The 72089-nt window shown below is 36.2% G+C and overlaps 1 protein-coding gene across 4 annotated transcripts; it reads left to right on the forward strand.

Moving 5' to 3' along the window:
- Window positions 1-5387: 5387 nt before the first annotated feature.
- LRIF1 (ligand dependent nuclear receptor interacting factor 1) lies at window positions 5388-20870 on the forward strand. 4 transcript variants are annotated; one of them, XM_012468123.3, is made up of 4 exons: window positions 5388-5716; window positions 15940-17440; window positions 18594-18866; window positions 19668-20870. In XM_012468123.3, exons 1-4 carry the CDS (start codon window positions 5649-5651, stop codon window positions 20106-20108), a joined length of 2283 nt encoding a protein of 760 aa, XP_012323546.1. In that variant the 5' UTR covers window positions 5388-5648; the 3' UTR covers window positions 20109-20870. The 4 variants fall into 4 exon arrangements, with proteins under 4 accessions (XP_012323546.1, XP_012323547.1, XP_012323544.1 ...); XM_012468124.2 differs by lacking the exon at window positions 15940-17440 and having other exon boundaries at window positions 5400-5716; XM_012468121.3 differs by lacking the exon at window positions 5388-5716 and having other exon boundaries at window positions 12781-17440.
- Window positions 20871-72089: the final 51219 nt, after the last annotated feature.

Below are 72089 nucleotides of genomic sequence, written 5' to 3' on the forward strand. Positions count from 1 at the left end.
AGCTCACACTTGTAATCCCAGCACTTCAAGAAGCCAAGACAGGAAGATCACTGGAAGCCAGGAATTCAAGACCCCATCTCTACCAATAATAATAATAATAATAATGTGAATTTTCCAATGAATAAAGAGTTATTGAGTTATTTACATATCCAATAGTTTGCTCTGGTTCATTGTATTGTTTAGAAATTTTATATCTATGCCAATTTTTTTGTCTGCTTCAACTATTAATTTCTCAGAAATCGGTGTGTAAAATCATCCTTTACATTTGTAGACATATTAATCTACTCATTTCTGTCAGTTGTTGCTTAATAGTGTGTGAGGCTATCTGTAAAATAATAAAGTTTTATCTTCTTTTTTGTTCTTTTACCAGCTCATGTTTGTCCCTCAATTTTTTGCTTTAAAATCAGTTTTTCTTATGTTAGTGATTCTATTACAGCCTGTTTTTTATTTTTTTTAAGTTCTGGGATACATATGTGGAGGATGTGCAAGTTTGTTACATAGGTGAACGTGTGTCATAGTGGTTTGCTGCACCTATCAACCCATCACCTAGGTATTAAGGCCCACATTCATTAGCTATTTATCCTGATGCTCACCCTCCCCCCATGCCCCTGGTAGACCCCCAAGTGAGAACATACAGTGTTTGGTTTTCTGTTCCTGTGTTAGTATTCTGAGGATAACAGCTTCCAGCTCCATCAATGTCCCTGCAAATGACATGATCTTATTCCTTTTTATGGCTGCATAGTATTTTATGGGGTATATGCACCACATTTTCTTTATCTAATCTATCACTGATGGGCATTTGGGTTGATTCAATGTCTTTGCTATTGTGAATAGTTCCAGTCTGTTTTTTAAATTCATTTTTCCAGGTATAACATTTTTCTATCCTCTTGTTTTAGATACTGCTTTATTAATAACTGTTTCTCCCATACTATTGTATGTTTTTCCTATAATATATGCCTTTGTCTTTTCTTTCTCCTTTTACTTTCTTATATTGGATAGATAAGTTTTTTCCACAGCTCAAAACGTTTTACATTTTATTTTTGTTTTTATGATGTTAAGACACATATTCATATTTTAAAAAATTATCAGTGTATCTTTTACCTGACAATATCTATATTTTAATAGGTTCTAATTTCCTTTTGGTTTCATTCTTATCCCATAATTTATGCTGTTATGGTCTAGAAATTTAAATGTAAATAGCTAAATGTGGTTAGTAGCTACAGTACTGGGCAGCCCAGATCTAGAATCTCAGCAATGCATCATTATGGAAACACTTTGCTTTTTATTTCTTGACTATGATCCACGCCTATCTTTAGGCAACAAAAAACTTTATCAAGGTTTTGGTCACCTACTTTCTATATCACTTGGACCATTTCCTGAATTTTTGTCTCATAATTAACTGCTTCATTCAAGAGTGCTTTCAAAGAGTCTTTGTATTGCAACTATTGTAAAACTTTATACACCTGAGAGCATTTTAGTATATCCCCTCACATTTGAATGACAATTGGTTGGAACCAACCAACCGGCTGATTTTTATAACTGGAAGTATTTGGCTCTAAAACATAAAAAACATTATTCCATTGTCCAGCATTGCCATTGAAAAATACGGTTATTAGTTGGATTATTGTCTCTTTATAGGTGATCTGCTTTCTCTCCGTAAGCTTTTAAATTTTTATTTTTGCTTTTGATACTGTTAAATGTCACTATAATTAGTCTGAGCATTGAGTTTTCTTTACCTCTCTTGTTTGACACTATAAGAGCCCCTTCAAACTAAGATCATTTTATTTTTCTTTACCTCTAAGATTTTCTTCCTATCTGTGTGTGTGTGTGTGTGTGTTTTCTCCATAGTTTTTCTGGGATTTCCATTATCCAGTTTTTATTTCATTCTCTATGTGTTATTTTTTTCTGTCTTACTTTTTATATTTTCTATTTCTAGTTTCTTTTCCATTGCCTTCTGGAATATTTAGTCAAGATGATCATCCAATGACTAATTCATTCTTTGCCTTTATTTATACTATGCTTGCCTTATATTTTAATTTCAATTATTCTTTTCATAATTTTGTGATTGTTTCTGCTTCACATATTTAATACCATCCTTTGTCTCCTTAAAAATAATTTTAATACTTATTTTTTTATTTCATCTAACCCAATTATTCTGTTTCACATAATATATAATATTCAGCTTTTTTTCTTTTAACAGTAATTGTACTTGATGTTTCCACCTATTTGGTCCCATCAGCTTATGGTTTCCCTTGGATATGCCCTACCCTGTCTTAATATATATTAGAAAAGAAAGACGGTCAGGTGTGGTGGCTCATGCCTGTAACCCCAGCACTTTGGGAGGCTGAGGCAGGCAGATCACTTGAGGTCAGGAGTTCGAGATCGGCCTGGCCAACATGGTGAAACCTCATATCTACTAAAAATACAAGAACTTAACCAAGCATGGCATGTGCCTGTAATCCCAGCTACTCAGGAGGCTGAGGCAGGAGAATCACTTGAAACTAGGAGATGGAGGTTGCAGTGAGCCAAGATTGTGCCACTGAATTCCTGCTTGGGCCACAGAGTGAGACTCTGTCTGAAAAAAAAAAAAAATTATAGGCCGGGTGCAGTGGCTCACACTTGTAATCCCAGCACTTTGGGAGGCTGAGGTGGGTGGATCATGAGGTCAGGAGTTCGAGACTAGCCTGGCCAACATGGTGAAACCCTGTACCTACTAAAAATACAAAAATTAGCTGGGGGTGGTGGTGGGCACCTGTAATCCCAGCTACTCTGGAGGCTGAGGCAGGAGAATCATCTGAACCCGGAAGGAGGAGGTTGCAGTGAGCCAAGATTGCACCATTGCACTCCAGCATGGGCAACAGGGTAAGACTCCGTCTCAAAAAAAAAAAAGTAAAAAGAAAGATATTTAAGCCTCAGTCTGAATTTTCCAATGAATTTAGAAGAAAAGGTATATAGCCTAAGGAATTCAAAGAACCATTGCTGATCATTCCAATTAGTTTCCACTCCAAAAGGCAATTTCCCTGGTATGAGTTATAAACTGTACCGCAAGACCACACTGATAAAAGCCAAGTTACCTATTTATAACGTACCAGCCAGGGCAGTTTTGTGGAGGGGATGGAGTAGTGACTTCCCAACGTTGGCAGGTAATCCTGCATCTATTTTCATCAGTGGTTCACCTTAGCATGGGTTTTTCCTACCTTGACTTTATCCTGTCTATATCAGGAGCTTGGCTATTGCTACAGGTTTATTTTCAAAGTGTGGTTAATGATAATACCTGATGCAAGAGAAAAATTAAAATAATTTCCTTCACCCTCTTCTGCCCATGGTGGCCCTTGGGTTTAGCCTGTAATACTCTACACACACACACACCAGTTCTGAAAGTTTCCTACAGATGGTAATTTTCACAGCTGCTTTTTTTTTTTTTTTTTTTTTTTTTTTTGGTGGTGGTGGTTGTTGCTGTTAATTCCTAAAATCTAAACTTCTCTTTTTTTATTTCTCCAGAGGTCAGCAGTCTGTACTAGTTCAACATCTTGATTAGAATCAAGGATTTTAGCTGGGTGCAGTGGCTCATGCCTGTAATCCCAGCACTTTGGGAGGCTGAGGCAGGCAGATCATTTGAGGTCAGGAGTTAAGAGATCAGCCTGGCCAAAATGGTGAAACCCTGTCTCTGTTAAAAATACAAAAAAAATGAGCCAGACATGGTGGTGCGTGCCTGTAATCCCAGCTACTCGGGAGGCTGAGGCATGAGAATTGCTTTAATCCAGGAGGCAGAGGTGGTAGTGAGCTGAAATCATGTCACTGCACTCCAGCCTGGGGTGAAATAGTGAAAGTGAGACCCTGTCTCCAAAAAAAAAAAAAAAAAAAAAAAAACCAAGGATTTTCATCCTTATCATAAGAGCAATGTGGAAAACTGATTGTTTTTAATGTAGTGAGATGATACCATCAGATTAGTGTTTCCATAAGGCACCTCTGGCTGCAGCATTTAGAGGAATACAAGAGTGGATATGAGGCTATCAGTTAAAGCTTCACTAGACAAAGTAAGCTTGCTCCATAGTAGGAGTAACAGAAATAAAAAGCAGACTTGTAAGATACGTAGAAGATAAAATCTGCAAAAGTTGGTGACGAATTATATATTTTGGAAAAAAAAGAGGAATGTGTTAAGGTTGACACTGGGATTTTGGCATCTTTAATAGAGGGAAGTTTTTTTTCTTTCTTTCTAGAGATAGCACTGATAAAGGAAAATGTGTAGTGAGGGGAAGAGAAGAAAGTTCTAAGTGTGGTTTTGAACGTTTCATTTGAAGGGACTTTTAAAATATCAAAAAGGAGATCTCAACAATTCACTTGAACATCCAAGTATAGATCCCAGAGAAATCAGAACTGGGAACATAAATTTGTGAGTCACACAGTAGCATTATGCAGTAGGTAAGTACATGGAATGTTCAGCCAGACAACCTGGATTTGGAGCCTGGCTCCATCATTCACAAGCTATATGACCTCTAAAAAGTTTTTTACCCTCTCTGATCATCAGTTTCTTCATCTGTATATAATAATTTTTATTAATCGTTAGGAGTAAATTAATTTTGTAAAAACACTTAAATCAGTGCCACACACATCCTATTATAGATGCCTTTGGTGGTAAAATATGGGTGCAGGTGGTAATTCAAGCCAGGAGCATGAATAAAACCGAAAAAGCGAGACGAGACAGTTTGAGAACAAAAGAGAATCAGTGATCAAGATGTAAAGAACTCCCTTGAAAAGGGAGAGATCTTCGAAAGAGATTGTAATGCACCTCCTAGATCTCCCTGCAGAATGTATATGACAACGAGTGAGAGGCAAAGCTTCAGGAAAGAGTAGTAAATGAGAAACCTTCAGAGAAGTAGCAACAATAATCGCTGGCCACAGGCAAGAGTCTTAAGTTTTCCCAGGCCACGAGTGTATAATAACAAAAAAGCCCGCCGATGTCTTTTAACGCCCTGACGGGAGAGAAAAACTTACACTAGCGGTAGCATAGAAGCAGAAAATTTATGATTGACCCCGGAAACATTTTATTTTTCGTAGGTGTCCGGAGAGCTTTCTTTTGCCATTTGTTGCTTGATCCGGAAGAAAAGATAGCAAACATCACTTGCCATTGGATTGCATCATAAGGGTGGGGCTTTAGCGAACCAGTCACCTTGGCAACCGGACGTGACGACTCCGGAAGACGCCCGACAGAGCTTTGCTCGGCTTTCGGCTTCAGTGGGCGGGGCTGGCAGAGCCAGGCTGACTCCGTCGTCACCACTGACCCGGCCCTGTTGGGGGCGGTGCCACCAAGGCCACGCCCCCTGCGCCTGCCCCGGCTGGCTCTGGAGCATTGTCGTAAGCTCTGCGGGGCGGAGACTCGCGCCGATTCTCTCCGAGGGTACGGCTGCGAGAACGCAGACAAACGCCAGGAGCCTTCCGGTTTCTGGTGGCTGAGCCACCTCGCTCCGAAGCCACAGGATACTCTCTCTCGAGAGCCCGCTGTCGCCCTGCGTTAAGGTCAAATCCCTCAGAATTGCTGCGGGCAACTCCAGCCCAACATTTCTTCGCTCTGGTTTTCGCCCCTTTGAGAAACTCGGCCCCACACTTCCCACTTTCCTGGATGAGGTATCCCCTTCCTCCCCACTAAAATGTCAAATAACCTACGGAGGGTCTTCCTGAAACCCGCAGAGGAAAATTCAGGCAACACCTCGCATTGGTAAGTACCGATTTCGAATCCTCCCCACGCCCGCCCCTCTGTCCGTCTTAGGGATGTGGAGTCGGCCGTCGCTGTGTAGTTGAGAGGATTTGGAGCCCGTAGAGTGCGCCACTCAGGCGGGAAGCACTCGGCACTGCGGCACTTAAAGCCTATAGAGCGCTTTCCTCTGGGAAACATAAAATCTCTTTAGAGCTTGACACAGCCCCTCCCCTGGCTCTGCGGGACTCCAGCGTCTCAAGTTTCATAGGCAGACGGAGTAGATCTCCACGGGAGATGAAATCCAAGATGGCCGACGGCTGTATGTGACTCAAACCTTCTGGAAGATTCTTGCGCACACGCAGAAACGCAGCAGTCAGCGCGAATTAGCAAGTGCAGCCCTGGTGGCGCTGGACCTTCAGTGAAAATAGTTACATTTTAATAGTGAGACAGAAAGGGTGTCTGATTGAAGAAAGATGGCTTTAGAACAAAGAGATTGAATATTTAAAATTTCAAATAGCTTTATATGAAGAGAGAGAAAAATGGAGAAATCCTCGTGTAAAATCAATCCTTTTGAACAGCGTTTTTGAAGTAGGGTGTAATGAAGAGCCATTTATTGGCTATTTATATTTGACATGAGGAGAGTCCAGTGTTTCTGAGGAAAATATTCTTGTAAATTAGAAAATAGATGATCAATAACTTAGTTTATTTTAAAATTTGTATTAAGCGGAAATGAAATGGAAACAATGTTAGCTAAAGCAGAATGTTTTCACTTGTACTCACATGGTTAGTGAATGTATCGTAAGTGATGAGGAAAAAATAGAGTCTGCAGACTAATAAAATGAAGAACTAAGATGCAAAACTCACAGAAGGAGATTTCCATTTGAAGAAAATCAGGCTACCTGGTGGTTAATCTCAACTTTGCCAATTTGTATTTGTGAGGCCAAGTACCTGTTTCCAGTCTGTAAATAATAACACTTAGAAGTTTAAAGATGAGGAGAATGAAATATGTAAAATATGTCATGTAGGAAAATAGTAAAGCACAATTTAAATGTTAAGTGTTACTATTATAAGAATACAACTCTAATTCTGTACAGATTTTAGCCCAGGAGCTTTCCTTAATTACAAGTAGATAGAAAACTCGATTGCAATAAAGACCATAAGTAATGGTGATTCCTTAAAAGCATGCACAGTCTTATAAAAGGAAATGGCCGCTAATAGTAATGAGCTAAAATTCTATTGAAGAACGTCAAGAAAGAACCATTGTATTTCAGATCATAAAAAGAGCCATATTTTGGTATATCGTGTGTTTTTCTTTTTAAGTTTGTGGTGAAAGTTTGGGGGAAGTGACAGAGTGCCCTGTGTAGATATGCAAAAGTAGAATTACTTTTTATGATTAATTTCTGCTGCCCTGTTTTAGTACCTAAATAATGACATCTGACTTAGCTTAATTTATAGAAAATGTGTTTTAGGATTGCATTTTTAAATATAAAAAGTGCTATCAACTTTACTTCGTGTGTGTATACTCAAGTCTGTTATACAATTTCTAATCCTTTGGGGATTTGGAGACTTTTACAAATTACATTCATAAGTCATTTTGAGTTCATTGACTCATTGATTTATGTGTTGTTTTTATTATCTTTGAATATATTTATTTAAATCACTGAGGTTTTACATCATATATTTGTGGCATTTACCAGATGACTTTCTGAAGCTTTGACATTTATTTTGGTTAATGGTTGCATATTTGATTTCATTCTATTTTGTGAGTAACAAAACATCCAAATACAATTTAGTAAATAATATGATTAACATCGGCCCTTTTAGTTTATTGGAAGCTTAGTTTTCTTATTTTTCTTGTAACATGTTTGATGGTAGTAAATCATTTCTTTTTATAACTTAAATGACTATATGATTTTCTTACTGTTTGTAGCTTTAAAGTTTTCCTGTTACTGCTTATTCAAAATTTTTCAGTAGCATAATACAGATTTGTGTATTCTTTGAAGTATCTGTAATTCATCAGAGTATAAAATGTAAAACTCAAATTTAATCTTAGCATACAAAGGAAAAATCTGGAAGATAATCATTTTGATTTGGGTTTTATTGTGAAAGAACAAAGCAAGACTCAGAATGCTTCAGTGGAAAGAAGCTTTAAAGTTGTAGAGACTTGGGTTCATATCCTAGCTTACCGCTTATTATCAGTACAGTTTAAACATTTGAATGAAAAACATTCATTTAGTGCCTACTATGTATATGATAGACTGTGTTAAATGGGAAGACTGATTAAATAATAGGATATGGGCTGTTTCCAGCCTTACAGTCATGATGAAGGAGGAGAGAAGTAGAGTTGATGTGGTAAAGGAAGAGAGTAGATGAAGGGAGTTGGAGGAAAGATTCCAGAAACAGCTGAGTTGGAAGACATAAGTATCAGCTATCCAGTTAAAGATGAATGCAGGATATGCTTATGCAAAGTACTGGTAAATAAAGCATCTGTATAGTTTATTGCTAATGATTGATACTTGTTGCTTTATTCTGTACCTATCCTGCTTGATTCTGTACAAGCAGGATAGGTAGATAGCTTTTAAGGGTTCTGTTTGCCCTGCTAGGGAGATTAGACTTCATCTATTGGAAATTGTTCGGAGTATTTTAAGAAAAAGACTGACATAGGTGTGCATTTTAGATAACTGACGGCAGTGTGGATTTGAGGGTGAGTGATCAACATAAAAGGATTCTATTTCAGTTGTCTTTTCAGAAGTTCTGAGGGCCTGAACTCGCTGGTACAGTAGAGTAGGGATTGGATTCAAAGAAATACAGAAGGGAAGATAAACCAACTTTGTTAATGAATTGGCAGGAAGAAAGTGGGATCAGTTATGATGCCAGTTTTCTGAATGGATATTGGTAAATTAACTGAGATGAGGAACACATCAAGAAAGCAGTCAGATATTTGGATATGAAACTCAGGCTGAGTCAGAGCTGAGACTAGAGACTTAGGAAGCATCACTTTAGAGGTACTATAATGAAAGCCTGTGATTATATATTCCACAATAATAAGAATTAAGATATCATGTGATTGGCCATAGGCGGCTATCTTCACATAACCACTTGTATTCAAATGGGGAGCTAAACTTAAGCGTTCTCAGCAGGGGGTTTGGTTTGGTTTGATTAGAATGATGATGCTTCAATGTCAATTCAGTATGCATTTTGTTGTGTACAGTGTTTTATTTTGTGATTTGTATGAGTGCGTCTGTGTATGTTTGTGTGAGGGAGAGACAGGCACACATACTACAGTCTGAATGAAATCTGTCATTAATCTCTCAGTTTCTGCATTTGAATTTTTTGGACCCTGTTATGATGGGGTTATGCTAAAGTAAATACAAAAAGTAGATAAAATTTCTCAAGGGGAGTGTGTAATTCTAAGTAAGTTATTAAATATTTCTAAATCTCCATTTTCTCAAGTATAAAATGAGAATACAATTCATAACTTGTTGGACTGTTTATTAGGATTAGAATTAGTAACAACTGTTATTATCTATCGCATACGCAATACATGATACATATTGGATAGATTACTACATTACATACTTACATATATTATGTTCTGTATATACATAATATTATAGATTGTAAGATCGAATAGTAAGATAGAAAAGGATTTCCTAGGAGGTAAAAAATATTTATTTTGTAAAAATATCTACAAAATGTTAACTGGCCGTCAACATTTTTACTAGTTTATTTCCGAAATGTGAATGCCTCATATCAATATTAGAATAGTAAAAACTGTCAGAAGTCATGTAACATTACCAATATGTTTAATGTGCCCTTTTACTAAATTTCTCATTACATTTTTAAAAGACCTTACCTTTATTCTCAGAAACCAATTGCATATTTAATGGAAGATGATAACTATTAGGCTCCTAGGCAGTCATTTCATTTATTTCTCATAGCAAGCCTTTTTTCCCCCATTTAACATTTAACAAATGAAGAAACAGATTCCAAGAGGATAAGTAAATTTTCCAGTCAACTCGTAATTATAAGAACCAGAATTAGAAGCCCGTAATCTTTCTAATATGTTCCTCTTTTCTCTTTTGAAATGTTAAGCTGTGTTATATATCAAATGTAGTTTGTCAGTTTGAACACCAGCTGGTTTAAAGTAATTACCTTAAAGTAATTACTTTAAACTATTTTCTAAGTTTACCAAATTTGAAAATGGGATGCAGAATCTCATTCCAGTTTTAGTTCTGATATTAGCCTGCAGAATATGATCTTTCAGAAAACAGAATCGTTGTAGGATTTCAGTTATTCAATCTCTTCAATGGAATGCTCCTTCTAGATATGAAAAACTGTATATTGATGGAAGGATTATGAATTTTGCCCTGATTTATTTCTTCTTTCCTTAGCAGTCTGCATTTCAGTTTAATTTTTAGAACTCTACATTTTGTTGAAAAGAAATTATGGATTTTTAAAAAAATTATAACTTGTAGGATTCAATTCAGCTAACATTATTGTGTGGAAGTTCCAGATTCTGAATTAGATGCAGAGTATATAGATATGAATAGGATAATCTACCCTGTAGGAATTTATGGTCTGTGGTAGATTATATGAATCTCACTGATATGTTGACATGGAAGAAGCTTCATTTTTCTTTTTTTTTTTTGGAGGAGAAATAGAGGAAAAGAGAGGGAAAAATCTAGTGATCAGATTTGAAAATAGCTCATCCAGTATAACTTTTTTATAAAGCAGAAATACAGAGGTCATTATAAAATATTATGTATGGTATTGGAAGAATAATTGCAAAATAAATAATAAAGCCTTTCTCATCTTAAGGAATTTCAATCTTACTGAATGAAACAATACTTTACTCATTTTTTAAATTTAGCTAATAAAGTCAATAAAGAAAGCATTATATAATTTCCAACATTAGTGGCACCAATAGGAGTGCATTAGGGATTCCAAGTTGGAAGAAATTAAGCTTGAGTGACTGGCATATATTTTATGGAGAAGATAGAATTTGAAACTCATTTTGTTGGAGAAGAAAAATAATACTTTGAGTAAATAATGTAATGTACATGGCATATTTCAGAATAGCAAAGAGAAGTTGTAGGTGGTTTTGTTGTAGAGATTGGTTGGGGCTAGTTTGTAAATGATTTTCATGTCAAGCTGAATTGTCAATGATGAATACTAAAACTTTGAATGGGAGGTAACAGGATGAAAACAGTCTTAATCTATCAGAGATACATAATAGTCAATAGTGGCTGCAGTCAGAAAAACTAAACATCAGCAAAATACTGTAGGAATGAAAATGATGAGTGCTAGATACATCTGATGAGTATATCATCTAGATAGTGGAAGTCACAATGATGAAGAAAAAAAAGATGGATGAAATAGGTTAAATAGAAAACCTTATAGACTTGATTCAGTATGCATTTATTAATTGTTTAACTTTTGTAAGGACATATACAAGGTTATGTGGATGAATTTAAGAACGATGATAAAGACAAATCAGTGATCACTAGGTGATTTAAAACTTATATGATGTGGAAAATATTGGTGCTGCCACATGACTGAGTGGTAGGATAGACTACTAGTTTTCAACAGAGATTAATTATAACTTGCTGGATTTAAAATGTTGATATTAAAAATGAAAATGTTTGGTAAGACATCACAGATATGGAACTGATGTCAATTCCAGTAGGGGAAAGGAATTAAAGGATATAACTATGGGAGTCATTATTTCAAAAAAGATACTTGAAAATAGTTGAAGCCATGAGAATTGTTGCAGTCTTTAAGGAAGAATGTCTTAAAGGAGAAAAACAGGGTCAAGAACTGTACTTGGTGGAATAGTTACAGTAGAATGCTTATAATGCAGAAAATGAGTAAGAGAACATTAAGGAAGTCGAGAAATAAATTGTACACAGTGGAAACCATGATAGGAAAGAGGATCAAGATGGAAGGATAATTAGTTGCAACAGAGAGCACCTAGGGAATGAACATAAAGACGGATTTAACTGTGAGAACATATTTAGTAATCTTTGAGAATGAAGTTTTAGTAGGACAATAGGAAAGAAAATGGACTGCAAAAAAAAGTAGGCTTCAAGATAACTTTCTGGCATATCACTTAATTGTGGTTTGTTAACACCATCTGCCACTTCCTGTCACTGAACTTGACACTTAGTTCAACATCTAGCTCACTGTCTTCCCTCTGATCCTATGTGATTTCAGTATCCATACAGATGGATAATCTTTGTCACCTCATCTTTATTACAGAAATTTTTTCCCCAGTAATCTTACTCTCTGTTCTGTTGCACCTATCTACTTTTGTAGTCCTTATTATTAGATGAAATTACTGCATCTACAAAATTGTTTAATGCATTCTGTTTTCAAAAATGCCAATTCCTGTATTTCTAGCTGACTTGTTTAACTGTTCTTATTGTAACTGTTAACTTTATCTGGCCCCACAGACCAATAATCCCTTTATTTATCCCTGTACTTTAGCCTTTTATTCTCTTATTTTCTTCCTATCCAGTTTAGATTCTCTGTTTCATTTTAATAACTCTTATCAATACCTTACATTCTTTTGGTCTTCTTTGATTTTTGTTGCACCTTTCTGATGCCACCCCAACCCTGGATGAACTCAGTGTGCTTTCTCTTTGTCTGTGCTTGGTGTCACAAGGAAAATCTCAAGAGTACAGATTAGCACTACTATAAATTCATAACCACTAACTGTCTTCTTGCACCATCAACACATCCTGGCAACTCTGATGTTTTCTGTGGTCAGTTTACCCCTTCAAAAAAACTGTTTCAAATCTTTGATTCTCTTCAAATCGTCCCGTATTTTTGCTGTTACTTTTATCAGATGATGTCATGCGATTTTTCATAAAGAAAATAAAAGCCTTTAAATGAGAATTACTTAAGCCTTCTAACATCAAAGCTACATGTTTAACTGAAAATGCACCTAACCTCTCCTCCAGTGTTCCAATGGAAGGAGCTAGCTCTGTAGCACTCTTTAAGGTTCAGTCCCTCCACCTGTCTTTCTGGTTTCCATTTCCTAACTCCTTCTCATTGCATATCTCTCTTTTTCCTTTATTACCAGTTTCTTTCCTTGACTGGCTCACATGAGTATTTACATATGTTCTGGTTTATCTGACCTTAAAAAAGAAAGAAAAAGGAAAGATCCTTTCTTTGATTTCATTTATTACTGTAGCTACCTGCCAGTCTTTCTCTTCCTCTTGACAGTCAAAGTTTAAAAAGAGTTGTCTGCTTGCTTTTTTTATATCCACTCCTCAGCAACTTCTTTCCCCTGCCACACTGCTCTTATTAAAGTCATCAGTGACCTTCACAGCATGATTTCCAGTGTACATTTTTAATTCTCATCCTATTTGGCATCTCAGAAACTTTTAGTAGAATTGCCCAATTTTCTTATAATCCTCTCTTCTTTTGGCTCACATTGCACCAGAAGCAATGGTTTTCTTCCTGCGACTCAAGAATAATGGGAAGCCACTGCAATGTTTTAAGCAGGGAAAAATCAGTTTTAGTGTGCTGAGTAAATTGAAAGGTAGAAGATGTGATTGAAGAAAAAAATCAGTCATTAAGCATTGTAGTATTCTAAGCCAGAGATGATGTTTGCTTTGAGTAGAGTGGTAAGTCGATTTGGAAGGAACTGAACAGATCAAAGGAAATTTAGGAGACAGTATCAACAGGATTTTGTGATCATTGAATGCAGGGAATAAGAAAGCAGGATTTACCTATTCTGACTTAAGGCATCTAAGGTAGATGAGATGCTATTTAGCAAAGAAAACCCTGGAGAAGATGGAATTTGGGAGATTAGGATGGGCAGAGATCTGCTCACCGTGTTGAATTTTAGGAACATTTGAGATTCTGAATGAAAATGTTAATAGGAAATTTGGATGTATAAGCCTAAATCTCAAAGAAGCCACAGATAGAAATATTTGAAATTGTTGATATGTAAGTGATAATTTAATTGAAATTGTGCATTGAGAACAAAGCATCTAAGGAAATAGAGTACAGAATAGGAAGAGAAGGATTCTTTCTAAGCTTTGGTAAATTCCCAACATTTGAAAGTTGATTCAGAAGTATGAGTTGGCAAAGAAGACTGAGGAGCCAATACAGAGGCTATTGTTACTCTTTTGAGTTTTAAAAATCGATTAAAATGTAAGAATGCATAAAAACAGAGTGGGCCAGATTAGGCCCAGAGGCTACAGCTTACTGATCCTTTTTTCCTAATGAGCCTGGTGCTTACATTATAACAGATACTTGGTAAATTTTTGTGTAATGAATTAATATTATGTTCTTCCCCAGGTCAGATGTGCTTTTCTTGAGGTGCAGGGAGATAATAAAGGTGAATTTTTCCTCTTAAAACCCTGAAGGCAAGAATTCATCCATTTCTTTGGAGTTACTCTCTTTAGAAGTTAACTTTTAATTTATTAAAAGTCAGTGTATGATCAGCCTGGGCAACATAGCAAAACCTTACCTCTATAAAAAATAAAAAAAATAGCTGGGTGTGGTGGCATGCATCTGTAGTCCCAGCTACTTGGGAAGCTGAGGTAGAAGGATGGCTTGATCCCCGGAGGTGGAGGTTGCAGTGAACTGAAATTTGCACCGGACCCTGTCTCAACACCACCACCACCACCAAAAGGTCAATTTAATATTTTGACCCACTCTTAAGTGTTCAGAAGACTGCTTTATGTTTTTGTGAGGATATAATGTTATTTGAACTGCAGAAAGGTAAACTTGAGTTCCAGCATTTCCATGGATACATAGAATTTTTGATACTGATTTTTATCAATACCTGAGAGTTTTAAAAACATACCTAATTATTATCATTATTTGCCCTTGAACTTTTTATTAATACCTGAGAGTTCCTTATTAATAAAATAACACTTGATATTTTTATTAATATCTCATAGTTTTAAGAACATACCTGCTTGTTATCATTATTATTATTTGCCCTTGAATTTTTTTCTTTATTTGATCTTAGTTATCTAAGACCATGCTAGGTCTGTAGGATATGGACACTGCACTCATTGTTAGAATTTAACATGAGAGACAGTCTGTAGATAAGCAAACATACTAATATGTGATAACCATCTATGATATATATCATGAAGGAAGCTAACAAGTCTAATGTTATAGATTAATTATGAAGGAAGGATAGATTAGAGTGGTCAGAAAATGTATCTCTTGAGAAATATCATTTATGCCAAGACTTGAGGTATGTGAAGAGTTGGGTTGGGAGTGGAGTACCTAGGAAGAGTGACTGTATGTGTGATGACCCTGAATCCCATGAAAGCTCAATATTTCCAGGAGCTGAAAGATGTTTTAGATATAAATAAGGTAAGATATCTTTATTCAAGTCATCTCCAAATAACTAATTATGCAAACAGAGATTAGTATATATTGACTTTTCTTAAGATCAGACAATCTGTACTAAGAAATAATTCAAGGCATGGGGGTCAGAATTGATTCAGTTAAACAAAATTTATTTTAAGTCTGTTCCATGTTGATTGAAAACCATTCAGCTGAAATTGCAGTGATATTATATGTATGGATTGATAGGTGATTGACTGTTGACTACTATATATAATTGCTTTACCAAGGACTATTTAGCACTAAACCTCAAATGTGCTGAAACAGTAATCAGAAGAAAATGATTCCTATGTAAGCGGTTCAGTGAGGTCTGCAGTACAAAAATGTGGAAACTAGGGTAACACCTTGAGAGAGATCTTAAGCAAAAGAAGAATAGCTGACAGTAGAACTTGCGAGTTATGATAGGAAGAAGACAGAATAGATTGGAGGGGGAAGACTGAGAGAAATGGCATAAGAGTAAGGGGAGAGGGAATGAGAATCTTCAGTTAGAGTAGAGGAGGAAGACAAGAGGAAAGATCTCAAGGAAAGGGGGAAGGGAGGATGGTAATAGTTTAAGAGGAGCCTACTTTAGTAGCATAATTTTATATAAGGCAAAACCTTAGATATGTCTACTTTTAGCCTTAGGAATAAATGTTATTATCTCATACCCATTGCCTAATCATGTAAGAAGCTGACTATATCATTATCTCTTCTACTTCAAAATCTTTGTTTTGCAGTTTTTCACTTTGAAAACTCAAATGGAAAATGATATACTTTAATTATATTTTAATATTTAAAAATAATATTTACAAATACTTATTTTTAAATAAAATGTGTATACCATGTAGTATGTTGTATTTATTTACTCATAATGTTCTTTTAAGTGTTTCAGGCTGCATGTACCAAGTAGTTCAGACGATTGGCTCGGATGGAAAAAATCTTCTGCAATTACTTCCAATTCCTAATTCTTCTGGAAATCTTATACCACTAGTTCAATCTTCAGTCATGTCTGATGCTTTGAAAGGGAATACAGGAAAACCAGTTCGAGTTACTTTTCAGACTCAGATTCCCAGCTCTTCCACGAGTGCATCAGTTCAATTGCCCATTTTTCAGCCAGCCAGTTCTTCAAACTATTTTCTTACAAGAACAGTAGATACATCAGAAAAAGGTAGAGTTACTTCTGTGGGAACTGAACATTTTTCTTCATCAATGTCTAAAGTTCAGAGTCATGGTGTGAAAATTGATGGACTCACCATGCAGACATTTGCTGTTCCTCCCTCAACACAAAAAGACTCATCTTTTATTGTAGTTAATACCCAGAGTCTCCCAATGACTGTGAAGTCTCCAGTTTTGCCTTCTGGGCATCATTTACAGATTCCAGCCCATGCTGAAGTGAAATCTGTACCAGCGTCGTCATTGCCTCCTTCAGTGCAGCAAAAGATATTTGCAACTGCCACCACCAGTACCTCAGGAATGGTTGAGGCCTCTCAAATGCCAACTGTTATTTATGTATCTCCTGTAAATACAGTGAAAAATGTAGTCACCAAGAACTTTCAAAACATTTACCCAAAACCTGTTACAGAAATAGCAAAGCCAGTAATACTAAATACCACACAAATTCCAAAGAATGTTGCTACAGAGACACAATTGAAAGGTGGTCAGCATTCTCAAGCTGCTCCAGTGAAATGGATTTTCCAAGATAAGCTGCAGCCTTGTACGCCATCTCTTGTTCCTGTTAAGTCTTCAAATAATGTGGCTTCAAAGATTTTAAAAACTTTTGTAGATAGGAAAAATTTGGGAGATAATACTGTAACTATGCCACCATTGAATACCATCGATCCTAGTGGGACACAATCCAAAAATATGCCTATTAAAGATAATGCTTTGGTTATGTTTAATGGGAAAGTCTATCTGTTGGCTAAAAAGGGGACAGATGTTCTGCCATCACAAATTGACCAACAGAAATCTGTTTCTCCTGATACTCCACTAAGAAAAGGCACGTTACAGATAGTGAGTCCAAGTCCAGTCACAGAAATATCCAGAGAGGTTGTAAATATGGTTTTGGCTAAAAGTAAATCTTCCCAGATGGAGACAAAATCACTTTCCAATACCCAGCTTGCTTCCATGGCCAATCTAAGGGCAGAGAAGAATAAAGTGGAGAAACCATCTCCTTCTACCACAAATCCACATATGAACCAATCCAGTAACTACTTAAAACAGAGTAAGACTTTATTAACAAATCCAATCTTTCCAGATGGATTTAGTACAGGACACAATGCCCCCAGAAAAGGAAGTATCTTCCAGAGCATAGAGAAAATAAGTTCCTCTGTTGATGCAACAACTGTTACTTCACAACAGTGTGTTTTCAGAGACCAAGAACCAAAGGTAATTTTCCCATGTCAGGGTGCTCTTTTTATGTATCTATATAGAAAAGTTTGTTTTCTTAATTCTCAAGGTTATCTATGATATCTCTTTCCCCCCTGCCAACCCTGTCACACACAGACTATACACATGAGTATTTAATTAAGTCAAAACTTCCATCTGAGCAAATTTGAGAAGGAGTACAATTAGTCTTTCTCTTGAATCACTTGGCATGCCAATTCTTTAAAACAATGTAAACAAAAATATTACAGAGTAACAAGGCTTAGGAGAGTTGGAGAAGGATAATGTGAATTCGAAGTTTAGTAAAAATGTGTGAGTGTATGTATATATACACATGTATGTATGTTCATATTTAATAGCTTTTTTAGTATATGAAGAGATCAATGTGCATGTAAAAGAGTTGGTTTTGGGGTTTTGTGTGTGTGTGTGTGTGGTGGTGGTGGTGGTATACCATGGAAAAGGTGAGATAGGGCTAATTGGTACTTTCAGTAATTTGTGGAAATAAGATTTTATCAGTATCTTTGATGGGTTGATTGTTATTTTTTGGTAGACAAATTTCCTTTTCCTTTTTATTAGCTCTTTGTGACTCCTCAACTACTCAACATGTCCACATAGTTAGCTTTATGTTTGATTTAAGGTTTGTGTGTCTGTGTGCTTACTAGATATTTGTACCCACCTTTTCCTTTGCTTACTTAGAGGTCTACTTAATAATGTCAGTGTTTCTCCCTTTCAGTACAGAATTCATTGAACTCCAGTGGTATAAGGAGGTAAATTCTGATTGTTAAATACAAGACTGATAAAGGCATGTGTGATTTTTCCAGAAGACTACAATTCCTAAATAATGTCATATATGTTATTTTAATGTTGTCATTAGTTTGTATTCTCCTTTCAGTTGTTTGAGAATTGACTATTCATTACCTTTCTAGTTCAACAAATTAAATGAGAAATTGTAGAGGGGGAATATTTTAAGTTTGTACTTACATTCGGTTTTTTGAGTTTGGGTGGTAAGGCAAGGATAATATGAACCAATCCTTTAGGATTTTAAAGCATGCTATATTCTTTTATGTAAGATGAAATAATCACTTAGTTGCTTGTTTAATAAAGTAACTTGAATAATTAGCAGTATTGTTTGTATGTTTTCTTTTCCTAATTCCAGATCCATAATGAGATGGCATCAACATCAGAAAAAGTTACCCAAGGAAGAAATGACAAGAAAGATTCTCAAGAAAGAAGTAATAAGGCATCACATCTGAAGAGTGATGCTGAATTTAAAAAGACATTTGGCCTTACTAAAGATTTGAAAGTGTGCCTTACTCGAATTCCTGACCAATTGACCTCTGGAGAAGGTTTTGATTCCTTTAGCAGTTTGGTAAAGAGTGGTACTTACAAAGAGACAGAGTTTATGGTGAAGGAAGGAGAGAGAAAACAGGTAGGTAATACATTTCAGTGTATTCTTCATAGGTAGTACAAGTGATACACGAATATTAAATTTCTTGATTTGGTTTTTAGCCTTGTGCATTAGTATAAATGTTGATTGTTACTGGTTTTGCAAATATATATATTGTACCAAAACGATGTTTAAAAGAACCGTGTATGCACAGGTAAAAATGCATCCACAGTTGTTAAAGATGTGTTTTATTTGTTTTTATTAACTGCTCTTTTTTCCATTATAAGAAAATGGCCATAGCTTTTTAACTGGTCATCCTACTTTGAGGATTCTATCTAAAGGAAATAATTCAAATGTAGTGGAAGATATATGCATGCATATGTTCTTATCTTTTAAGCAACTTATTTAGCTAATAATGATAAATGTCTATAACTTTGCCTACTGTCATTTCACTTACGAATGTCATTAAGACTAGTAAACCTTTTCTAATGAAAATCCTCCACATGTGCCTGCCGTGTAAAGGAGAAGAAAAAACTAAATTAATCGTATTTCTCAAGCGCTTCACAAGTGTTATAATATTTCTGTGGTAGATCAGTATGGCTTCTAAACTTGACTTGAGCAAGAAAATGTGAATTAGGCACCTTCTTCTTACTGAATATGATTAAGACATTTTGGTACCACACAGTTGGAAATGTTTCTTTCTTTCTGTAGTTATCCTCTGTAAATTTTGTTAATTGTAACAGCTAAATATTTGTTTCTGCAGATGTTGTTAAATTTGATAGTATACCATGAATTTAGCAATAAAATTTTGTTTTTGTTTTGGAATGTTATTTAACATTGCAGCAGAATTTTGATAAGAAAAGAAAAGCAAAGACTATTAAGAAGATGGATCACATAAAGAAGAGTAAAACAGAGAATGCTTATAACACAGACATAAATGGAGGAGCTAGTGTCACCATCTCTCAACCCCTAAGCAGTATCTTACCAACTTCAGATGTGTCACAATGTAACACTCTCACAAGTCGCAGCAAAACCAGACAAGAAAAGAGAACTGAGATAGAATACTATACCCATGAGAAGCAAGAGAAAGGCACATTGAATTCAAATGCAGCTTATGAACAAAGTCATTTCTTCAATAAAAACTATACTGAAGATATTTTCCCAGTGACACCACCAGAGTTAGAAGAAACCATTCGAGATGAAAAAATAAGAAGACTTAAGCAGGTGCTGAGAGAGAAAGAAGCAGCTCTTGAAGAAATGCGTAAGAAGATGCACCAAAAATAAAATCTCCTGTACTTAAAGACTTCAATAGAATAGCTGTTTTTAAAAATATACTTTTGCATTGTTAATTGTAGATGTGTTCTGAAAGTGTCTGAATATGAAACTTGTTTCTTCATCAGTTGATTGTAGAACTTTAAGGAATACAGAAAAGATTGATTCACATATAACTTGTAATTTACATGGGGTATCTAAACCTTTGTCTTAGATACCTTTTTTTGGAAGGAGAAATTTTATATTTTTCTATTTTAACTAGAATTCTCCAAGTTTGAATATTTGGGCAGGGTTTTTGTTATTCTTTATATCTTTACCTAAATTGCTCAGGCATTATTCCATAAGTAGATAATGACTGTGTATTACTGAAATGTTATAATCCAAGAGAGGAAATCAGCTCCAAACTTAGCTTTTCCAGTGGATTTGTATATGTACTTGCTTGATCTCTTTACCCTTAAAATGATGATACCTTGTGTCACCATTGTTATTTTTTTTTTTAATGTCATGAAATAATATGTATTATGGCAACATTACTTAAGCATTCAAACGTTTCTCAAGAATGAGCAACATTTGTAACTTTACAGTGTAATTTTATATAATCCAAACTGTAGTTTAGAATTCAGGCTATTTGATATTTTGTTTGCTTATAGTGGTGTATTGTTCCCAGGCAAATGCTGCTTTTTTTTTTGAGTATGTACATATGTTACTGAGATTGTGTAAAAAGTAGATCTTGAACAGTTGTCACGTTTAATATTTTTTAAACTTTAAAGTGTATTTTCTCTGTCTGGTTAATTTTTGATTTGGGAATTTTTGGGAGGGGTGTAGGGATGGGGATTAAGGATGGGGAGTTAGCTGAGCATGGTGGCATGTTAGTTCCTGCTACTCAGAAGTCTGAAGCGGGAGGATTGCTTGAGCCTAGGAGTTTGAGGCCAGCCTGGGCAACACAGTGTGACCCTGTCTCTTTAAAAAAGAGAGAGAAAGGAGGAGGTGAATAAGGTTATTAAGAAATGATCAGGTCAGGCGTGGGTTCATGCCTATAATCCCAGCATTTTGGGAAGCTGAGGCGGGCAGATCATCTGAGGTCAGGAGTTTGAGACCGGCCTGGCCAACATGGCAAAACCCTGTCTCTACTAAAAATACAAAAATTAGCCAGGCACAGTGGCAGGCACCTGTAATCCCAGCTACTCAGGTGGCCAAGGCAGGAGAATTGCTTGAATCCGGGAGGTGGAGGTTGCAGTGAACCGAGATCATGGCACTGCACTCCAGCCTGGGCAACACAGCCTGGGCAAGAGAGCCAGACTCAGTCTCAATAAATAAATAAATAATCAGCAAATCTCTGGAAGTAAGAGAGGTTAAAGAAAAAAAAATCTGTGCAATGGCAACAAAAGAGAATAGTAAATCAAAATATGAAAAGGAATGAAACAACACACATCAGCTAGACTTCTCTGCTTTTTCTTTTAGTAACAGCTGTTTTGTGATATAATTCATGTATTGTAAAATCCAGCTTTTTAAAAGTATATAGTTTTCTAGTTTTTGTTATATTTACAGAGTTGTACAACTACTAACGTACAGAGCCAGCCCCCATACCCCACCCTTGGGTACTCCCGAGTTTGGGGGTGACAAAGGAATGAGAAAAAGATTAAGAATGAAAGTGGGATTAGGGGGTCATCACTTGTAATTGAGGCAGTGAAGGCCCTGAGCTTAGGTTCTCCACAGTATTTATTGGTTATAATCACTTTGATCTATAAGGTAGGCGGTGGAGTGATGGTGGGGAGAAGATGACGGGATGGTGGGGTGAATCAGCCAGAACTGAATCAGTGAGCCGGAACTGGTGCATCATTCTAAAGATTGATAACAGTGGTGGTTTGGGAGTTTCACAAAACAATAACGTGTGGTTATCTATAGATTGCATTCTAGGTGCAGCTGGAGGGAGTGAGTCTCACAAGGAGCCTACAAGTCTGGTTACTTGTAACAAAGGGGGTTTTAAGTCCTTGAGCATTTTGTGTACTCTTAACAGAGTCAAGGTCACTGTACCTGGAACATGAAGGCTTAGGGAAATTTGCCTCCGCAGAGGCCTGACACAGTTTGCAGCAGTTTATTGTTCCCAGTACTTGTAACATTTTATGTAGGCACTCTGTAAGCCCTTCCTCCATTTTCCCCAACATTAACACTATAATTTTAGAACATTTTCAAAATATTCAAAACATCCCCCAAACAAACTTTATACCCATTAGCAGTTATTCCCTATTCCCTCTCCCTCTGCCATAGGCAACCACTAAAAAGTTTTCTGTCTTTATGGAATTGCCTGTTGTGAACACTTCATATATATGGAAGCATTCAATATGTTTTCCTTTGTGATTGGTGCCTTTTACTTAGCCTAATGTTTTCAAGATTTATCCATGTTGTAGCATTTATCAATACTTCATTATTTATTGCTGAATAATATTCCATTATGGATATACCATTCGTTATGAACATTTGGGTTGTTTCCACTTTTGACAACTACACATAATGTTGCTGTGTATATTTGTGTACGAGTTTTTTTAATGTGTATATATTTTCAATTCTCTTAGGTATATACCTAGGCCTGTAATTGCTGGCTCATACAATAACTTTATGTTTTGAAAAGCTGCCAAACTATTCCAGTCAGGTTTTTCTCTCCCTACACTACTAAAACAGATATTGTCAAGGTCACCTGACTTCCGTATTACTAGATTCAGTGGTCAATTGTCATCTTGATTTATCAGCAGAATGTAATTTCATGAATCATCACTTCCTTTGAAAGATATTTAAACATTTTATCATAGAACCAGTACAAATGTAGAAAATTAGAAAATATAGGCCAGGCACGGTGGCTCACACCTATAATCCCAGCACTTTGACAAGCTGAGGTGGGCAGATCACCTGAGGTAAGGAGTTTGAGACCAGACTGGCCAACATGGAGAAACCCCGTCTCTATGAGAAATACAAAAATTAGCTGGGCATGGTTGTGTGCACCTGTAATCTTGGCTACTGGGAAGGCCGAGGCAGGAGAATCGCTGGAACCTGGTAGGTGGAGGTTGCAGTGAGCGGAGGTCATGCCATCGCACCCCAGCCTAGGCAGCAGAGTGAGACTCTGTCAAAAATACAGAAAGGAAGAAAGGGAGAGAGAAAAGAGAAGGAAGAAAGAAAGAAAAGGAAGGGAGGGAGGGAAGGGCAGGTGAAATATTAAAAATTAAAAATATATCAAGTGAAATATTAAAAATTAGAAATTCATACTTGCATCCAGAGTTTACCACTAATACCTTATATATCCTTTCTGTTCATTCTGTGTGCCTCATATATACCTATATTTTTTACCAAAATGAGGTCCTTATTTATACTATTCTGAATCTTGGTTTTAAAGTCAAGAATTGGCCTGGCATGACTCATACCTGTAATCCTAACACTTTGGAAGTCTGAGGCAAGAGGATCACTTGAGGCCAGGAGTTCAAGACCAGGCTGTGCCATGGCAGGAGACCCCATCTCTGCCAAAACTTTAGCCAGGTGTGGTGGCACGTGCCTATAGTCCCAGCTCCTTGGGAGGCTGAGGCAGGAGGATCACTTGAACCTATGGGATCAAGGCTGCAGTGAACTGTGATCATGCTACTGCATTTCAGTCTGGCTGACAGAGTGAGATCCTATCTCAAAAAAAAATTAAGACAGCAGTCTTCAGCTTTTCTTTTCAGTGTTTTCATCTCTAATACTAAAGTTAAATTTACCAATTTGATCTCAAAATATCTTTACCACTGGTTTTTCTAAAGAGTGTTAAATCTAGGTGTATGTGTCTTATCTAGCTGTTAAACCCTGTAGAGCTTTTAAGTCAGCACAGTTTTGTTTTTAAAACTTTTAATGATACTGAATTAGACACCAGCTATTTGTTCTGACTCCTTTTTTCCTTGATACACTTACTTTCAGTTCACTTCTCATTCTCAGTCTACTCATTGACTACTCATTCTCAGTCTCCTTGCTGATCCCTTCTCTTCTCCTTAATCTCTTCACATTAAAACATCCCAGGCTAGTCCACAGTTTGCCTCTTTGCTTGTACTCACTCTTGGTGATCTCATCCAGTTTCATGGCTTTAAGTACTATCAATGTGCTGACAACTTGCAGTTTTTTATATTTTATTCCCAGGCTGTCTTGAATTCCAGCTGCCTATTTAATATCTCTGTTGGATGTCTAAAATGGACATGTCAAACTTATGTTCAAGACAGAAATCTTGCTCTTCCTCAAACTAGCTTCATCCAAAGGTTTTCTCATTTTAGCTGATGACAACCCCATCCTACCAGTTGCTCAGGCCAATATCTTAAAGTCATGCTTTATTCCTTGCTCTCACACTTCACACCCAATACAAATATTGTTGGTTCTGCTTTCAAAATATCCCAAATATGACCGCTTTTTATCTCCAGTGCTATCATCAGCCCTAATTGGATTATTGGTAACCTTATAAATTATCTTTCTTATTTTATTTTTGTGCCCCTACTTTTCTCTCAGTACAACTAGCAAAGTGGTCTTTTAAAACATAACTGAAGCCATTCCACATTATCCTGCAATGTTTCTTCATTTCATGGAAAACAAAAACCACTATCTGAGGGCCAGAGATTCAAAGTGAGCAAATTGGATTAAGCACAGCTCTTTACATTTCTATAATATGCTATGGTAGCCCTCTTTACCTGTCTTTAGGTAAAGAGGTTGAAATTTTTGCCTCAAAAATGATGGTTTACCTGAGATCTGAAGGAAAAGCAGGAATTAAATAAGAAAAGGGCTAAGAGGGATGAAATAACTTTCCCAGCAGAGGAAACAGCAAATTTAAATGTTCTAAGGCACAAGAGAGCATGGCATATATGAAGAACAGAAAGAAGGCCGGATATCTAGACACCTAGAAGGTCTAGCTAAGCACTTAGGGAGATAGTATGAACAGAAAAGAAAAAGTTATGGGCTCCTTTTATAAAAAAATGATTTTAGTTAATTTTAAAGACTAGAAGGAGATTAAGTTAGTTATATTTATACTTGGAGTAATACCTGACACATAGTAAGCATCTTATCAGTGGTTAAGTAAAATAAATTCAACTAATATCCTAATAGATAAATTGCATCTATCATTTTTTAAAATTTAGCCTACTTTTTTTTTTTGCTCCTTATTAAAGCTTTGCTGTTCATGAAAGTCATCAAACACCTATATATTTTTTTCTGATGTTGTATTTCATGATATTGAAATGTGGCTTGAATCCTTTACAACAATATTCTCCATAATTTGTCTAATGCTGCTGGTCTCTTAACCTTATTCTGAAATGCGGTCAAATTAGAGTTCTATCTTTTCTGCAAGAGTGCTCTAAAGCTAATAGTCAATTCTTAGTCTATCTCTTACTTGACCTGTCAGTAGCATTTGCCACTTTTGATCATTTTGTCTTTATTGCAATTTGTTCTTCACTCTGCTTCAGGGACATGATAATCTTTTGTTTTCCTTATATCTTGTTGACTACTTTTTAAAAAAATTATACTTTAAGTTTTGGGGTACATGTGCAGAACATTCAGGTTTGTTACATAGTTATACACATGCCATGGTGGTTTGCTGCATCCATCACCCAATCATCTACATTAGGTATTAGGTATTTCTCCTAATGCTATCCCTCCCCTAGACCCCAACCCCCTGACAGGCCCCAGTGTGTGATGTTCCCCTCCCTGCGTCCATGAGTTCTCATTGTTCAACTCCCACTTATGAGTGAGAACATGTGGTGTTTGATTTTCTGTTCTGTCAGTTATGATGGTTTTCAGCTACATCCATGTCCCTGCAAAAGACAACAACGACTCATTCTTTTTTTATGGCTGCATAGTATTCCATGGTGTACATGTGCCACATTTTCTTTATCCAGTCTATCATCGATGGACATTTGGGTTGGTTCCAAGTCTTTGCTATTGTGAACAATGGTGCAATAACCATACGTGTGCATGTGTCTTTATAATAGAATGATTTATAATCCTTTGGATGTATACCCAGTAATGGGATTGCTGGGTCAAATGGTATTTTTGGTTCTAGATCCTTGAGGAATCACCACACTGTCTTCCACAATGGTTGATCTACATTTACACTCTCACCAACAGTGTAAAAGCATTTGTATTTTTCCACATCCACTCCAGCATCTGTTGTTTTCTGACTTTTTAATGATTGCCATTGTAGCTGGTGTGAGATGGTATTCAATGTGGTTTTGATTTGCATTTCTCTAGACTAGTGATCATGAACTTTTTTTCACATTTGTTGGCTGCATAAATGTTACCTTTGGAGAATTGTCTGTTCTTATCCTTTGCCCACTCTTTCATGGGGTCGTTAGCTTTTTTCTTGTAAATTTGTTTAAGTTTTTGTGGATTTTGGATATTAGCCCTTTGTCAGATGGGTAGATTGCAAAAATGTTCTCCCATTCTGTAGGTTACCTGTTCACTCTGATGATAGTTTCTTTTGCTGTGCAGAAGCTCTTTAGTTTAATTAGATCCCATTTGTCTATTTTGGCTTTTGTTGCCATTGCTTCTGGTGTTTTAGTCATGATGTCCTTTCCCATGCCTACGTCCTGAATGGTATTGCCTAGCTTTTTTTCTAAAGTTTTTATGGTTTTAGGTCTTACCTTTAAATCTTTAATCCATCTGGAGTTAATTTGTGTATAGGTGTAAGGAAGGGATCCAGTTTCAGTTTTCTGAATATGGCTAGCATTTTCCCAACACTATTTATTAAATAGGGAATCCTTTCCCCATTGCTTGTTGTGGTCAGGTTTGTCAAAGATCAGATGGTTGTAGATGTGTGACATTATTTCTGAGGCCTTTGTTCTGTTCTATTGGTCTATATCTCTGTTTTGGTACCAGTACCATGCTGTTTTGATTACTGTATCCTTGTAGTATAGTTTGAAGTCAGGTAGTGTGATGCCTCCAGCTTTTTTTTTTTTTTTTTTTTTGTAGGATTGTCTTGGCTATGCAGGCTCATTTTTGGTTCCATATGAAATTTATGGTGTTTTTTTCCAATTCTGTGAAGAAAGTCAATGGTAGCTTGATGAGGATAGCATTGAATCTATAAATTACTATGGGCAGTTTCATGATACTGATTCTTCCTAACCATGAGCATGGAATGTTTTTCCATTTGTTTGTGTCTTCTCTTATTTCCTTGAGTGGTGGTTTGTAGTTCTCTTTGAAGAGGTCCCTCACATCCCTTGTTAGTTGTATTCCTAGGTATTTTATTCTCTTTGTAGAGATTGTGAATGGGAGTTCACTCATGATTTGACTCTCTGTCTGTTATTAGTATATAGGAATGCTTGTTATTTTTGCACATTGATTTTGTATCCTGAGACTTTGCTGAAGTTCTTTATCAGTTTAAGGAGATTTTGGGCTGAGATGATGGGGTCTTCTAAATTTACAATCATGTTGTCTCCAAATAGAGATAATTTGACATCCTCTTTTCCTAATTGAGTACACTTTATTTGTTTTTCTTGCCGGATTGCCCTAGCCAGAACTTCCAATACTATGTTGAATAGGAGTGGTGAGAGAGGGTATCTTTGTCTTGTGCTGGTTTTCAAAGGGAATGCTTCCATTTTTTGCCCATTCAGTATGATATTGACTGTGGGTTTGTCATAAATAGCTCTTATTATTTTGAGATATGTTCAATGAATACCTAGTTAATTGAGAATTTTTAGCATAAAGGGCTGTTAAATTTTGTTGAGGGCCTTCTCTGCATCTATTGAGATAATCATGTGGTTTTTGTCTTTGGTTCTGTTTATGTGATGGATTACATTTATTGATCTGCATATGTTGAACCACCTTTGCATCCCAGGGATGAAGATGACTTGATTGTGTTGGATAAGCATTTTGATGTGCTGTTGGATTTGGTTTGCCAGTATTTTATTGAGGATTTTTGCATCTGTGTTCATCAGATATTGACCTGAAATTTTCTTTTTACGTTGTGTCTCTGCCAAGTTTTGGTATCAGGATGATGTTGACCTCATAAAATGAGTTAGGGAGGATTCTCTCTTTTTCTATTGTTTAGAATAGTTTCAGAAAAAATGATACCAACTCCTCTTTGTACCTCTGGTAGAATTTGGCTGTGAATCCATCTGGTCCTGGACTTTTTTTTTGTTGGTAGACTATTAATTGTTGCCTCAATTTCAGACCTTATTATTAGTCTATTTAGGGATTCGACTTCTTCCTGTTTTAATCTTGGGAGGGTGTAAGTGTCCAGGAATTTATCCATTTCTTCTAGATTTTCTGGTTATTTGCATAGAGGTGTTTATAGTATTCTGTGATGATAGTTTCTATTTCTGTGGGATTGGTGGTGATATCTACTTTATCATTTTTTATTGCATCTATTTGATTCTTCTCTTTTGTTAGTCTGGCTAGCAGTCTATCTATTTTGTTGATCTTTTCAAAAAAAAAAAAAAAACAGCTCCTGGATTCATTGATTTTTTTGAGGGATTTTTTATGTCTCTATCTCCTTCGGTTCTGCTCTGATCTTAGTTATTTCTTGTCTTCTGCTAGCTTTTGAATTTGTTTGTTCTTGCTCCTCTAGTTCTTTTAATTGTGATGTTAGGGTGTTGATTTTAGATCTTTCCTGCTTTCTCTTGTGGGCATTTAGTATAAATTTCCCTCTCCACACTGCTTTAAATGTGTCCCAGAGATTCTGGTATATTGTGTCTTTGTTCTCATTGGTTTCAAATAACATTTTTATTCCTGCCTTCATTTCATTATTTATCCAGTAGTCATTCAGGAGCAGGTTGGTCAGTTTCCGTGTAGTTGTGGGGTTTTTAGTGAGTTTCTTAATCCGAGTTCTAATTTGATTGCACTGTTGTCTGAGAGACTGTTCGTTATGATTTCCATTCTTTTGCATTTTCTTAGGAGTTATTTCCAAATATGTGAATTTTAGAGTACGTGCAATGTGGTGCTGAGAAGAATGTATATTCTGTGGATTTGGGGTGGAGAGTTCCATAGATGTCTATTAGGTCTGCTTGGTCCAGATCTGTGTTCAAGTCCTGGATATCCTTGTTAATTTTCTCTCATTGATCTGTCTAATATTGACAGTGGAGTGTTAAAGTATCCCACTATTATTGTGTGGAAGTTTAAGTCTCTTTGTGGGTCTCTAAGAACTTGCTTTTATGTATCTGGGTGCTCCTGTATTGGGTGCGTATATATTTAGGATAGTTAGTTCTTGTTGCCTTGATCCCTTTACCATTATGTAATGCCCTTCTTTGTCATTTTTGATCTTTGTTGGTTTAAAGTCTGTTTTATCAGAGACTAGGATTGCAAACCCTGCTTTTTTTTCCCTTTCCATTTACTTGGTAAATATTCCTCCATCCCTTGATTTTGAGCCTATGTGTGTCTTTGCATGTGAGGTAGGTCTCCTGAATACAGCACACCAATGGGTCTTGACTCTATCCAGTTTGTCAGTCTGTGTCTTCTAATTGAGGCATTTAGCCATTTACATTTAAAGTTAATATTGTTATGTGTGAATTAGGTCCTGCCATTATGATGCTAGCTGGTTATTTTACCTGTTAGTTGATGCAGTTTCTTCATAGCATTGATGGTCTTTACAATTGGGTATGTTTTTGCAGTGGCGGGTACCAGTTGTTCCTTTCCATGTTTAGTGCTTCCTTCAGGAGTTATTGTAAGGCAGACCTGGTGGTGACAAAATCTCTCAGCAGTTGCTTGTCTGTAAAGGATTTTATTTCTCCTTCGCTTATGAAGCTTAGTCTGGCTGGAAATGAAATTCTGGGTTGAGATTTTTTTTTTTTTTTTTTTTTTTTTTTTGAGAATGTTGAATATTGGCCCTCACTCTCTTCTGGCCTTAGGGTTTCTGCTGAGAGATCCACTGTGAGTCTGATGGGCTTCCTTTTGTGAGTAATCCGACCTTTCTCTCTGGCTGCCCTTAGCATTTTTTCCTTCATTTCAACCATGGTGAATCTGATGATTATGTGTCTTGGGGTTGCTCTTCTTGAGGAGTATCTTTGTGGTGTTCTCTGTATTTCCTGGATTTGAATGGTGGCCTGGCTTGCTAGGTTGGGGATGTTCTCCTGGATAATATCCTGATGAGTGTTTTCCAACTTGGTTTTATTCTCCTCATCACTTTCAGGTACACCAGTCAAACATAGATTTGGTCTTTTCACATAATCCCATATTTCTTGGAGGCTTTGTTCATATATTTTCACTCTTTTTTCTCTAATTTTGCCTTCTTGCTTTATTTCACTGAGTTGATCTTCAATCTCTGATATCCTTTCTTCTGCTTGATCAGTTTGGCTATTGAAACTTGTGTATGCTTCACAAAGTTCTTGTGCTGTGTTTTTCAGCTCCATCAGGTTGTTTATGTTCTCTACACTAGTTATTCTATTTAGCATTTTGTCTAACCTTTTTTTAAGGTTCTTAGCTTTCTTACATTGGGTTAGAACATGCTACTTTAGCTCTGAGAAGTTTGTTATTATCCACCTTCTGAAGCCTGCTTCTTTTAATTCATCAAACTCATTTTCCATCCAGTTTTATTCCTTTGCTGGTGAGGAGTTGTGATCCCTTGGAGAAGAAGTGTTCTGGTTTTTGGAATTTTCAGCCTTTTTGTGCTGGTTTCTTCCTATCTTCATGGATTTACCTATTTTTGGTCTTTGAAGTCAGTGGCCTTTGGATGGTGTCTCTGAGTTGATGTTGGGGCCTCCTTTTTGTTGATGTTGAAACCCATCGGTATGCTGCATCCAGGCCCATCTTACATGCAACAATACACAAAGACTCAGAGAGAAGGAGGAAGATTTACCAATCAAACAGAGAGTAAAAATAAACTAATAAACAAAAAGCAGGAGATGCAATTCTCGCCTCTGATAAAGTAGACTTTAAAGCAACAAAGATCAAAAGAGGCCAGGAATGACATTACATAATGGTAAAAGGATCAATGCAACAAGAAGAGCTAACGATTCTATAGATCAACGAGATAGAAAATTAGCAAGGATATTCAGAACTTGAACTCAGACCCGGAACAAATAAACTTAATAAACATTTATAGAACTCTCCACTTCAAATACACAAAACATACATTACCACCTCACACCTATTCCAAAGGTGACTATATAATTGGAAGTAAATCACTCCTCAGTAATTGCATAGCATTTCATAGGTTTAAATTAAATATTGGTTGGCTGTTTGTTTGTTATCTTCTTCCCTTATTCCTTCCTGACTACATCATTAAGTATAATTATCAGTATAAAAGAGGTTTTCAATACCCATTACTAAATTGCATTCTAGCCTGGGCAAGAAAGTAATACTCCCATTCTCTCTCCCTCTTTCTTTTCCTTCTCCCTCCTCCCCATTTTCTCTCTCTCTTTCTCTTCCTTTTTCCTCCTTCCTATTCTCTCTCTCTCTTTCTCTAAAAAAAAAAAAAAAAAAGACGAGCCTGACCAACATGGTGAAACCCCAAAAAAGAAAAAAAAAAAAAGAAAGAAACTATTTCTTTCTGTTTGTTAGTTTTCCTTTTAACAGTCAGGCCCCTCTGCTGCAGGTCTGCTGGAGTTTGCTGGAGGTCCACTCCAGACTTTGCTTGTCTTGGAATCACTGCAGAACAGCAAAGATTGCTGCTTATTACTTCCTCCGATAGCTTCATCCCAGAAGGTTATCCACCAGATGCCAGCCAGAACTCTCCTGTATGAGGTGTCTGTCAGCCCCTACTGGGAAGTGTCCCCTAGTCAGAATACATGGGGGTCAGGGAGCCACTTGAGGAGGCAGTCTGCCCTTATCAGAGCTCGAACACTGTGCTGGGAGATCCACTGCTCTCTTCAGAGCTGCCAGGCAGGGACATTTAAGTCTGCTGAGGCTGTACCCACAACCATCCCTTTTCCCAAGTGCTCTGTCCCAGGAAGGTGGGGGCTTTGGTTATAAGTCCCTGATGGGCTGCTGCCTTTTTTCAGAGATGCTCTGCCCAGTCAGGAGGGAGTCTAGTGACACAGTCTGCCTGCAGAGGCCTTGCTGAGCTGCTGTGGGCTCCACACAGTTCGAATTTCCAGTGATTTTGTTTATACTGTGATGTTAAAACCACCTATTCAGGCCTCAGCAATGGTGGATGCCCCTCCCTACACCTAGTAGCTTGAGGTACCAGGTTGAGCTCAGACTGCTGTGCTGGCTGTGAGAATTTCAAGCCAGTAGATCTTAGCTTGCTGGTCTTTGTGCAGGTGGGACCCACCAAGCCAGATCACTTGGCTCCCTGGCTCCAGCCTCCTTTCCAGCAGAGCGAACAGTTCTGTCTCACTGCTGCTCCAGGCACCACTGGGGTATGAAAAAAAAACTGCTGGGGCTAGCTCAGTATCTTCCCAAATGGCCACCCAATTTTGTGCTGGAAACCCAGGGTCCTGGTGTTGGCACCAGAGGGCGTCTCCTGGTCTGCGGGTTGTGAAGACTGTGGGAAAAGCACATTATCTGGGCCAGAGTGCAGGGGACAGTCCCTAATGGCTTCCCTTGGCTAGGAGAGGGAGTTCCCTGACCCCTTGCAGTTCCCAGGTGAGGTGATGCCCCATCCTGCTTTGGCTCACCCTCCTTTGGCTGCACCTACTGTCCAACCAGTCCCAATGAGATGAACCAGGTACCTCAGTTGGAAATGCAGAGATTACCCACCTTCTGTGTTGATCTTGCTGGGAGCTGTGCACTGGGACTATACTTATTCATTCTGCCATCTTGCTGGCACTCCCCAATACATTATGTTTCTAAGTTAAGTGCAAGCATCCTGGATATTGTAACAGACTGAGAGCTGTATTATTGAGTCTATTTGATTCTCAAAGCATTTTGAGGCCTTTCATTAGGCAGCACCCTGCGTTCTACAACTGCTGCTTCTTAGTCTCTTTGGCTAGTTCCTTTCCTTCTCCATGATCTCTTAATGTTGTAGTTATTTAGAGCTCAATCCTTATGTCTTATATTTTGTATCTATATGATCATACCTAGTTCTTATGGATCAAAATACCATCTATATTCAGGAACTCCTCTTTGGACTCCAAAATTGTATATCCAGTTGCCTTCTTGACATTTCTACTTGGAAGTCTAATGGGCATCTCAAAATCAACACAGGCCAAAATCAGCTTCTGGTTATTACCCACACAAAATTTGCCTCAACCAAGATCTTCTGTATCTTAGTTAATGATAAATCCAGGCTTACACTTGATCAGGTGGAAATACTTTGAAGTCCTTAATTTTTCTCTTTGTCTTTTGCCCTACTACTAGTCTGTTAGGAAATTCTCTTGGTTTACATTCACATTATACCTGGAATCTGACCATTGCCCACCACTTCTGCTGTGATTACCTTGCATTAGATCTCTCATCTAGATTATTAAATAATCAACTAACTGTCTTTCTGCTTCTATCAGTGTCCCAGAGCTTGTCCTCAGCACAATAGCAAAGTGATTTTCTTAAAATTTAAGGAAGGTGAAAGGACCAAAACCCAATAGAGAAATGAGAAACATACACGAAGAGAAAATTCACCCTAAAAGAAATAAAAATGACCTTAAAACATAGGAAAAATGTTTAAATTCACTCAAAACTAGAGGTATATAAATTAAAACCACTCAGATACCATTTCTAACTTGCCAGACTCCATGAAATTTAAGAATATGGCAATGCATTCTGTTGGGAAGGCTGTGGGAAAATAGGTACATTCATACATTGCTGATGGGAATGCAAAAGTTCATTAGTTGCAATATTGTTTTTAGTTGCAAAGTATTGGAAGGAACCTAAATTTCCATCCACAGGAGAGTGATTTAATAAACTATAGCATGTCATGAAGGGTAATATTAAATAGATATAAGAAAAGAATGAGGAAGAGCACTATGAACTAATATGGAGTGATTTCCAAGATAGACTGTCAAGTGAAAAAAGCAAAGCACAAAAGAGTATCCATAGCATGCTCCCCTTCATGTAGGAAAGATAGGATATAGGAAAATAAATAGTTATCTGCTAATTTGTTCAAAAGAAATACAAGAAAGATAAATCAAAAACTAGTAAGGCTGATTACCTAAAGGGAAAGGAATAAAGAACGAGGTGAGGTTTTGAGGATGAAGTACAGTACTATTTCTTTGATTTTATCTTTCTGTATGGCTCTGAAGCTTGGAATCATAATAATGCCTCATGTACCCTTTACATAACCCCAAATAAATAAATGATAAAACCAACCAAGAGGTGTGGGGAACCCAAAATGGAATACACATACTAACAAATGAAAGTAAACATATTAAGAATGAATAACAACCACACTTAAGCAAGTGAGGAAGAAAATAGGTAACTATAACTATCATGTCTGGGCACGAAAAGGCCAACGAAAAAAACAACAGTGCTTAAGTGCTGTAATCTAGTGCTATAATCTAGAATTTCTTGCAGGGGTATAAGTTAGCACTACTGAAGCTACCTTTACATGTACATTAGAATTGAACAACTAAGTACATATATTGTAGATAATAAGAGCCATGTTTCTCACTGTTGGAGAAAGACATTATAAAGAAAGGAGGCAGGCTAAAATACACCCTGCAATGTTGGATTGGAATAAGATGTGTCAGTATAAATTCATGGTTTTTAATATAAATGTAGACAGATAGATTAAGAAATATACATGTGACTATATTCATGGCATAGTATACTTTTATACATTTCCTACTCTTAAAGGGCCTAGAAGCAGTGACACTTCAGAGTAATGAGGACATGTAGCACCAGATCTTTGTATCTTTTTCTTCTTTTTTTACTTTAAATTTTTTTATTTTTTATTTTTGTGAGTACATACTAGGTGTATATATTCATGGAATGTATGAGATGTTTTAATATAGGCATGTGATCTGAAATAATCATCATGGAGAATGGGGTACCCATCCCATCAAGCATTTATTCTTTGTGTTACAAGCAATCCAATTACACTCTTAGTTATTTTAAAATGCACAATTATGTTATTTTGACTATAGTCTCCCTATTGTGCTATCAAATAGTAGGTCTTATTCATTCTTTCTATTTTTATGTATTCATTAACAATCCTCACTTGCCCCTAGTTCCCGACTACCCTTCCCAGCCTCTGGTAACTATCCTTCTACTCTCTATCTTCATGAGCTCAATTGTTTTGATTTTTAGATCTCATAAATAAGTGAGAACATGCAGTGTTTGTGTGTCTGGCTTATTTCACTTAACATAATAGCCTCCAGTTTCATCCATGTTGTTGTGAATGACAGGATATCATTCTTTTTATGTTTGAATAGTACTCCATTGTGTATATGCACCACATTTTATTTATCCATTCATATGTTGATAGACACTTAGGTTGCTTCCAAATCTTGCCTATTGTGAACAGTGCAGCAACAAACATGGAAGTTCAGATATCTCTTCAATATACTGATTTCCTTTTTTGGAAGGTACAATCACAGAAGTGGGATTTATGGATTATATGATACCTCTAATTTAATTTTTTTCAGGAACCTCCAAACTGTTTTCAATGTGGTTGTGCTAATGTGTATTCCCACCAACAATGTAGGAGAGTTCCCTTTTCTCCACATCCTTTGTTATTGTCTGTCTTTTGGATAAAAACCATTTTAACTGGGGTGAGATAATATCTCATTGTAGTTTTGACTTGCATTCTCTGATGATCAATGATGTTGAGCACTTTTTCATATGCCTGTTTACTATTTGTATGTATTCTTTTGAGAAATGTGTATTCAAATCTTTTGCTCATTTTTTGATCAGATTTTTTTTTTCTGTTGAGTTATTGGAGCTCCTTTTATATTCTGTTTTTTAATCCCTTGGCAGATGAGTAGTTTGCAAATATTTTGTCCCCTTCTGGGGATTGTCTCTTCACTTTGTTGATTGTTTCCTTTGCTGTGCAGAAGCCTTTTAACTTGATGTGATACCATTTGTCCATTTTTGCTTTGGTTGTCTGTATTTAATGTGGGGTATTACTCAATAATTTTTTGCCCAGACAAATGTCCTGGAGATTTTCATCAATTTTTTATATTAGCTTCATAGTTTGAGGTCTTAGAGTTAATCCTTTATTCCACTTTGATTTTACTTTTGTATTTGGCAAGAAATAGGAATCTAGTTTCATTCTTTTGCATGTAGATATCCAGTTTCCCAGGACTATTTACTGAAAAGACTGTCTTGTTCCAGTGCATGTTCTTGACACCTTTATCAAAAATGAGTTAACTGTAAATGTGTGGATTTGTTTCTGTGTTCTCTGTTCTGTGCCATGGGTCTATGTGTCTGGTTTTATACCAGTACCATGCTGTTTTGGTTAGTATAGCTCTGTGCTATAATTTAAAGTCAGGTAATATGATTCCTCCAGTTTTATTCTTTTTGCTTAAGATAGCTTTGGCTCTTCTGAGACTTTTGTGGTTCCATATTATGTTTTGGGATAGTTTTTTTTTTTCTATTTCTGTGATGAATGTCATTGGTACTTTGATAGGGATTGCATTGAATCTATAGATTGCTTTGGGTAGTTTGGACATTTTAGCAATATTGATTCTTTTGCTCCATGAACATGGAATTTTTTTTTTTTTTTTGGTGTTCTCTTCAATTTCTTTCATCGGTGTTTTATAGTTTTTATTATAGAGGTCTTTCACTTCTTTAGTTAATGCCTAGATATTTAATTTTATTTGTAGCTATTGTAAATGAGATTACTGTTTTCATATCTTTTTTAGATTCTTCACTGTTTGCATATAGAAATGCTACTGATTTTTATTTTTATATGTTAATTTTGTATCCTGGAACTTTACTGATTTTTAAAAATTAGTTCTAATAGTTTTTTGGTGGAGTCTTTAAGATTTTTGACTATAAGATTATATCATCTGCAAAATAATTTGACTTCTTCCTGTCCAATCTGGATGTCCTTTATTTATTTCTCTTGTCTGATTGCTCTGGCTAGGACTTCCAGTACTATGCTGAATAACTGTAGTGAAAGTGGACATATTTATTATGTTCCAGGTCTTAGAGGAAAGGCTTTCAGTTATTCCTTATTCAGTATGAGACTAGCTATGGGACTGTCATATATGGCTTTTTAAAATGTTGAGATATGTTTCTTCTGTCCTAAGTTTTTTGAGGATTTTATCATGAAGAGATGTTGAATTTTATCAAATATTTTTCAGTATCAATTGAAATGATATCATTTTTATCTTTCATTCTGTTGATACAATGTGTCACATTGATTGATTTGCATATGTTGTACCACCTTTGCATCCCAGAGATAAATCCCACTTGGTCATGATAAATGTATTCTTGGATTTGGCTTGTTAGTATTTTGTTGAATATTTCTAATGTATTGTTGGATTTGGCTTGTTGGTATATTGTTGAATATTTTTGTATCAATATTCATCAGAGATATTGGCCTGTAGTTTTCATTTTTCAAGTGTCTTTGTCTGGTTTTGGTATCAGGGAAATACTGACCTCATAGAATGAGTTTGGAAGTATTCCTTCCTCCTTAATTTTTTAGAATAGTTTGAGTGGGATTGGTATTAGTTCTTCTTTCGATGCTTGGTAGAATTCAGCAGTGGGGCCATTGGGTCTTGGGCCTTTCTTTACTGGGAGAATTTTTATTATGACTTCCATCTTATTTTTTATTGGTCTTTTCAGGTTTTGGATTTCTTCATGGTTCAATCTTAGAACATTGTATGTGTCTAGGAATTTGTTCATTTTCTCAATTGTTCTAGTTTATTGGCATGTAGTGGGTCATAGTAGCCTCTAATAATCCTTTGAATTTCAGCAGTATCATTGTAATCCTCCTTTTTCATTTCTGATTTTATTAATTTGTGTCTCCTTTTTTTCTTCTTAGTCTGGCTAAAGGTTTGTCAATTTCATTTAACTTTTCACAAAAACCCAACATTTTGTTTCATTGATCTTTTGTATTTTCTCTATTTCAATTTCATGTATATTTCTGCTCTTTATTATTTATTTTCTTCTACTAATTTTGGGTGATGTTTGATTTTGCTTTTCTATTCTTTAAGATGCATTGTTAGATTGTTTATTTGAATTTTCCCCCTTTTTGATGTAGGCACTTATAGCTATAAACTCTACTCTTAGTACTGTTTTTGCTGTATCTTGTAAGTTTTAGTATGTTGTGTTTCCATTATCACTTGTTTCAAGAAATTTTTCAATTTCCTTTTTAGTTTCTTCATCAACCCACTGGTCATTCAGGAGCATATTGTTTAATTTACACATATTTGTATAGTTTTCAAGGTTCTTCTTGTTATTAATTTCTAGTTTTATTCCATTGTGATCAGAGAAGATGCTTGATATTATTTCAATTTTTTGAATGTTTTGAGATTTGTTTTGTTTGGTCAGTAGTGCAAATTAGGTCTGATATTTCTTTGCTGGTTTTCTGTCTGAAAGATATGTCCAGTGCTGAAAGGGAGTGCTGAAGTCTCCAGCCATTATTGTATTAGGGTCTGTCCCTCGCCTTAGCTCTAGTAATATTTGGTTTATATATCTAGGTGCTCCAGGCATGCATATTTAAAATTATTATATCCTCTTGCTGAATTGACCTCTTTATCATTATAGAGTAACCTTCATTGTCTCTTCTGAGAGTTTTTGTCTTATAATATATTTCATGTAAGTATAGCTGCTCATGCTCTTTTTGGGTTTCCATTGGCATGTTATATGTGTCTCTTAGTTTAAATGTGCTTCTTGTAGGCAACAGATTAATGAGTCTTGTTTTTTCATCCACTCAGTCATTCTCTGTCTTTTGATTGAAGAATTTAGTCCATTTACATTCAATGTTATTATTGATAAGTAAGAACTTATTCTGGTCATTTTGTTATTTGTTTTCTGATTGTTTCATGTTCTTTTCCTTCTTTCTTTCCTCCTGTCTTCCTTTAGTGAAGGTGATTTTCTCTAGTGATATAATTTAGTTTCTTGCTTTTTATTTTTTTGTGTATCATTGTATGTTTTTTGTTTGAGATTATGATGAAGCTTGCAAATACCATCTTATAAACTATTATTTCAGCCTGATAACTACTTAACACTATTTGCATAAACAAAGAAACAAAAACAAAGCTAATAAAAAATCTACGACTTAACTTTATTCTTTCACTTTTTCACTTTTTCTTCTATGTATATCTTATTGCACTGTCTGTGTCATGAAAAGTTACTGTTATTTGTGATTGGTTCATTGGTTAGTCTTTCTCTTTAAGATAAAAGTAGTTTACATACCACAGTTACAGTGTTAAAATATTCTGTGTTTTTTCTGTGAACCATTACCAGTGTGTGTTGTACTCTTAGGTGATTACTTATTGCTTGTTAATGTCCTTTTCTTTCTGACTGAAGTACTCCCTTTAGCATTTCTTGTAGAATAGGTCTGGTATTGATGAAAGCCCTCAGCTTTTGTTTGTCTGAGAAAGTCTTTATTTCACCTTCATGTTTGAAGAATATTTTTGCTAAATATATTATTCTAAGGTAAAAGTTTTTTCCTTCATTATGTTACATATGTCATGCCACTCTCTCTTGGCCTGTAAAGTTTCCACTGGGAAGTCTGCTGCCACACATACTGGAGCTCCATTGTATGTTATTTATTTGTTTGTTTATTTTTCTTTTGCTGCTTTTAGAAATATTTCTTTGTCCTTGATCTTTGGGAGTTTGATTATTAAATGCCTTGAGGTATTCTTTGGATTAAATCTGCTTGGTGTTCTATAGTCTTCTTGCACATGGATATGACATATCTAGGTTTGGGAAGTTCTCGATTATTATCCCTTTGAATAAGCTATTTCTATCTCTCTCTCTCTACCTCCTCCTTAAGACCAATAACTCTTAAATTTGTCCTTCTGAGGCTATTTTCTAGATCCTGTAGGCATACTTTATTGTTTTTTATCTCCTCTGACCGTATTTTCAAATAACCTGTTTTTAAGCTCACAAATTCTTTCTTCTGCTTGATCAGTTCTGCTATTCAAAAACTCTGATGCATTCTTTAGTGTGCCAATTGCACTTTTTAGCTCCAGGATTTCTGCTGAAAAAATGTAATTCTTTTAAATTATTTCATTTTCTTTGTCAAATATATCCGATCGACTTCTGAATTCCTTCTTTTTGTTATCTTGATTTTCTGTGAGTTTCCTCGACGTAACTATTTTGAATTTTCTGTCTGAAAGGGCACATATCTCTGTTTCTTCAGGATTGGTCCTTGGTGCCTTATTTAGTTCATTTGGTGAGGTCATGTTTTCCTGGATGGTGTTGATGCTAGTAGATATTCTTTGGTGTCTGGGCATAGAAGAGTTAGGTATTTTTTGTAGTCTTCACTGGCTGGGCTTGTTTGTACTTGTCCTTTTTGGGAAGGTTCTTCAGATACCCTAAAGGACTTAAGTGTTGTCATCTAAGCTGTATCTGTTTTATGGGGTACCCCAAGCCCAGTAATGCCATGGTTCTTCGAGACTTACAGAGGTACTGCCTTGATGGTCTTGGACAACATCCAGAATTCTCTGGATTACTAGGCAGAAACCCCTGTTCTCTTTCCTCATTTTCTTCCAAACAAGCGGAGTCTCTCTCTCTCTGTCTTCAGCCACCTAAAGCTGCGGATGAAGTGACACAAGAACCTATGTGGCCACCGCACTATGACAGTGCTGTGTCATACCTGAAGCTAGCATAGCACTGACTCTCACCCAAGAGCTGCTGTAACTACTCCCTGGCTGTTGCCTATGTTCACTTAAGGCCATGGGCCTCTACAATCAGCAGGTGGCAAAGCCAGTCAGGCCTGCATCCTTCCCTTTAGTGTGGAAAGTTCCCTCGGGACCTGCATAGGTCCAGAGGTGCCATCTGGGAGTCAGGGATTAGGGTAAAATGCTTAGACATCTATCTACCTGTTGTTCTATTATACTGTGACTGAGCTAGCATTCAAACCACAAGACACATTGTTTCCTACTCTTCCTTCCCCTTTCCCAAGGCAGAGGAGCCTCATGCTGTAGCCACTGCCACCACAGGCCATGGAGAGTACTGCTGGAGGACCTCCAATTTTCCCTTAAGGCCCAAGGGCTCATCAGTTAGCTTTGGTGAATGCGGCCTGGCCTAAGAATCACCCTTAAGGACAGGGGGCTCCCTTCTAGCCCAGGCTAGGTCTAGAGATGCCATTCAAGAGTAAAACCCTGGAATCAGGGAACCAAAGAGCATGCTTGATGCTTGATCTCCCTGTTGCCACACTGGTACCTAAGGTGCAAGACAGAGTCTCCTTTACTTTTCCTTCTGCTTTTCTCAAGCAGAAAGAGTTTCATCCAATAGCCACCATAGCTGGTAATATGCTGAGTCTCACCTGAAGCTAGCAAGTCTCCTTCTCATCCAGGGTGTGTTTAGAAATGTCATCCAGGAGCTAGGGCTTGAAACAATGGCCTCTGGGCTCTGACCTGTGCCCTATCCTTCTGTGGCTGAGCTGGTATGCCAAATATAATACAAAATTCCTCCTACTAGTCCCTTTCCTCTCCTCAGGCAGAAGGAAGGGTCTCTTTTGGAGCTGTGATCTGTGCACCCTGTGGTTAGGGGAGAGGTTATACCAGCACTCCCTTAGCCACCCCAGCTGGTGTCTCCATAGGTCACATGTCCCCCGGGTCCACTGTCTCCAGGCCGAGTTCAGCACTAGGACTCACCTATGAATTGTAGTTTGTATAACCTGGATTGCCTTTCAAGTTTACTAAGCAACCCAGAATACTGTAGCCTTTCATAGTGAGGTTTGAATGAAAATCCCCTCTGGCTAGGGCTGTTTTAAGTTCTCCCTCCATGGGTCGGCATCAGCTGAGTTTGGTTTCCTTTTCTTCTCCAATAGAAAAACACTGAGTTCAGTGCCCCACAATTGCTGTGCTCTCCCTCCCCAGCACCCAGAGATGCCCTCCATACAACCTGGCCTCCACACCACCTGGCTGCTGCTGGGGCAGTGGGGGAGGGGCAGTGTCAGTGATTCAAGGCTGTTTTTTTCTGCTCTTCAAGGCCTCTTTCAGCAGTACAGAGTTAAAGCCAGGTACTGAGTGCTCACCTGATTTTTGGTTCTTGTGAAGGTGTTCTTTCTGTGCAGATAGTTGCTAAATTAGTGACCTTGTGGGGGCAGTGGGGACGATTGGTGAAGTCTTCTATTTTGCCATCTTGCTGTGCCTCAAGATCTTGGCTTCTAAAAACCATTTTTAGCATAAGAAAACAGAGCTTTTTGGAGAAGCTGATTCCAGAACTGAGCAAGGAAAACATAAGATGAGCCTAGAACATCTTTTGATGTCAGAAGGTAAGAAAATATTTTGTAACAAATGGGGGCTTATGAAAGAAACAGAGGAGCCAACCTAAAGAAGTTACTAATGCCCAAAGTTGGCATAATTTGAACAGTAAAATAAATAGTATTTAACCCCTAGAGTCAAATATTCCTATCAATCTATGCCAATACAAGACTGAAGCACTGCCAACTATGCCGAGGGAAACTTTTTAATCTATATCAATATAAAAATCAAATACTTAAATGAGGGGAGAAGAAGTTCTTCATTACAGTTGAATTCCAATTAATAAATGTCAATGGAAAGAGAAAACAGAGAATCATCTTTACAAATGTCCTAGTAATAATAGCTGCAGACAAGATTCACCAATGGATGCCTAAATGAGTGGGCAAAAGTTTGAGGAGAAATAGGATTTACATAGTCTCCAAAGAAGATATTTATTAACTATAGACAGAAAGATAGCAACTTTATAGCAGAGAAACATAGCAGATACCAACCTAAATGATCAAGGTAAACATCAATAATAAGACACATCAACATCACGAATACCTTAAATATGAAATACCTTTTCCTATTCATCTTAATATGATGCATAGGAAAAGGCTTTTTTACATATTGTGGTAGTCTTGCCAAAAATACAAAGCCTTTCTGTTATGGGGTGAATGTTTCTGTCTCCTCTAAAATTAATATATTGAAGCCTTAACCCCCAGTATTGCTGTATTTGGAGATGGGGCCTTTAGGAACGTAATTAAGGTTATAATTACTTGCCATCATAAAGGTGGGACCTTGATCCAATAGTTTAATATTAGAGTCCTTATAAGAAAGGGCATCAAAGAGCTCATTTTCTATCTCTCCACCCCTCCATGCATGCACACAAAGGAAAGGCCATGTAAGGACACAATGAGAAAGTAGGCGTCTGCAAGCCAGGAAAAGAGCCCTCATCAAAAACTGAATCAGCTAACCTCTTGATCCTAGCTTTCAAAACTGTGAGAAATAAATTCCTGTTGTTTAAACCATCCAGTCTGTGTTTTGTGGTTACGGTAGCTTGAGCAACTAGTACACTTTCCAATCATGAGAAAAATGCTGTATCAAATAAGCGCAAGTTGAGGGACATTCTACAAAACTGCTGATTAGCAATCTTCCAAGTGTCAGGTCTTGAAAGATAAGGAAAAAATTGAAGAACTGTTGCAGACTGAAAGCGACTAAGGAGGAAAACAAAAACTAAGTACAATATATGACTCTGGATAGGATGCCAGATGCAAAGGAACACGTGAAAAAATGTGTGAAAATCAAATAAGGTCTGTAGTTTAGTTAATAATATCGCACCAAATGTTAATTTCCTTTTTTTCAAAAAACTTTTAGGTTCTGAGATACATGTGCAGCTTTGTTATATAGGTAAACTTGTGTCATGGGAGTTTGATGTACAGAGTATTTTGTCATCCAGGTGCTAAGGCTTGTACCTAATAGTTATTTTTTCTGTTCCTCTCCTTCCTCCCACCCTCTGCCCCTGGTAGGCCCCAGTATCTGTTGTTTCCTCTTTGTCTCCATGTGTTCTCATCATTTAGCTCCCATTTCTAAGTGAGAACATGTGGTATTTGGTTTTCTGTTCCTGCATTAGTTTGCTAAGGATAATGGCCTCTAGCTCCATCCATGTTTCTCAAAAAACATTATCTCATTTTTTTTTGCAAACTATGCTTCTGACAAGGGTCTAATATCCAGCACCTACAATGAACTTAAACAAATTTACAAGAAAAAAAAGCCACTAAAAAGTAGGCAAAGGACATCATGAACAGATGCTTTTCAAAAGAAGACATACATGTGGCCCACAAGCACATGAAAAAAGCTCAATATCACTGAGCAGTAGAGAAATGCAAATCAAAACCACAATGAGGTACCATCTTACATCAGTCAAAATACTATTAATAAAAAGTCAAAAAGTAATAGATGCTGGTGAGGTTGTGGAGAAAAGGCAATGCTTATACACTGTTGGTGAAAGTGTAAATGAGTTCAACGTTTGTGGAACAGCAGTATGGTGATTCCTCAAAGAGCTAAAACCAGAACTACCATTTGACCCAGCAGTCCCATTACTGGGTACATACCTAAAGGAATAGAAATCATTCTATCATGAAGACACACGCATATGTATGTTCATTGTAACACTATTCACAATAGCAAAGACATGGAAGCAACCTAAATGCTCATCGATGATGGACTGGATAAATGAAATGTGGTATGTATACGCCATGGAATACTATGCAGCCATAAACAATTTCCTGCTTTGCTGTTGAGTGTTTACATTAGGAAAGTGGAGTGAGGGGATATAAGGAAACTCTGTACCACATTTGCAATTTTTATGAAAGTATAAAATTAGATGAAAATGAAAGGGTTTAAAACAAAGTCTTAAAAATATAAATCACAGCAAATCACTCCCCTATTCAGAACTCTCTAGTGGTGTTTTATCTCACTCAAAGTAGATGGCAAATTCTACACAATGACCTAAAAGCCCTACATTAATTGTCCCCATCTGTCCTCCCTAACCTCGTCTCCTACTAGTCCTTTATCACTACCGAACTTCAGTAAACTAGCTGCTCCCTAGTTGTTAAATAGAGCAGGCATATTCCCTGGTCAGGTCTTTGCATTGTTTTTTTCCCTCACACTCTCTGGAAAGTTCCTCTTCTAGCTATTTTCATGGCCTGCTTCCTCTCCCCACCACTTCGTTTAATATTATAAACACTAGTTTCTTAGCATCTCATATTCTAATATTGTTTTCCTATAGCACTTATCATTGTGGATATTCTAAATAGTTTACTTATTTAATTCTTTTATTGTTTGTTGATATACACTAGAGTTTAAGATACACAAGGAGAGAGACATTTGACTATTTTGTTCACTGATGAATTAACACTGAACATAAACGGAGAAGGAACAAATAGTCACATGAAGGCTGTTTCACCTTCAGTCTCATTCTAGTTTCAAGAGCAGGAAGAAGGAAGTAATAAAGGAAGAAATATGTTAGGAAAGCAAAACCTCTTTTGATGTGTCATTGGATCACTGGCCAAAACTGTGTTACTATAGCCACCTCTAATTGCAGTGAAGGCTAGGAACGTTACTATTCAACAAAATTTAGTTTTCGTTGGTAGGAAAGAAAGGGAGCAAATTACCAATAGCTACTGATAATATCATTATATCTAGACACATTGTAACAAAAGGGTTAGGTTATAAAGACAAAGAATGAATACAAAAACTATTCAGACCCACCCCAACAAAACTAGTGTTACTTAAAAGCCAAAAACTGCCAGGAATTTTTACTTTTGTTTTAATAATATTGAGGAAAAGCAGCACTTTTACAGAGTTCTGAGGGAAAAAATGTAAATCAAGGATTTTCTACATATGCAAGTCTTGAATCTTGAATGATGTATAAGATGGAAGAAAAGATATTTTCAAGTATTCAAGAGCTCAGAAAATATACTGCTCATCTTTTCTTCTTAAATAAAATTTCTTAAATATATACTATAACAACTGCTTATTATGTATTCTTTAAGGAAACTATTTCTACCTCTGTTGGTTTTGTAATACATCAGCCTGGCTAGGCTGAACTACATTGTCTGTATATTTCTGGTTAGGGTGGACTACAAGAGACATTACTGTAAAAAACTTGGAAGGCAAAAGTGAAGCAGCAGCCATTTCGTAGCTGATGCCTATTGTCTCTGATCTACTGACTCATCTCATTGGCAAGCAGCAGTGGCCACATGTGAAACCGCTTCAGCTTCTCTTACTCCTTGGCGGGGTAATTATGTTTAGCTCTGTAACAGAGTTCTGGCTACTGGAGGACACCCATACCATTAATGTCAGACATTAAGAAACAGCATAGGTTTCATTATGTCCTCATGAGCTTCAGGTTGTTCCTCTGTGTTCCAGCATGTTCCAGCATGTTCTTGCTTGCTCACACTACATTTATCTTTTTTTATTCCTGACTTCCCATATTGTGGATTCCAAGTCCTAGGATCAGGTGGAAAGACGATAGCTCCTCACAAGGAGGCAAGAAGTTCAGATCCCTGGAGCAAGTTACTTTACACATACATACAGATTCACACAAATACCCCACATTTAGTGATTCTGCTTGATTCTGATTGAATCAGAACTATACACTATCCTGAATTTACAAAGAAATTCTCCCATAATTCTGAGTTTTTAGAATTTTGCCTTTCAAAGACTGGTCTTTAATTCATCTCATATTGATTTTATATGTTTAGTGTGAATGAGGAGTCCAGTTTCATTTTTTTCCATATGGATAACCATTGTCCTGACATTCTTAATTGAAAAATCTATCTTTTCTCACCTGATCTGTAGTGCCAACTTTATTTTATAGCAAGTGTCCAAATATCTTTCTCTTAGGCTCCATTGGTTTATCTATTTCTCAGTGCACACATATGTCTTCATTACAGTAGGTTTAACATAAATCTTGGCAGATACCCTATTTATTCTTCTTCTTCAAGAGTATCTTGACATTCTTGATCCTTTGTACTTTTATACAAATTTTAGAATTATCTTGTCAAATTCCATAATGCCATCTGTTAGTTATGTATTGGGGTTGAATGGAATCAATAGATTAATGCGGAGGTAATTGACATGTATACAGTACAATGTTGAGAGATGCAATCTCTAAGCCTGGTACATTTTTTCATCTATTTGTGTCCTTTGTAATGTCTTTCTAAGTTTTAATTTCAACTCTAATACTTTCTTGAAAAGGTCTTGTTCAACTTTTTTGAGATTTATTTTTAATTTCTTAATCTTTTGATATATTGAAAATAGTAATTAAAATATTTTAGTGTGAAGTATAATATATAACTCTAAAAGTGCTTAGTATAACTATAATGTATATATTAATGTGTTATTTTTCATTCAATATTCTAAAGATTTTTCCATCAGTTCCTTTCCCTTGCCATGTGTTATGTTATTGTATGAAGATACCACAATTTCCATTTTATTGTTGATAGACATTAGGGCTTTTTATCTTCTATTCCATTGGTCTAACTGTCTATCCTTGTGCCAATACTGTGTTGTCATGATTACTCTAGCCTTGTTATGTCTTTATATTTGATAGATCAAGTCTCTTACCTTATACTTCACCAAGAGTATATTGTCTATTTCCAGTTCTTTGAATTTCCATATAAATTTTAGAATTGTTGTCTTACATATACACGATAATGTGCTTTTGATTATGATGATATTTAAAACTATAAATCAATTTTGGGAAAAATGACATTTTTACCAATCTTTTCCATCTATCATATTTATCTATTTATTTACATCTATCTTAATTTCTCTCAGCAAAATTTTGTGGTTTTCTCCATAGAATTCTTACAGATTTGTTGTTAGATTTATTCTCTGATTTGCTTGATTAAAAAATATTTTTATAATATCTGGCTTCAATTTCATTTTCTACCTGATTATTGTTAGCATATCAAAATATAATTTATATTTATACGTTGACTATGTATCCAAAACCTTGCTAAACTCTCTCATTCTAGATAATTCATCTAATTAGAAGATTATATAAACTGATTCTAACAGACTGGTTTATCTGCATATGCTCTTTGGATTTTCTACATACACAATACATATTATATGTAACAAATGATGGTTTTGTTTATTCTTTTCTCATCCTTTTATCTCATCTCTTTTCCTTGCCTTACTTGCTTGCTCTAGAATCTCTAGTATGATACTAAATTATTATTTTCTTCTCAATATCAGAGATAAATGTTTCAACATTTCCCCATGAAGAATGATGTTTGTTGTATGTTTCTTGTAAATACTCTCTTTTACTGTGTATTGGTCAGGGTTCTACAGAGAAACAGAACCAATAGAGTGTGTATGTGTATGTGTCTGTGTGTGTGTGTTGGGGAGGGGAGAGAGAGAGAGAGAGAGAAAGAGATTTTAAGAAATTGTCTTCTGTGACTGTGGAGGCTGGCATATCCAAAATCTGCAGAGTAGGCTGACAAGTTGGAGACTGAAGAAAGAATTGCAGTTTGATTCCAAAGGCAGTCTGATGGCAAAATTCCCTCTTTGGGGAAGATCTTAGTTTTGTTTTTTTCTTTCTTAAGGCTTTTGACTGATTGGATAAGGTTTACCCACATTCTAGAGGGAAATCTGCTTTACCCAAAACTACTGAGTCAAATGTTAATCCCATTAAAAAAAAACCTTCACATAAACATCAAGAATTATGTTTAACCAAAATATCTGTGTACTGTAACCTAGCCAGGTTGACACATAAAATTAATCATCATTGTAGATTTTAAAAGTTTCCTTATACTACTAGTTCATTAAAAGGTGTTTGTTTTAATAATTAGTGAATGTTAAATATTGCTATGAAATGCTTTCTGGGTATCTGTTGAGATGATCATGTGTTTTTCTCTTTTATTTGGTTAATATGATGAATTATATTGGTTTTCTAATGCATTCCTAAAATTAACTTAACTTGATCATAATATTTTATCCATTATTCTAGGATAAATTCTGCTAATATTTTGTTTATAATTTTTTGCATCTATGTTCATGACTGAGAATGGCTGTAATTTTTCTTTCTCATAATGTTCTTTTTAAGTTTTGGTATTAAATTAGGCTTTGTGTCCTCACCCAAATCTCATTTTGAATTGCAGTCCCCGTAATTGCCATAATTGTCACAAGTCAAAGGAGAGACCAGGTGGAGGTAATTGAATCATGGGGGCAGTTTCCCCCATGCTGTTCTCATGATAGTGAGTTCTCACTAGATCTGATGGTTTTATAAGGGGCTCTATCCCCTTCACTTGGCACTTCTTTATGCCGCCTTGTGAAGATGGCATATTGTTTCTTCTTTGCCTTCTGCCATGATTGTAAATTGCCTGAGGCCTTCCTGGTCATGTGGAATTGGGAGTCAATTAAACCTTTTTCCAGCAGTTCTTTGTAGCCATATGAAAATGGACTAATAGATAAACCTGGAGAATATTCTCTTTTTTTTACAGTATGGAGGTTGTTGAGTACGATGATTACAGTAATTTCTTTTTTAATACTTTGTAGAACTCACCAGTGAAGCCATTTGGGACTAGATTTTCTTTAGGATAATTTTTTGATTATTGATCCAATTTTGTAAATGGCTATTGAACTAGTCATATTTTTTGCTTGCAATATTTTAGTAAATTATTTTCCTTTTTTTTTTTTTTTTTTTTTTAAAGACAGAGTCTCATTCTGTCACCCAGGCTGGAGTGCAATGGCACAATCTCGGCTCACTGCAACCTCCACCTCCTGGGTTCAAGTGATTCTCCTGCCTTAGCCTCCCGAGTAGATGGGATTACAGGCACGTGCCACCACACCTGGGTTTCACCATGTTGATCAGGCTAGTCTTGAACTCCTGACCTCACGATCCTCCCGCCTCGGCCTCCCAAAGTGCTGAGATTACAGGTGTGAGCCACAGCGCACAGCCAGTAAATTATTTTCCTAAGAATTTTTCCGGTTCAACTAATTTTTAGTGTATTGCCATAAAGTTATCCACAGTACTTTTATTCCTGTTTAATGTTTCTAAAATCTCTAGCGATATCTCCTTTTCATTCTTTGTATTTGTAATATGACTTTTCCTTTTTTCGACAACAATCTTACCAGAAGTTTTCATTTTTTGCTAGATTTTTGAAACATCCTGTTTCTAGTTTTATTGATCCTATCTCCTACATGTTGTTACATATCTTTAATTCCTGTATTAATTTTATTATTTATTTTGTGCTACTTCTTTCAGATTATTTTTGCCATTCTGTTTTTACTTCCTAGATGAATGCTCAGCTCTTTAATATTCAATCTTTTTGTCTTCTAATACATGAATCTAGAAAACAAATGTCACTCTGACCCTTGTTTAACTGCATCTCTTACATTTTATTTGTTCTGAAAAATTTTTTGCCACTATCTCTCAATGATGTTTTCTCTGAGTTTCAGTTTAAACATTTTCTAATTGCCATTGTTTATTTCTGTAATTCATGGCTACTTAGGAGTGTATTTCTTATTTTTCAAATATATAAATATTTTCTTATTCTTTTTGTTATTGATGTCTACTGAAATTGCATTGTGATAAAAAATGTCATGTGATTATCTTTTGACTTTTTTGAGACTTGATTTATGACCCTTGCACATGATCAGATGTGGTAAATGTTCATTTATGTGGTAGACTAATACTGCCCCTTCCCCAGAGATATTGATGTCCAAATACCTGGAACCTATGAATATTTTTTCTTACATGGTAAAAGGAACTTTGTTGATATGGTAAGTTAGAGTTTTGTTGTTTTTGAGATGGAGACTTGCTCTGTTGTACAGGCTGGAGAGCAGTGGCTGATCTTGGCTCCGATTCTCCTGCTTTAGCTTCCTGAGTAGCTGGTACTACAGGCATGCACCACCACCTGGCTAGTTTTTGTATTTTTAGTAAAGACGGGGTTTCACCATGTTAGCCAGACTGGTCTCAAACTCCTGACCTCACACAATCTGCCCTCCTTGGCCTCCCAAAGTACTGATATTACAGGCATTAAGCCACTGCACCTGGCCAAGTTAGAGTTCTTGAGGTGAGGAAGTTATCCTGGATTATCCAGGTCCAAAGTAATCACAAGAGGAAGAGAAGGAGAGGTTTGACTATGGAGGAGATAAGACAATGTTACAATGGAAGCAGAGTTTGGAGTGATATGACCAGGAGCTAAGGAATGCCACAGCCTCTAGAAAAGGAAAGAGGCAAAGAATAGATTCTCCCTTAATGCATGCAGAAGGAACAGAAATGCTGAGACTTTAACTCCTTAAAACTCATTTTGGGCATCTGATATCCATAACTGTGAGAGAACAAATCTGTATTGTTTTAAGCCACTAAATTGTGGTAATTTGTTACAGGAGCAATAGAAAACAACTACAATGTGTGTTTATTGGAAAACAATTTGTATTATTTGGATTGGATGGGTTTGTTAGGACAATTTTATTAATCACTTTTCCTAAATCTTCTCCATCATTACTGATCGTTTTTTATATCTACTTATTCTATTTACCTGTCTTTGTTTTGTGCTGCTATAACAGAGTATCTGAAACTGGATAATTTCCAGAAACAGAAATTTAATTCCCACAGTTCTGGAGGCTAGGAAGTCCATGATCAAAGCCCCAGCATGTGGTGAGGGCCTTCTTGCTGCATCATAACGTTGCAGAAGGCACATGATACGAGAAAGGGAAGAAGGCCGAACTCATCCTTTATAAGGAAACCACTCTCACAATAATGATTTCACTTCTTCAGTAATGACATTAATCAATTCATGAGGGCAGAACCCTCAAACCCTAATCATCTCTTAAAGGTACTATCTCCCTACATATACACCATAGAATACTATGCAGCCATAAAAAAGAACAAGATTGTATCTTTTGTGGGAACATGGGTGGAGCTGGAAGCTTATCCTTATCCTTAGCAAACTAACACAGGAACACAAACCAAATACCACATGTTCTCATTTATAAGTGGGAGCTAAATGATGACAACTCATTAGCATAAAGAAGGGAACAACTGACACTGGGATCTACATGACATTGTAGGGTGGGAGGAGGGAGAGGAGCAGAAAAGATAACTATTGAGTGTTGAACTTAATACCTGGGTGATAAAATAATCTGTATAACAAACCCCCGTAACACAAGTTCACCTATGTAACAAACCCTCACATATACCCCTGAACCTAAAATAAAAGATTTCTTTTAAAAAAAAAAAAAAGGTACCACCTCTCATCATTGTTCCTTGAGTCTTAAGTTTCCAAAACATGAACTTTAGGAGGCACGCCTAACCACAGCACTACCATTGAAAAAGGTTTGCTAGAAATATCCCACTATAATTATCTCCTTATCTATCTCTCTATGGTTCTGTCAGTCACCTCTGTATATTTTGAGACTATGAAATTTGGCATATAAAATTTTTTAATTGCTATTTTTTTTGTTGACTTGAGGTGATCCTTCACTTATAATAATGTTATTTTCCTTAAACTATTATTTTGCCTGATTTTAATAAAGCTTTTTTGTTACATTAGTTAAATTTTGTTTTTATTCAATTTTGTTATTTTTTTAAAAGTTGGACCTTTAATTCTTTTACATTTAGTGTTTCTATTGAAATATTTGGATTCACATTTGCCATTTTACTTTTTGTTGTTGATTACTCACACCAACAGAAAAGTCTTTTCTTTATATTTTTTGACTGAATATGTTTTCCTTTTCAATTATTTCATTTTTTAATCTCTATTAGTTTAGAAGTTATTCATGCTATTTCTGTACTTTCGATGGTAACCCAAACATTTAAAACATGCACATTTAATTACCAAATTCTTAATTAAAAGCTTGCTCACCTACCAGATGATACAAAACTTTTAGAATACTTTATAAACACATCTCATAATTCAAAGGTTATTGTTTGGGAATTTGAGTAGAACTTTTAAGTGTATTTTAAACTTTATAAACATTATTATGGTTTTAGAAAGTCATGTTCATCATATTTGCCCACTTTTTTCCCTCTCTTCATTTATTCTTGGATCTTAGACATTCTCCTTAGGACTATTTTCCACTTACATGAAGTATATCTTTTAGAATTTCTTTTTTTTAATATAATTTATTTATTTATGAAAGAGTCCAAGAATTGTTTCCTCTCAGTGAAGAAGTGTGTTTGGATAGCCTTTATTTTCTTTTAAAACCCTGACTCAACTCTGAGTAATGTGGTGATTCAAAGACCTGGATTAAGTCTAGTTATTTAGATATTTGGGTTTAGTGGTTGCCACCCCTGAAGAAGATACACTGGATCGAAGTAGAAGCCATACATGGTTGGTGGGATGTACTAAGCCTTCATTCTAACTAGATTTTGATGGTCACAAATTATCCCATTTGTCTCAAATTGTTTTCATTTCACTTCAACTTTTTAAATTAATAAACTTTATCAGAGGAGTTTTAGGTTCACAGCAAAATTGAGTGGAAAGTATGAATTTTCTATACCCCTTTTTCCCACCCCATGTACAGCTTCTTCCACTATCAACATCCCCCATCATAGTGGTATATTTGTTAAAGTCATTGAACTTGCACTAACACATCATTGTTACCCCAGAGTCCAGAGTTTAAGGTTCACTCTCCGTGTTGTAGTTCTGTGGGTTTTGACAAATGTTATAATGACACATGTCTACCATTGCAGTATTATAGGGAAGAATTTCACTGCCACAAAAAAATCCTTTGTGCTCTGCCTATTTATTTCTCCCTCCCCACAAACCCCTGGTAACTACTGATCCTTTTATTGTCTCCATTGTTTTGCCTTTTCCAGAATGTCTTATAGCTGAAATTATACATTATGTTGCCTTTCAGATCGGCTTCTTTCACTTAGTAATGTGCATATAGGGTTCCTTCATGTCTTTTTGTATTGGTAGTTAATTTTTTTAGCATTGAATAATATTCTATTGTTTTAATATACTACAGTTTGTCCATTCATCTACTGAAGAACATCTTAGTTGCTCTCAAGTTTTGGCTATTATTTAAAAAGTTGTTATAAACATCCATGTGCAGGTTTCTGTATGAACATAAGTTTTCAACTCTTTTGGGTAAACACCAAAGGATCATGTGGTAAGAGCATGCTCAGTTTTGTAGGAAACTGCAAGACTATATTCCAAAGTGAATCTACTTTTTCATTCCCACCAGCCACTAGTGAATGAGAGACTTCTGGCTGTTCCACATCCTCACAAGCATTTGGTGGTGTTTGCATTTTGGATTTTGGCCATTCTAATAGATACGTGTTATATTTCATTGTCTTAGTTTGCAATTTCCTAATGACATATGATGTTGAACATCTTTTCATATGCTTATTTGTCATCTGTATATCTTCTTTGATGACATGCCTGTTCAGATATTTTGCCTATTCTTTTATTAGGTAGCTCATTTTCTTATTGTTCCATTTTAAGAGTTCTTTGTATATTTTGGGTAACACTCCTTTGTCAGATGTGCCTGCAAATATAATCTCCTAGTCTGTGGCATGTCTTCTAATTCTCTTTTTATTATTTTCATTTTGACAGACATTTTCATTGAGCATAGAATTCTAGTTTGGCAGTTATTTTTCTTTAGCTTTGAAGTTATCATACTACTGATTTTAGCCTCCAGAAAAGTTTAGCCAATTTATTATTTTTTGAAGATAATCTTTTTCTGTTTGGATATTGTATTAGTCAGGGTTTCCTAGAGGGACAGAACTAATAATATAGATAGATACATATGAAGGGGAGTTTATTAAGTATTAACTTACACAATCCCAGGTTTCTATAATAGGCTGTCTGCAAGCTTGAGGAGCAAGGAGAGCCAGTCTGAGTCTCAAAACTGAAGAACTTAGAGTATGGTGTTTGAGGGCAGGAAGCATCTAGCACAGAAGAAAGATGTAGGTTAGGAAGCTAGGCCAGTCTAGCCTTTTCACGTTTTTCTGCCTGCTTTATATTTGAGGGCAGCTGATTAGATTGTGCCCACCAGATTGGGTGGGTCTCCCTTCCCCAGCCCACTGACTCAAATGTTAATCTCCATTGGCAACACTCTCACAGACATACCCAGGATCAATATTTTGCATCCTTCAATCCAATCAAGTTGACACTCAGTATTAACCATCACAGATGTTTTAAAGATTTTTCTCATTGACTTTGGTTTTCTAGTTTCACTATGCTGTGCCATTGTATAGATTTCCTTTTTATTTATTCAGCTTTACTGTTTCTTTAATATGTTTGTATATATCTTTTATTTGTTCTGAAAAATTCTCAGACATTTTTGCTGTTATTTTTGCTATTATTATTCTTTTCTACCTCTACAACTCTGATTAAACATTTGTTAAATATTTTTGTTGACATTTTCAATTTTTTTAATTTTTCAAAAAAAAATTAATTTTCACTTCTCTTAATATGATTTTCAATTGAATTCTTAACATAAAAAGATATAATCCATATTTGCACCTTTTCTACAGATGACAATGCACTTTCTGAATAATAACACTGTTCTATTTTCTAGTTCACTAATTTTCCATTCTACTGTATCCAATCTGCTTCAAAATGAATCCATTGAGATTTTAATTGTATTTATTTTATTTTTAATTTCTAGAAGTTATACTAGTCCTATCTCATATATTCTGTTGACACATTCCTGATTTCTGTAGGTATTTTTAAGTCTGTGATTTACTTTGAATGTGTTACCATATTCTTTGAATATGGTAACACAGTTATTTTAAAATCTGCATTTGGTAATTCCAATATCTGAAGTTTGTGCAGGTCTATTTATGCTGTCTGGTTTTTTTTTTTTCCCGCTGTTTCTCACTTACGGTGCCATATTTATCGTATGCCTTTTTGTTGTTGGCTGATAGCTGTGATTAACCCTGGAAAATTAGCTTTGTGAACAGAAGGTCTCAGAAGTTCCTTCTGAGAGAATAGCTTTATGTTTACTTCGTCAAGTACTTGTAGTTACCACTCATAAGAAACCACCTCAAAGTAAATGTACAGTCAGAGATTTCTTGGCTGACCTAAGCTATGTTTAACACAGGTGTAAACTGGAGGGCCAGCCTGTGGCCCCTACTTCTTATGTCCAGTTTTGTATTTCCTAATTATTATGCTCTGTTTCCTGGCAGAAACTCCTTCCAACTGGGTGGAAAGAGTGGTTTTTCTTCTGGTTTGCTCTTAATCTGAGTGTGCAGTTCTTTGGTGTCCCAGTGTAATGTCAAGAGATCTCCTGTAAGACTCTTTGCCTGCGGAAGTTCTTTCTCTGACTTCTGTGCCATGAAGGCTATGAACAAAAGCCCAATTGTGTGAGGTCTCCAAATGCTCAATACATTTTTGTGTGCTGATATTTTGCCTGTCTTTCTCATAAAATTGGCCTTGGCATTTTCTCACTGTCTCTTCAACTTGTCAGTTCTTCTAAGGTGATTTAACAAATCTTTTATCCTGCATTTCTATTATTTTCTGTGGGATAGTTTATCCAAATAACTTCATCACAATCATCAGAAAACTAAATCTCCTGCATTTTTTTCTTTCATTTTATAGTTCATTGTCATTTATACACAACATTTAACTAATCTTTGGGTTTGATATTTCTTTATCAACTATGATACATTTTTAAATATTTTGTCTATTAGTTATAATGGATTCATTATAAACTATAAAATCATTATCATCTATAATTAATAACAATATCATTTCTCCCTTTCCATTCTCATTTTTTTCCTGTCTTACTACACTGCCTAGAATCTTCAGGACAATGTTGAGTATCAGTGACAGCACACAATCTTATCTTGACACCAGTCTCAAAGGGAATTGTTTGGTGCCTCATCATTAAGCAAAGTGTTTTTTGCAGGGTTTATGATTTCTTTTGGTTTTGTACATATGTGTATTTATGTTTGTGTAGTGGACGGGAGGTAGGTGTTTTTAGATACTTTTCATAAATTTAAGAAAGCCCATTTTTAATAATTTTGTTAAAATAAAAGTTTTTATATTTTAAATTTCATTCAGTGCATTTCGATATATTAAAATAATCATATATATATAATCTATCAATGAATTAAATATTTATTGATTTTTAATTAATTTATTTTTTTTTAGAAAGAAAGAAAAAAAGAATGAAGAAGAGGAAGAAAAAGGAAGAGAAAGAGAGAGAGAGAATGGGAGTATTGCTTTCTTGCCCAGGCTAGAGTGCAGTTTAGTAATGGGTATTGAAAACCTCTTTTATACCAATAATTATACTTGATGTAGACAGGAAGGAATAAGGGAAGAAAATAACAAACAAGCAGCCAACCAATATTTCATTTAAACCTACGAAATGCTATGCGATTACTGAGGAGTGATTTACTTCCAAATATGTAGTCACTTTTGGAATAGGTGTGAGGTGGTAATGTATGTTTTGTGTATTTGAAGTGGAGAGTTCTATAAATGTTTATTAAGTTTACTTGTTCCGGGTCTGAGTTCAAGTCCTGGATGTCCTTGTTAATTTTCTGTCTCGTAGGTCTATAAAATCATTAACTCTTCTTGTTACATTGATCCTTTTGCCATTATGTAATGTCCTTCTTTGCCTCTTTTGATCTTTGTTGCTTTAAAGTCTACTTTATCAGAGGCGAGAATTGCATCTCCTGCTTTTTGTTTATTTGTTTATTTTTACTCTCTGTTTGGTTGATAAATCTTCCTCCTCCTCTTTGTTTTGATTCTTTGTGTATCATTGCATGTGAGATGGGTCTGGATGCAGCATACTGATGGGTTTTGGCTTTTTATCCCATTAGAATATATATAAGTTTAATACTGGCATTTGATGCTAGCTGGCTGTTTTGCCCATAGTTAGTATAAATTTTTCATTGTGTTAATGCTCTTTTCTTTTTGATATATTTTTGGAAAGGCTGATATTGGTTGTTCCTTTATATGTATAGTGCTTCTTTCAGAAGCTCTTGTAAAGCAGGCCTGGTGGTGATGAAGTCTCTAAGTGCTTGTTTGTTTGCAAAAGATTTAATTTTTCCTTTGATTATAAAGCTTAGTTTGGCTGGATATGAAATTCTGGGTTGAAAGTTCTTTTCTTTAAGGATGTTAAATATTGGTCCCCACTCTGTTCTGGCTTGTAGGGTTTCTGCTGAGAGATCTGCTGTAAGTCTGATAGGTTTCCCTTTATGGGTAACCTGACCTTTCTCTCTGGCTGCCCTTAGTACTTTCTCCTTCATTTCAACCCTAATAAATCTGGCGACTATGTGCCTTGGGGTTGGTCTTCTTGAAGGATATCTTTGTGGTGTTCTCTGTATTACCTGGAGTTGAATATTACCCTGCCTTGCCAGGTTGGGAAAGTTTTCCTGAATGATATCCTGAAGAGTATTTTCCAACTTGGATTCATTCTCTTCGTCACATTCAGGTACACCTATCAAATGTAGATTAGGTCTTTTCACATAGTCCCATATTTCCTGGAGACTTTGCTCATTCCTTTTTATCCTTTTTTCTCCAATCTTGTCTTCTTGTTTCATTTCACTGAGCTGGTCCTCGACTTCTGATATCCTTTCTTCTGCTTGATTGATTTGACTGTTTAAACTTGTGCATGCTTCACAAAGTTCTCCTGTTGTGTTTTTCAGCTCCATCAATTCACTTATATTCCTCTCTAAATTGTCCATTCTCATTAACATTTCGTCAAACCTTTTTTCAAGGTTCTTAGTTTCTTTGCATTGGGTTAGAACAAGTTCTTTTAATTCACAGAAGTTTCTTATCACCCACCTTTTGAAAACTGCTTCTGTTATTGGAACACACTCATTCTCCATTAAGCCTTGTTCCATTACTGATGAGGAATTGCGATCCCCTGTAGAGGGAGAGGCATTCTGATTTTGAGTATTCTCTGCCTTTTTAGGCTGGTTTCTTCCCTTCATTATATATTTATCCCTCTGTCATCTTTGTAATTACCGACTTTCTAACTAGGTCTCTGAGCAGACATCCAACTTGTTGGTTCCCAGCGCCGAAATCTGAGCAATCCACTGCACCAGCCAAAACAGTGGTGTTAAGATTGATGGTGCTTTTCTGCCTGGGAATCTCCGGACTCTGCACCAAGAACTGCTGCGCTAAGGTGCCAGCAAAACTGCCACGCTGGCCACAAGAGTCGCCCTGGCTACCCATGGGGCTCCTCCGCTGGGAATCTCTTGGTCTGTGAGCAACAAATATTCATCTGAAAGTGTGGCATCCTCTTGTTCTCTGAGCTTTCACTGGGAGCTACGAGCCCGAGCTGCTAGTGATCAGCCATCTTGGATCTATATATCTATGGGTTTTTTAAATTAATGTATTAAATTTCTGAGACAAAATTATTTGATCGTAGAACATCATTTATGTGTTGCTGGACAAATTCTGTTAGTATTTTGTTTAGGATTTGTATATTATGAATAAGATTGCGCTACAATTTTCCTCTCTCATATTGTTCTTTACAAGTTATAGACCTCAAACTAATTCTAGTCTCTTACTTCCATTGCCTCTTAGCTGATCTAATTTTCCTACAGCACATGTCACTTTATAACATATTATAGAGTTTAACTATTTACTACATCTATTTTTTTATGTTGACCTCTCCCCCACACCCCCTCCCCGAAATAGAAGCTTCTTAAGGGCAGGGATTTTTGTTCCATGCATTGATGTATCTCAGGCACCCAACTTCCTGGCAAATCATAAACTTTGAGTAAATATTTTAAATAAATGAGTTGAAGACAGAGATTGTGGTACAAATTGCCCTATGCTCCTAATTGTGGTCAATTTTTACAAATGTTTCATGGGCACTTGAATATACAAATACACATGTAATTTGTTACATAAATTTTACTTACATAATTGTGGGAGCTGGTTAAACAATCTCCAAAAAGATATTGTCTTCCTGTCTGATGTTAGAGCTGGAAGTTTGCAGGGTAAGCAACTGGGAAGGAAGGATGGATGTAAATTGGGAGAGAGTAGGGACAAGTAGGAACCAACTAATGTGAGTTGGAATCTATGAGGACAGACTGGAGCCCATGTCAGTTCTCGCTGCTCCAATAATGGATAATATAGATGTCCTGCCAGAGAAACTTTGTCCTGATGCTAAACATAACCCTGTCTCAGGACTAGGAGAACCTGAAGGAGGATCCAGGAGAAGGGGAAACAATTGCAGGACTGGCTGCTGCCCACACCCACAAAGTGAGCCAGCAAATATGGTGAGTCTGCCTTGAACTTGCTAGTGTGACAAAACATGACTACAGTTTCACTACCATCTTCCAAATTTCATATGAAAATATGTCTTGTGGCACAGCCTAACCGGGAAACATAATTCAGTTTAGATAAACTGAACAAAGTCACAGCAGGAGTTTATAAATTTAACGGTTTTTTTTCCTTATGAGCTGACAGTTTTATCATTATAAAGTGGCCCTCTTCATTTCTATAAATGCTATTTGCCTTGAGGTCTATCTAATACAGCTTCACTGGCTTTCATTTGATTAGTACCTGCAAGACATATTTTCCAAACTGTTCACTTTCAATTTCAGTATCTTTATGTTTTAGATCTATCTCTTATAAACAGCAGATAGTGGAATTTATTTTTCAAACCGACAGTTTGGAGCAAGTTTTGTCTTTTTTATTTGTACATTTAGAATATTTACATTACTTATAATTACTAGGAAGTTAGCGTTGACTCTTCTTATTTTTATTGCTTTCTATTTTCCAATCTTTTTAATATTTCCATTTTGGTATTGGGTTTTATTTTTTATCATTTTTGAGTTTTATATGTCGCTTCTCTGCATTTACTGATTAGTTCATGGAACCATGCATATTTATGTTAGTTGATATAATGTGTTATTTGATCCTACAAGTCTAATGTTGATCAATATGTTCATCATCTTTCCAACAATGAAATTACCTTTAAGCACTTTGACTTCATTGGCCACCTTGCCCGTGTCTACAATACTCTTAACTTTGCAAGACATTATTATCATTGTTTATAAAGTCAAAATATATTTAGATTATTTATAAATTTATCATTTTACCAGGGTCATCTTTTTTTCTGGTTTCAGGCTTTTCATCTGGGATTACTTTCTGCTTAAATTACATACTTCAGAATTTCCTTTAGTGAGTAAAGAAAATTTCCTTTACCTGCTCTTGATAAACACATTCAGTTTTTGTTTTTGAAAGTCTACATTTCACATACATGCTAAAAGATATTTTCCACTATGTATAAAATGTTACATTGACATTTATCTTCTCCTCACATAAAAGATACGCAACAGTCATCAGAGATGTGCTGTTGTCAATCAGACATCTACTATTAGCTGTTGAAAAGACAGCTGACAATCTGTTGCTTTTTAAAAGTTAATTTGTCTTTTTAATTTCACAGCTTTTATTATTATTATTATTTGTGTGTGACATCACATCCAAAAAATGAATAAGACATATACAGCACTTGAACAAGTAGCGATAAAAGAAACACTGGCCTTGTGTACAACACCCAGATCAAGAATGAAACATTACTGGCATCCCAAAAGTTCCCTGCATATTCCTTCCCAATCATCACTTGCTCTCCTCCTCCGTGGATAGTCACTGTTCTGACTTTATGATAGTGACTTTCTTCCTTTACTTTGTGCTTTTGCTGTTGGTAAAGGCATCTCTAAATAATGTTGTTTTGTACATTTTTGAACATAAATATTTTTATGGTTTTTGTTTAATATTTTATTTGTAGGATTCATCTGTGTCGTTAGAAATATTTGTAGTTTATTTTTACTATGTACTATCATTCCTCGTGTGGCTGTACCATAACTTTTTTGTCCATTCTGAGTTTATGGTCATATGCATTATTTCTAGTCATGGGTAGTTAAAAATAATGCTGCTATTGACATTCTTCTATATTTTTTGGTGCACATAAACATGAATTTATATTGAGTATATACTTAGTAATGGAATTGTTAGGTCATCAATTATACTATATAATGACACACTGTTGTGAAAAGTTGGTGTAACATGAAACATTTCCACCAGCAGTTAATCAGCTTTCCTGAGGCTCCATATCCTTGGTAAGATCTGCATTATTGATCAGTTAATTATATTCTAATATGATATTATATATATATCTATTGAGATGAAGCCTCACTCTGTTGCCCAGGCTGGAGGGCAATGGCACGATCTCAGCTCACTGCAACCTTCGCCTCCTAGGATCAAGCGATTCTTCTGTCTCAGCCTCCTGAGTAGCTGGAATTACAGGTGACTGCCACCACACCCACCTAATTTTTGTAGTTTTTAGTAGAGACAGGGTTTCACCCTGTTGGTCAGGCTGGTCTTGAGCTCCTGACCTCAGATTATCCACATGCCTCAGGCTCCCAATTTGATCAGTATTTAATTGTGGTTTTTGTTTGCATTATCATAGTGACTGATAAATATAATCAACTTTATATATTTATTAGCTATTTAGATTTCTTCTTTTTTGAATAAATTCTTCATGCCTTTTGCCACTTTTCCTTTTGGATTATCTGTCTTTTTCTCATTTATTTGTAGGAGTTGTCCCTTTTTTTCTTTTTCAACTTTTATTTTAGGTTCAGGGGATACATGCTCAGGTTTGTTGCATGGGTATACTGTGTGTTGCTGGGGTTTGGTGTACAAACAATTTTGTCACACAGGAAGTGAGCATAGTACTCATTAGGTATTTTTTTTTTCATCCTCACCCTCCTGTAACCCTTCACCCTCAAGTAACCATGGTGTCTGTTGCTCCTCTCTGTGTCCATGTGTACTTAATGATTAGCTCCCATAAAAGAAGTGAGAATATGCAATGTTTGATTTACTGATCCTGCATTAACTTGCTTAGGATAATGGCCTCCAGAAGCATCCATGTTGCTGAAAAGGACACAAATCTGTTCTTTTTTATGGCTGTATTGTATTCCATGGTGTATATGTACCACATTTTCCTTATCTAGTCCACTGTTGATGGGCATCCAGGTCGATTCCATGTCTTTGCTATTGTGAATAGTGCTGCAATAAACATGCAAGTGTGTGTGCTTTTTGGTAGAGCAATTTGTATTATTTTGGGTATATATCCAATAATAGGATTGCTGGGTCGAATGGTACTTCCATGTTAAGTATTTTGAGAAATCTGCAAACTGCTTTCTACAGTGGCTAAACTAATGTATATTCGCAATTGCTTCTGGGGCCTTTATCTTGAAATCTTTGCCAATACCTATGTCCAGAATGGTATGTCCTAGAATTTCTTCTAGGGTTGTAATTATAGTTTTAAGTCTCACATTTGAGTTTTTACTTTATCTTTATTTGATTCTTGTATATGTTGAAAGGAAGAGGTCCAGTTTCAGTCTTGTGTATATGGCTAGCCAGTTATTCCAGCACCATTTATTGAATAGGGAGTCCTTTCCCCATTGCTTGTTATTGTCAACTTTGTCAAAAATCAGATGATTGTAGGTATGTAGCTTTATTTCTGGATTCTCTATTCTGTTCCATTAGTCTATGCATCTGTGTTCGTACCAGTATCATAATGTTTTGGTTACTGTAGTGTTGCAGTATAGTTTGAAGTCAGATACTGTGATGCCTCCAGCTTTGTTCTTTTTGCTTATGATTGCTTTGGCTCTTTGGGCTCTTTTCTAGATCCATGTGAATTTTAGAATAGTATTTTCTAGTTCTGTGAAAAATGACATTCGTAGTTTGATAGAGATAGTATTAATCTACAAATTGCTTTGGTAAGTATGGCTATTAAAACAATATTGATTATTCCTATTTATGAGCATGGAATTTTTTTTGCATTTGTTTGTGTGGTCGCTGATTTCTTTCAGCAATGTTTTATAATTCTTTTTGTAGAAATTTTTCACTTCCCTGGTTAGCTGAATTCCTAGAGATTTTATTATTTTTCTGGCTATCATGAATGGGTTACATTCTTGATTTGGTTCTCAGCTTAGACATCATTGGGGTATAGAAATGCTACTGGCTGAGTACATTGGCTCACACCTGTAATCCCAGCACTTTGGGAGGCTGAGGCAGGTGGATCACCTGAGGTCAGGAGTTTTAGACCAGCCCGGCCAACATGGTGAAACCCTCAACATGGTGAAACCCCATCTCTACTAAAAATACAAAACATAGCCATGTATGGTAGCACAAGCCTGTAATCTCAACTACTTGGGAAGCTGAAACATGAGAATCACTTGAACCTGGGCGGTGGAGGTTGCAGTGAGCCAAGATTGTGCCAGTGTACTCCAACCTGGGTGAAAGGGCAGACTTTGTCTAAAAAAAAAAAAAGGAAAAGAAATGCTACTAATTTTTGTATATTGATTTTTTATCCTAAAACTTTACTTGTTTATCAATTCTAGGAGTCTTTGGGCATAGACTCTGAATTTTCCTAGGTATAGAATTATATTGTCTATGAAGAAAGATAGTTTGACTTGTTCTTTCCAATTGTGTGTCTTTTATTTCTTTTTCTTGCCTGATTGCTCTGGATGGAATTCCAGTACTATGTTGAATAAGCGTGGTGAGAGTAGGCATCCTTGTCTTGTGCTGGTTCTCAAGGGAAATGCTTCCAGCTTTTGTCCATTAGTATAATGTTGGCTGTGGGTTTGTCATAGATAGCTCCTAATATTTTGAGGTATATTCCCTCATTGCCTAGTTTTTTGAGGGCTTTTAATATGAAGGGGTGTCAATTTTTATCAAAAGCCTTTTACGCATCTCTTGACATGATTATGTGGTTTTGTTTTTAGTTCTGTGTATGTGATGAATCACATTTATTGATTCATGTATGTTGAATGAAACCTTATATGCCAGAGATAAAGTCCACTTGATTGTTTGGTAGATTACCTTTTTGATTTGCTGCTGGATTCAATTTGCTAGTATTTTGTTGAGGATTTTGTTTTTGTGTTCATCAGGTATATGGTCCTTAAGATTTCTTTTTTTATTTGTTATTCTTTCCCAGGTTTTGGTAAGATAATGATGCTGGCCTTGGAGAATGAGTTAGGCAACAGTCCCTCCTCCTCAATATTTTTGAATAATTTTAGTAGAATTGGTACCATGTCTTCTTTATACATCTGGAAGAATTCAGCTGTGAATCTGTCTGGTCCAGGGCTTCTTATAGTTAGTAAGGATTTTTAAAAAGTAACTCATTTAATTTTGAAACTCATAAATTGTTCTGTTCAGGATTTCAGTTTCTTCCTACTTCAGTCTTGGGAGGTTTTATGTTTCTAAGAATTCATCAGTTTCTTCTAGGCTTTCCACTTTGTGTGCAAAGAAGTGTTCATAATAGTCTTCGAGTTTTTTCCCCCTGTGGGGTTGAGAGTAGTGTAAGCTTTGTCATTTCCTATTGTGTTTACTTATATCTTCATTTTCTTATTCATTAATCTATAGTGATCTATTGATATTGTTTATTCTTTTGATGGACCAACTCTTGGCTTCATTGATGTTTTGTATGGATTTTCACATCTCAATTTCATTTATTTCAGCTCTGATTTTGGTTACTGCTTTCCTTTTGCTAGTTTTAGGGTTGGTTTATTCTTATCTTTCTAGTTTCTCTAGGTGTGATTTTTGGTTGTTAATTTGAGACCTTTCTAACATCTTGATGTAGGCATTTAGCACTATTAACTTTCCTCTTATCGCTGCGTTAAGCTGTATCCCAGAGATTCTGGTATGTTGTATTTTTGTTTTCATTCATTTCAAATAGCTTTTTCAATTTTTGCCTTAATTTGATTACTTACCCAAAAGTCATTCAGGAATAGGTTAATTTCCATGTAATTATGTGATTTTGAGAAACCTTCTTGGTATTTGTTTATATTTTTGTTGCACTGTGGTCTTAGAGAGTGTGGTTGGTATGATTTTAGGGTGTTTGTTTGTTTGAAACAGAGTCTCGCTCTGTTGCCAGGGCTGGAGTGCAATGGCACGATCTCAGCTCACTGCAACCTCCACCTCCCAGGTTCAAACAATTCTCCTGCCTCATCCTCCCAAGTAGCTGGGATTACAGGAGTGTGCCACCATGCCCAGCTAATTTTTTGTAGTTTTAGTAGAGATGAGGTTTCACCATGTTGGCCACCCTGGTCTCAGGTGATCTACCCTGATCAACTCCTGACCTCAGGTGATCTACCTGCTTTGGCATTCCAAAGTGCTGGGATTACAGGCATGAGTCACTGTGCCCTGCTCAGGGCTTTTTTTTTTTTTTTTTGAAAATTGCTTTAAGGCTGGGTGTGTGGTTGACTTCAGAATATGTGCCATCTGTAGATGAGAAGAATGAAAATTCTGCTGTCAGGTGGAGTTTTCTGTCAATGTCTGTTAGGTCTGTTTTTTTTCAAGTCTTAAGTTTATATTCCAGATATCTCTGTTAGTTTTCTGCCTGGATGATCCGTGACACTGTCAGTGGAGTGCTGAAGTCTCCCACTAATATTGTGTGGTTATCCAAGTCTCTTGGTAGGTCTCTAAAAATGTGTTTTATGAATCTAGATGCTCCAATGTTGGGTGCATGCATATTTAGGATAGTTAAGTCTTGTTGAATTGAACTCTTTATCACTACATAATATCCTTTTTGATTGTTGTTGGTTTAAAGTCTGTTTTGTCTTATATAAGAATAGCTTCCCCTGCTCTTTTTTGTTTTCTGTTTGCTTGATCGATCTTTCTCCATCCCTTTACTTTGAGCCTATGTGTGTCATTGCATTGCATATGAGATGAATCCTTTTATTTTTAAATTGTACTTGGGCTCTGGGGTACATGTGCACATCCTGCATCCTGCAGGATTGTTGCATAGGTATATACATGCCATGGTGTTTTGCTGTCTACATCCCCCACACTGCGTCACCTACATCAGGCATTTCTCCTGGTGTTATCCCCCCCATCCTCCCTGCCCCACCACTGTCCCTCCCCTCCCCTCCCCTTCACCCCCCCACCTAGCCCAGTGAGTGTTGTTCTCATCCCTGTGCCCAAGTGTTCTCATTGTTCATCACCCACCTATGAGTGAAAACATATGGTGTCTGGTTTTCTGTTCTTGTGTCAGTTTGCTGAGAATGATGGTTTCTAGATTCATCCATGTCTCTACAAAGAACATGAACTTGTCCTTTTTTATGGCTGCATAGTATTCCATGTTGTATATGTGCCACATTTTCTTTGTCTAGTCTATCACTGATGAGCATTTGGGTTGGTTCCAGGTCTTTGCTATTGTAAATAGTGCCACAACAGACATACATGTGCATGTGTCTTTATAATAGAACAATTTATAATCCTTTGGGTATATACCTAGTAATGGGATTTCTGGGTCAAATGGAATTTCTATTTCTAGATCCTTGAGGAATTGTGACACTGTCTTCCATAATGGTCGAACTAATTTATATTCCCACCAACAGTGTAAGAGTGTTCCTTTTTCTCTACATCCTCTCCAGCATCTGTTGTCTCCAGATTTTTTAAGGGTCACCATTCTAACCGGTATGAGATGATATCTCTTCTTCTTTTTTTTTTTTTTTTTTTTTTTGGTGGGGTGGGAATGAATCTCTTCTGACAGATCCAAACTATTTGGGGTTTGTCTTTGGAGTGGTTTATCCAGAAGATCAATTTCTGAAGTGTAAAATTCTTGTGACTGACAGGCTGTTGGAGTTAGAAGAGAATGTAGAGGTACTCTGAGGCCCTTCATCTCACAGAAATGACATCTGAAGCTCAGAAAGGCATGAGGATGATGGGCCCAAGGTCACACAGCTAAAGAGTCTAGATAAGAACCTAGCTCTTCTGGGTCACAGGATACTGTTTCTTTCTTTTATTTTTTTTTCTTTCTTTCTTTGAAGAAAAAAAGGAAAAAAGAAAGAGAGAAAGAAAAAAAAGGATGAAGAAGAGGAAGAAAAAGGAAGAGAAAAAGGGAGAGAGAACGGGACTATTGCTTTATTGCCCAGGCTAGAATGCAGTCTAAAAATGGGAATAGAAAACCTCTTTTATGCCAATAATTTTGCTTAACAATGGAGACAGGAAGGAATAAGGGAAGAAAATAACAAACAAGCAGCCAACCAATATTTCATTTAAACCTATGAAATGCTATGCAATTATTGAGGAGTGATTTACTTCCAATTATGTAGTCGGTTTTGGAATAGGTGTATATGGTACTGATAAGAATGTATGTTTTGTGTATTTGAAGTGGAGAGTTCTATAAATGTTTATTAAGTTTACTTATTCCGGGTCTGAGTTCAAGTCCTGGATATCCTTGTTAATTTTCTATCTCGTTGATCAGTCTAATATTGACAATATGATGTTACAGTCTCCCACTATTATTGTATGGGAGGCTGTCTCTTTATAAGTCGTTAAGAACTTGTCTTATGTATCTGGGTGCTCCTGTATTGGGTACGTGTATATATAGGATCGTTAGCTCTTCTTGTTGCGTTGATCCTTTTACCATTATGTAATGTGCTTCTTTGCCTCTTTTGATCTTTGTTGCTTTAAAGTCTATTTTATCAGAGGTGAGAATTGCAACTCCTGCTTTTTATTTATTTATTTATTTATTTTATTTATTTATTTATGTTTGCTCTCCATTTGGTTGGTAAATCTTCCTCTGTCCCTTTGAGTCTTTGTGTATCATTGCATATGAGATGGGTCTGGATACAGCGTACTGATGAGTTTTGGCTTTTTATCCATTTAATAATATATATGAGTTTAATACTGCCATTTGATGCTAGCTGGATATATTTTTGGAAAGGCTGATACTGGTTCCTCATTTATATGTATAGTGCTTCTTTCAGAAGCTTCTGCAAAGCAGGCCTGGTGATGGTGAAATCTCTAAGTACTTGCTTGTTTGCAAAAGATTTTATTTTTCCTTCACTTTTGAAGCTCAGTTTGGCTGGATATGAAATTCTGGATTGAAAGTTCTTTTCTTTAAGGATGTTGAATATTGGCCCCCACTCTTTTCTGGCTTGTAGGGTTTCTGCTGAGAGATCTGCTCTAAGTCTGATAGGCTTCCCTTTGTGGGTAACCTGGCCTTTCTCTCTGGCTGCTCTTAGTATTTTCTCCTTCATTTCAACCCTAATGAATCTGATGATTATGTGCCTTGGGGTTGGTCTTCTTGAGGAATATCTTTGTGGTGTTCTCTGTATTACCTGGAGTTGAATATTGTCCTGTCTTACTAGGTTGGGAAAGTTTTCCTGAAAAAACTCCTGAAGAGTATTTTCCAACTTGGATTCATTCTCTTCATCACATTCAGGTACACCTATCAAATGTAGATTAGGTTTTTTCACATAGTCCCATATTTCTTAGAGACGTTGCTCATTCTTTTTTATCCTTTTTTCTCTAATCGTGACTTCTCATTTTGTTTCGTTAAGTTGGTCTCCGAGCTCTGATATCCTTTCTTCTGCTTGATCAATTTGACTATTAAAACTTGTGCATACTTCACGAAGTTCTCGTGATGTGTTTTTCAGCTCCGTTAATTCACCTATATTCCTCTCCAAATTGTCTATTCTTGTTAGCATTTCGTCAAACCTTTTTTCAAAGTTCTTAGTTTCTTTGCATTGGGTTAGAACAAGTTCTTTTAATTCACAGAAGTTTCTTATCATCCACCTTCTAAAACCTACTTCTGTTAATGGAACACACTCTTTCTCCATCAGGGCTTGTTCCGTTGCTGATGAGGAACTGTGATCCCCTGTAGAGGAAGAGGCATTCTTATTTTGGGTATTCTCAGCCTTTTTATGCTGGTTTCTTCCCATCATTGTAAATTTATCCACCTGTTGTCTTTATGATTTCCACCTTTCAAATTAGGTTTCTGAGTGGACGTCAAACTTGTTGATTCCCAGTGCTGAAATCTGAGCAATCCATTGCGCTGGCCAAAACAGTGGTGTAAAGATTGATGGTGCTTTTCTGCCCGGTAATTGGCCAAAAGCAGACCCAGTCCCACTCACTCTACACCAAGAACTGCCGTGCTGAGGTGCCAGCAAAACTGCCGTGCCAGCCACAAGAGTTGCACTGGCAACCTGTGGGGCTCCTCCGCTGGGAATCTCCTGGTCTGTGAGCAACAAAAATCCGTCTGAAAGTGTGGCATCCTCTCGTTCTCTGCACTTTCACTGGGAGCTACAATCCCAAGCTGCTAGTGGTCAGCCATCTTGGATCTCTCTCTGAGATGATATCTCAATGTGGTTTTGATTTGCATTTCTCTAATGACCAATGATGATGAGCAGTTTTTCATGTTTGTTGGCCTCATTTTTTCATGTTTGCAGCCCTTTGTCAGATGGGTAGATTGCAAAAATTATTTCCCATTCTGTTGGTTGCCAGTTCACTCTAATGATAGTTTCTTTTGCTGTGCAGAAGCTCTTAAGTTTAATTAGATCCCATTTGTCTATTTTGACTTTTGCTTCCAATGCTTTTGTTCTTTTAGTCATGAAGTCCTTGCCTGTGCCTATGTCCTCAATGGTCTTTTGAAAAGTATCTGTTCCTATCCTTCACCCACTTTTGAATGGGTTTGTTTTTTTCTTGTGAATCTACTTTAGTTCTTTGTAGATTCTGGGTATTAGCCCTTTGTCAGATGGGTAGATTGGAAAAATTCTTCCCATTCTGTTGGTTGCTGGTTCACTCTAATGATTGTTTCTGTTGCTGTGAAGAAGCTCTTAAGTTTAATTGATCCCATTTGTCTATTTTGGCTTTTGTTGCTGTTGCTTTTGGTGTTTTATCATGAAGTCCTTGCCTATGCCTATGTCCTGAATGGTTTTGCCTAGGTTTTCTTCTAGGGTTGTTATGGTGTTAGTTCTTATGTTTAAATCTTTAATCCATCTGGAGTTAATTGAATCTTTTGAGGACGTTATAGAGTTGGATCTTGCTTCCTTATTCAACTTGCCACTCTGTGTCTTTTAACTGGGGTGTTTAGCCCATTTATGTTCAAAGTTAATATTTGAGAATTTTATTCTGTCATCATGTTGTTAGCTGGTTGTTATGTAGACTTGATTCCCTTATAGTGGCAGTAAGCTATGTATTTAAGTGTGTTTTTGTGATGACAGGTATTAGGCTTTCATTTCCACATTTAGCACTCCCTTACTGACCTCTTGTAAGGCAGATCTGATGGTAATGAATTTTCTTCACATTTGCTTGCCTGAAATGGATTTTATTTCTCTTTTGCTTAAGAAGCTTTGTTTGGCTAGATATGAAGTTCCTGGTCGGATTTTTTTTCTCTTTAATAATGCTGAGTATAGGCCCCAATCTTTTCTACTTTGTAAGGTTTCTGCTAAGAGGTCCACTCTTAGCCTTTGCACATGACCTGTCCCTTCTCTCTAGTTGCTTTTAAGATTTTTGCTTTCACATTGACTTTGGAGAATCTAATGACTATGTGGCTTGGGAATGGTCATCTTCCATAATATCTTATGGAGGTTCTCTGAATTTCCTGCATTTGTATGTTGACCTCTCTAGAGATGCTGGGAAAATTTTCATGGACAAAATCCTAAACATATTTCCAAAGTTACTTGCTCTCTCTCCATCTCTTTCAAGAATCCAATGAGTTTGGTCTCTTTTACCTAATTCCATATTTCTTACAGGTTTTGTTCATTTTCTTAACATTCATTTATCTTTATTTTTATCTGCTTGTGTTGATTCAAAACAGTGGTGTTTGAGTTCTGAGAGTCTTCCTTTAGCTTGGTCTATTCTGTTATTAATGCTTCCAATTGTATTATGAAGTTCATGTGCTAATTTTTCATTTCAGAAGTTCAGTTTGGTTCTCTCTTAAAATGAATATGTCATCTCTCAACTTTTAAAACATTTTGCTGTTTTCTATAGATTGGGTTTCAACCTTCCGTATCTCAGTGAGCTTCCTTGCCATCAAGATTCTGAATTCTATGTTATTTCAGTCATTTCAATCTGGTTAAGAGACATGGCTGGGAGCTGGTATGAGCATTTGGAGGTATGAAGATACTCTTGCTTTTAGAGTTGCTGCAGTTATTGCACTGGTACTTTTTCATCTGTGTAGGCTGATGTTCCTTTAATCTTTGAAGTTATTGTCTTTTGAATGGTGCTTGTTGCTTTTATAATCTTCATCATCATTCCCAGCCTCCCCAAAGCTTTCTGTTTGTCTTTTACATCTAAATATTTAATTCACTTGAAGTTGATTTATGAATTGTTGTGATCTGAGATAGGGATCAAAACTTTTTATATAGAATTTCTGTTTTCTCAGGAACATTCGTTGAAAAGACCCTTGTTCTATCATCTCTCTGAAAGGTCACTGTGATATAAATCAAGCATCATACTAGCATTTTGAAAGATAAGCAAGTTGGACACTAGTTAAAGCAGTAAATACAAATTGTATTCAGTAATAACTATTGTAATAGGGGAGAGAACCAAGTGTTATCTGAGTTCAACTCTGTTGAAATGAA

The sequence above is a fragment of the Aotus nancymaae genome, unplaced genomic scaffold (assembly GCF_030222135.1).
Source record: "Aotus nancymaae isolate 86718 unplaced genomic scaffold, 86718_ANA_hifiasm-v0.15.2.pri h1tg000007l, whole genome shotgun sequence".
Taxonomy (NCBI): domain Eukaryota; kingdom Metazoa; phylum Chordata; class Mammalia; order Primates; family Aotidae; genus Aotus; species Aotus nancymaae.

Excerpts from the sequence above, each read along its gene's own strand:
- LRIF1 (XM_012468121.3), top strand. The coding sequence starts at position 15,821 with ATGATATACTTTAATTATATTTTAATATTTAAAAATAATATTTACAAA. Across the intron at positions 17,441-18,593 it reads TCAGAGACCAAGAACCAAAG|ATCCATAATGAGATGGCATC; the intron begins GTAATTTTCCCA and ends TCCTAATTCCAG. Across the intron at positions 18,867-19,667 it reads AGGAAGGAGAGAGAAAACAG|CAGAATTTTGATAAGAAAAG; the intron begins GTAGGTAATACA and ends TTAACATTGCAG.